This window comes from Cetorhinus maximus, chromosome 6, assembly GCF_964194155.1.
Source record: "Cetorhinus maximus chromosome 6, sCetMax3.hap1.1, whole genome shotgun sequence".
Lineage (NCBI taxonomy): Eukaryota > Metazoa > Chordata > Chondrichthyes > Lamniformes > Cetorhinidae > Cetorhinus > Cetorhinus maximus.
Genome location: NC_135884.1, coordinates 138,113,753 through 138,174,700, shown reverse-complemented (window position 1 = coordinate 138,174,700; position 60,948 = coordinate 138,113,753). Strand labels below are relative to the sequence as shown.

The window sequence follows — 60,948 nt, the reverse complement described above, 5'->3', positions numbered from 1 at the left end:
ATGATTTACCTTGGCTCCCGAGGCCAGTTCGAACTGGTCGCAGATGTGCATCAGTCTGCGCACCGACAACGGGTCCGAGCAGAAGACGGCGACATCATCCATGTACAGGGAGGCTTTTACCTGAGTGCCTCCACTGCCTGGGATCGTCACTCCTCTTATGCCCGGATCCTTCCTGATGGACTCGGCAAAGGGTTCTATGCAACACACGAAAAGAACAGGCGAGAGAGGACAGCCCTGCCTGACTCCAGATTTAATCGGAAAGCTATCTGTTTCCCACCCATTGATTGAGACTGCGCTACTGATGTTAGTGTAGAGCAGTTGGATCCAATTTCGAATTCCCTCCCCAAACCCCATTTTGGACAGCACATCCACCATGTAGGTGTGCGATATTCTGTCAAAGGCCTTCTCCTGATCCAAGCTGATGAGGCAGGTATCCACACCCATGTCCTGTACATAGGCAATCGTATCCCTGAGCAGCGCCAGGCTGTCAGAGATCTTCCTGCCTGGCACAGTGCAGGTCTGGTCAGGGTGAATCACCAATTCCAGCGCGGATTTGACCCGACTGGCGATGACCTTGGACAGAATCTTATAGTCCACATTCAACAGTGAAATGGGTCGCCAATTTCTAATTTCCTCCCTTCCCCCCTCGTGCTTGTAGATGAGGGTGATGATGCCTTTCCTCATGGATTCTGACATACTACCGGCCAGGAGCATACTCTTGTACACTTCTAGCAGGTCTGGGCCGATCAAGTCCCACAGAGCTGAATACAACTCCACCGGCAAGCCGTCGCTTCCAGGAGTTTTACTCTTCTCGAAGGACTCAAGGGCCTTAGTCAGTTCATCAGGAGTAAGCGGTTTGTCCAGGCTCTCCCGCGTACTGTTGTCTCTCAGAATCCAGAGAACTCCATTTCTCCCATCACCAGCTCTCATCAATACATATTGCAGAGGCAGCATCTTGCTGCTGACCCCCAATCGCCCTTCACATATCAGGGTGCAGCGACCTTCAACTCTACATCATGCAGCAAAGCTGCGAATTTGTTTGCATTGTCCTCACATAGAGTACTTCCCCAGGACAATGGTTTGATGAGTACCAAACAGTCAGGACCCTGCAATTGTCAGAAACCTGAAAAATGTTTGTCCTGAATCACTTCTGCATGAGGGATAAACCTGGTCCAGTCGGTGTTGACACAGCAGTCGATGACAAAATCTTCCTTTCACAGACTCTGCTGAGGACTTAGGAGATTTACAAGTGTATTGCTTTCAGAGCATTTAATCCTTGAATCACAAAGGCCAATCCTATCTATATACCCTAAGTCAATGAGTGCACTGTCATGCAATCAATTCCAGATCAAGTTGTGTGCTGTGCCTTTACACAAGGATCACGTTAAGCACTGCTAAGCGGCCGTCCAGGTCCAATGTAAGCTGGAGGTAGGGAGATGGCTTCGTCAAGATGAGTACACACCTCTGACATCACATGCTCATACCCCTCTTGCAGACATTTGTAAGTTTCCCAATTGATCCTTACTTCACTAGTTCAGAGTCATGTGGGGAAAGTGGGAACCAAGCATTGGAAAGACGTTCAGCCTTAAACACAGAGACAAGATCTATCTGCAGAGAGGCAATGAAAGTCTATGGGGTTTGAAGTTTGACACTACTTTTTTCATTAACTCACTCTCATTAAGTGCCATTGCAAACTACATATTTGAGAAACAATTATAACTTTAGTTATAATGACTACTGGTGTCATCCACATGGACTGCAGCGGTTCAACAAGGCAACTCACCATCACCTTCTCAAGAGTAATTAGTGATGGGCAATAAATGCTGGCCTAGCCAGTGATGCTTCTATCCCAGGAATGAATCATTTTTAAAAAACAGGCAGTGTGACAGCAGCAGGATAATCACGAACCATGATAAGCACTCCTCCAGAGCTCAAATATTGTCTGCCTGTGATTTAAAGCTGACAGGTGTATTGGCTAGCCATCAGTGTGACATATGGTGTGCATTTCCTGATGTCGCACTAAAGACTACTCACTGTGGTGAGTTTGAGAGAGAATTAATGCAACTGAAGATCCAGATAGGATTTCATTGGGGCGGGGTACATTTTGGATCCTTAAATTGGCATTGATTAATACAACATATACTTACAGAGGTGAAAGTCAAAACAATGAGTGAACATCCATGCCACCAGAATGCATTCAAAATTTCTTAATTTTTCTTACCTCACCACTACGTCTAGGTGCAGCCCCAACATCTGAAGCTGAGGTGGAGGTAGCCTGCTGACTGCTATGCCCTGTTGTTTGCGATTACTTCAGTGGGTGTCCACTGCAGGTGCACTCTCCTCAGCCTGACCTGCTGGAGTTGATGGGGTCACTGGCAGAGGGGAGTTAGAGTGACAGATTATCCTTGGAATTTCCTGGGTGTCGGCCTGGCGCTTCTCTTCCCTGTCGATGCCCCCTCCCTGTCTCCTTGAGAAGAAGGGGCACCCGCAGGGAGGTCAAGGTGCCCTGTCCCCCTCTCGTCAAGCCACTGGTGGAACACACGCATGGCTAGGGCAGGGTGCAGGTCTGAGCGCAAATCTGGCAGACCTGGGTCTCCAAGGTGGCTGCCACTCTTCCAATGGAGAACACTCGTATACTGAAGCCACGACAGTAGACAGAACATGGACGGACTACTCCATCCTTCATTCCAGTCAGCTGACGGCCTCTGACAACTCTGGCTGATGTTCCCCTGCCTGTCTCTGCTTCTCCAATATGCCTCTGAGGTTGGATTCCAGAGGCTCATCATTGGACCAGGTCTCATCAGGGGCCTGGTCTCCAGCAGTCCTGCTGAGACCTTGGCTGTTGCTGCCTCCGCCAGCTGTAGACACATGTTGATGAGGTGATCACCAGACTCTAGAACTGGGCCCCACCGAGGTCAGTGTATCTGCACTACTTGAGGATGCAGGTGAATGCAGTGATGATTCTTCCTCTGAGCATATGTCTGCTTCCTTCTCAGAGATGGTCTGAGGGTTGGGGCTCAGTCTTCTTCTCGAGGGAGTCTTCCCCCTTTTATTACTGGTACCTGTAATGGAGAGGAGAGAGAATTAAGCAGGTTCATACATCTAAGATTACTCAAAGTCTTGTCTGCATGTGGCCAACGTATACTGGATGCACCCTCACTGGCTTGTTGGGGAGAGGCTGACCTTGCCTTCTACACAGGAACAATCCCTTTCCTTACCAGCAAGCTTGCCAACCTGTTCCTTGAACCCTGGCAGGGTCTGCAACTCCAGGGTTCCCCTGCTGGTCATGGCTCTCTTCCTTTTGTTACATGAAAACTTGCCCTGCATAAGATAGATAGATTGACTATGAGGTGATACAAATGGGCTTGGTGATAGATAGCATGGAATGTTTCAAGCTGAGTTCTACATTGAACAGGACATCAAAATTTCCCACGGCTTCCCAGGCAATCTGGCAGCATGGAAGAGGTTATGGAACCGAGAGAAGTGGTGGAAAGGTAAAATTGGTTTCTGTGAATGATGTCTCCAAGAAGCAATATGTGACTGGAGTGGTGAAGAGGCCTAAGAATAGTTATCTGTAGACTCCAGAGGTGAAAGTGCACGAGCAGAAAGAAAAACATTGCTGGGATTGGGCTGGATGCATTCACAGAAATAAGAATAAAATCATGCAAAGGGTTTCACAGAGCTGAACAATGGGCAGCAGAATAATTTGTAATACATTATAAGTGATAAACACTATATGATATAAATTATCAGACTATGCTACAGTAGGTGCAAGCACAGGACAACGAAATGGGCTACAGCGTCATAGATCTGTCTCTAAACTGCAATAATGAGGCTTTGCACTAACAGCCTCTGTTCCAGGAATATCTGTTCTTCTATTCTCAGTTTAGGTATACCCATGCCTGCCTCAAACTTTGCCATTTTTAGTTACAGATAACAGGGAACTGACCCTTTATCCATTGCTGATTGAATTTAGGCCTATTTACTCATTCCAGCTCCTGTTGTGTCAAAATGCTCTGCTATCTGGCTTTGTGTTATAATTTGTGCCTAAATATTCCTCTCAAGCATGCTGTATTCTTCACCCAGATGCTCTAAATACACTCTAACCTCTCCAGTCTGGAAATCTATTGTTTGGAAACATCAATTGCCTGAAATTTTTTGAGCAGATCAAAGGAACAATTTAGTACAGCACTTTGGGAGTGGAAACATGGAAGATATTGTATTTGGATATGTTTGACTAATTTGTCGGAGTTCTTTGCAGAAGTAATAAACAATGTGGATAAAGAGGAACCTAAGGAAGTGCTATACTTAGATTTCTAGAAGACATTTGACGAGGTGCCACGTCAAAAGTTACTATGCAAAATAAGAGGTCATGGTGCAGGGAGTAAATTATTAGCATAGAGAGAGGATTGGTTAGCTAACAGGAAACAGAAATTAGGCATGAATGGGTCATTTTCTAGTTGCCAAGATGTGATGAGTGGAATGCCACAGGGATCAGTGCTGGGGCCTCAACTATTTACAATTTATATCAATGACCTGAGTGAAGGGACTGAATGCATAGTTGCTAAATTTGCTGATGACACAAAGATAGGCGGAAAATAAGTTGTGAAGAGGACATAGGGAGCCTGCAAAGGGATATATATAGGTTAAGTGAGTAGGTAAAAATTTGGCAGATGAGAATAGAATGTGGGAAAATGTGAGGTTGTCCACTTTGGCAAGAAGAACAGAAAAGTAGAATATTATTTAAATAGAGAGAGACCTGGATGAGCACTTGGCACGTCATAACATTCAAGGTTATGGGCCAAGTGCTAGTAAATGGGATTAGATAGATAGGTCAGGTGTTTCTCACGTGTCGGTGCAGACTCGATGGGCTGAAGGGCCTCTTCTGCACTGTGTGATTTTGTGAGCGAGACTTCAGAATTCTACAGTACAGAGGAATCTGGGTATCCCACCTGGATCACAATAAGTTAGCATGCAGGTACAGAAAGCGGAAGGCAAATGGAATGTTAGTCTTTATTACAAGGGGGGATGGAATATAAAAGTAGGGAAGTCTCACTATAACTGTCCAGGGCAATGGTGATACCATACCTAGGGTACTGTGTACGGTTTTGGTCATCTTACTTAAGGAGGGATATACTTGCATTGGAAGCAGTTCAGAGAAGGATCACTGGGCTGATTCCTGGGATGAAAAAGGTTGGATTATAAGGGAAGGTTAGGCAGGTTGGGCCCATACTCATTGGAATTTAGAAGAATGATGATCTTACTGAAACAGATAAGATTCTGAGGGGCTTAACAAGGTAGATGCTGAGAGGATGTTTCCTCCTGCGAAGAAGTCTAGAACTAGGGGGCACAGTTTTAACAATAAGGGGTCTCCCATTTAAGACAGAGATGAGAAGGAATTTCTTCTCAGATGGTCGTTAGTGTTTTGAATTCTCCTGTGCAGAAAATGGTGGAGGCTGGGTCATCGAATATATTCAAGGCCGCGTTTGATAGGTTTTTGATTGACAAGGGAGTCTCAAGGGTTATGGGGGACAGGAAAGAAAGTGGAATTAAGGCCGCAATCAGATCGGGCATGGTCTTATTGAATGGAGGAAAAATGGGCCAAATGGTCTACTTCCCCTCCTATTTCTTATGATCTTATGATTAAGCTTCATCAATTGTCATTGAAGCCACCATCCAGGACAACCTCTAATTCTCTACCCTCCATAAATTTCAGTTCATCCACAATTCTGCAGTCTGAATGGTGACTCCAAACCATGTCTTCCTCACCGATTACCTCAATATTCACTGACCTACATTTGCTTCCGCCACCCATTCACTTGAAGCTCCCTCTTTGTCTGCTAACCACCAACACCACCTCCCCCACCCCTGCCACCCCCAATACCTCCAATTTAAAATTCTCATCCTCTTCCTTAATTCCTTTCATGGCCTTTCCCTTCCTTATGTCTGCGACCTCCTATAACCCTGAACTCCCTTCATCCCACCATTAGGGTCTGTACCTTCAGTCACCTGGGTTTGAAACTTCTCTGCTTCTCCACCTCACCCTCCTCCTTAAAAACCTCTCTCTCTCTGACCAAGTTTTCACTCATACCATTTTTGGCCCAGTGTCAATTCACAATTGAATATAATCGTGTGGTGTATGTCAGCCCTCCTCTCCTTTTCATTTGAGAGGTTGGGAGGTGGTGGCATAATGGTAATGTCACTGGACTAGCAATCTAGAGGCCCAGGCTAATGCTCCGGGGACATGGGTATAATCACACCATAACAGCTGGTGGAATTTAAATTCAATTAATAAATTTAGAATTAAAAACTAGTCTTGGTGATAGTGACCATGAATACATTGTTGATTGTCGTAAAAACCCATCTGGCTCACTAATGTCCTTTGGGGAAGGAAATCTGCTGTCCTTACCTGGTCAGGCCTACACGTGACTTCAGATTCACAACAGTGTGGTTGACTTTTAAATGCCCTCTGAAACGGCCTAGCTAGCCACTCAGTTGTATCAAACTGCTACAAAGTCTAAGAGGAGTGAAACTGGACAGACCACCCAGCATCGACCTAGGCACCAGAAACAACTACGGCACACCTGTCAACCCTGCAGAGTCCTCCTTACTAACATCTGGGGGCTTGTTCCAAAATTGGGACAGCTGTCTCAGACTAGTCAAGCAACAGCCTGACATAGTCATACCTTACAGAAAATGTTCCAGACACCATCATCGCCATCCCTGGGTATGTCCTGTCCCACCAGCAGGACAGACCCAGCAGAGGTGGCGGCACAATGGTATACAGTTGGAGGGGAGTTGCCCTGGGAGTCCTCAATGTAGACTCCAGACCTCATGAAGTCTCATGGCACCAGGTCAAACATGGGCAAGGAAGCCTCCTGCTGATTGCCACCTACTACCACTCCCTCAGCTGATGAATCAGTGCTCCTTATTGAACACAATTTGGAAGAAGCACTGAAGGTGGCAAGGGTACAGGATGTATTCAAGTTGGGGGACTTCATTGTCCATCACCATTAGTGGCTTGGTAGCACCTCTATTGACCGAGCTGGCCGAGTCCTAAAGATATAACTGCTAGACTGGATCTGCAGCCGTTGCTGAATGAACCGAGAGGGAAGAACCAACTTGTTCTTGTCCTCACCGATCCACCTGTTATAGATGCATCTGTCCATGACAGGATTAGTAGGAGTAATCACGGCACAGTCTTTGTGGGTGCACTGCAGAAACTCACCAAGACTCCTTAGGCAGAATCTTCCAAATCCATGACCACTACCATCTAGAAGGACATGGGCAGCAGATACATGCAAACACCACAACCTGGAAGTTTCCCTCCAAGCCACTTACCATCCTGACTTGGAAATATATCATAGTTCCTTCACTGTCGCTGGGTCAAAATCCTGAAACTCCCTCCCTAACAGCACTGTGGGTGCACCTGCACCATAGGGACTGCAGTAGTTCAAGAAGGCAGCTCACTACCATTTCCTCAAGGGCAATTAGGGATGGGCAATAAATACTGGCCTAGCCAGCGAAGCCCAAAAGAGACAAAGTCCTGTCTTCACTTTGAGGAACCCTCCATCGTGTTGTGTGGTACAACCACCATGCTAAATGGGATAGATTTCGAACAGATCTAGCAACTCAAGACTGGGCATCCATGAAGCGTTGTAGACCGTCACCAGCAGCAGAGTTGTACACAACCACAATCTGTAACCTCATGGCCTCGCATATGCCCCACTCTACCATTACCATCAAGCCAAGGATCAACCCTGGTTCAATGAAGAGTGCAGGAGGGCATGTCAGGAGCAGCACCTGGCGTACCTAAAAATGAGGTTTCAACATGATGGAGCTACAAACCAAGACTACTTGCATGCCAAACAGCATAAACAGCATGCAATAGACAAAGCTAAGAATCCCACAACCAATGGATCAGACCTAAGCTCTGCAGTCTTGCCACATCCAGTAGCGAATGGTGGTGGACAAAATTCAGGCTTGGGTTGATAAGTGGCAAGTAACATTTGCACCACACAACTGCTGGGCAATGACCATCTCCAAGAAGGGAGAATCCAGTCATCTCCTCTTGACATTCAATGGCATTACCATTGCTGAATCCCCACTACCAACATCCTGGGGGTTATCATTGACCAGAGACTGAACTGGACCAGCCATATAAAAACTGAAGCTATAAGAGCAAGTCAGAGGCTGGGAATTCTGTGGGAAGTAACTCACCTCCTGACTCCCCAAAACATGTCCACCATCTACAAGTCAGGAGTTTGATGGAATACATTCCAGTTGCCTGGATGAGTGCAGCTCCAACAACACTCAATAAGTTCAACACCATCCAGGACAAAGCAGCTCACTTGATTGGCACTCCAGCCACCACAATAAATATTCATTCCCTCCACCATTGATGCACAGTGGCAGCAGTGTATACCATCTACAAGATGAACTGCAGCAAGTCACCAAGGCTTCTCAAACAGTACTTTCTAAGCCCTTGACTTTTACTACCTAGAAGGATAAGGGCAGCAGACTCATGGGAATACCACCACCTGCAAGTTCCCCTCCAAACCACACACTGGCTTGGAATTATGTCTCCGTTCATCTGTCAAAATCCTGGAACTCCCTCCCTAACAACACCATGGGTGTACCTACACCACATGGATTGCAGCGGTTTAAGGAGGCAGCTCACCATCACCTGCTTGAGGGCAATTAGGAATGGGCAATAAATGCTGGCCTAGCCAGCGGTGTTCAAATCCCGTGAAAGAATATTTTAAAATGTTCCTCTTTAAACGTTGCTCATCTGCAATTTCTTCCCGTTATGAGACATTAAATGATCTGTTTCCCCCACTACTGCAGGCCTACTGAATGTTTTCAGCAATTTTTATTTTTGCTTCAGATTTCTAGCATCTGCAGTTTTGTTTTTGGCTTTGTTGTATTCATTAACTACTTGGAAAATTGTTAGAACTGGAAAAAGCACTGGCCACACCCTTTGGGCCTGAGGCAGTAGGCAGCTGGAGATAAAAATTCATATCACTTGTCAGTGAAGTTAAATTTCTTTGTAAATTCTGAAGCATTCCAGAGCCTGCATTATTATATATTAAAATGGAAAGTCTGATAAGCCTGTTCTTTTGACTTCGCCTTGGCGTTTGATTGTTATACATTTGAATTGCAGGAACATTTTCTATACATTAAAAAAGATTCTAACTTTCCAAACCGCTATAATTAGTAAAAGAATTTCTTTCCTGCAAGAAAAGAAAGTAACATGCTTTTCATTTTAGCATTTCTTCAAAATAAAGTAGTGTATGGCTGGTTTTGGTTTTAAATGTATACCGAGTGGATCTTAATATCTTATTATGTATTCTACTAAAATATGTTTTAGTAAAATACGTTTAAGTACGTAACCTCTCTTGCCAGGCTGCCCCAAATTTAGGAACACTTGTGGTTACATGCCAGTTTTCTACTGTGCATCAGTCTTCCACTGATCATCAGCATCAAGTGCAAATACAGATAATGTCACTGACAAAAAAAAAATGCATTAGTTCAAAACTAAAGGAAGATTTGAAAGAAATCGATGAGTAGTTCAAACATTTTCGCTTCTATTGCTGCAGTTTGACAGAAATAATAAGGAGCCCCACTAAAGAGTTTGGAAAATAGGGCAGAGATTTCTTAGGGGCTTCAGGACGCAGATGTCAGACCAAATGAGGAACCACAGCCCACACTTGCCAACGGCATTGTAATCTCCATGGAAGCGGCCTCCTAATTGGCCACCTCCACAGCAGATGGGCTCTCGATGTTCAAGTCCCAGAGGGCCAGCAAATCCAGAGCAACATCTGTCCCACAGGGAGAGGTGGGCACTGTTGAGGCAGGTTTGGGCCCTCGGATATGTAAAATTAAATAACAGAGAGTGGGGAAGGGAAAGAGAAATAGGGGTAATCCCAGCAGGGGGCTGCTGGAGCTGTGCAGGCAGCTTAATTTTCCTTCCTGCAGCCCCCTTCAATTGAGCATGGAGTCTCTGGCTCCAATGACCCTTACAGCCTGCCATATGGAGGCCACCTACATTGAGCTGGCAGCCTCCCTATGCTGCATGTGGCTACTCCACTGTCAGCAAAATACCAACAAGCCTGAAAAATCACCCTAATTGAGGCCTTAAAATATTTAAATGACTTCCTCAGTGGCGGGTATGCTTTGGCACGCAGTCTCAATGCCACTCTGCCCTATTTACCCAGGCCCCCACTCACCTCCAACCCCATCTTCATGGGGGTCAGGAAAGCCTTCCCCCAAGAGTCTAAATGGGGTACAGGAGAAAAGGGATCTACTGATACAGATACACAAGTCATTAGAAGTAGTTAATTAGACCATTAAATAAAGAAAGAAGCACTGAGGTTCATTTCTAAAGGAATAGAATTGAAAAGCAGAGAAGTTATGTTAAAATTGTGCAGAGCCCTAGTTGGACCACACTTCGGAATAGTGTGAACAGTCCTGGCCTCCTTTGGGATATACTGGCACTGGAAAAGGTACAAAAAAAATGTATAAAATTAATACCAGAACATAAGGATTTCTGGGATTCTTTCCTTGGAGACTGAAGGGTGACCTGATAGAGGTCTTTAAGGTTGTGAAACAGTTTGATGTGTAAACATCAAAGAAATGTAAAGATATTTCTACTTGCAGACAGTTTAAAACTAGGGGGCCATGAAAATGAGACAATCATTAATAATTCCAGTGTGGAGTTCAGGAGAAAGTTTTCTTTACCCAGTGGTTAAAATATAGATCTCACTGCCACCAGTAATAGTAAACGCATTTAAGGGGAAGCCAGATAAACATGACGGAAGGAGGGAGGAATAGATCAATGCTGATTGGGTGGGAGGGCCCACATGTAGCATAAATTTTGGGATGGACCGGTTGGGCTAGATGGGTTGTGTCTGTACTGTACATTCCAAGTAGCAACATGCAAGTTAACAATGACAATAGGCCATGCAGCATACTATTTCAGGTCTGAAATGTTAATTAAACATTTCTAAACAAAATATCTGAAAAAGTACTTACACTTTCAACTCAATTGTTGCAAGGTAATCATCATTGACTAAATTAACTTTGCTGTACACTTATGTGACTTGATCGTTTCTGTTCCACTGAAAATTCTAACTTCATGACATATGACCATTTTAAAAGAGAGGAACATTGGAGAAGCTGGTCATCTCTATTTGGCAGAAAAGAGTTATCACACTGTACTAAAAAACAATTAAAAAATACACTTACCCAAAGTGTAAAGAATACAAGGAGCCTGGGGTCTTGAGTTAAAGTGGATGTGCCAAAAAACTCAGCATGCACAAGGCCTGGCAGAGTACAATGCAGGAATGGCAGTAAAAAGTTGCAAAGTCAGATACTTTGCTTTAGTTGCTTTGAAAACTCAATTATGGACTAGTTTCTAAAACTGGTAATCTTCCTTTTGAACCAGTACACCTCTCCAATACTTAATATTCAGAGCAATCTTTTCCTCCTGGAGTAAATTGTAACAGAATGGGTTGAGCAAAGTGCCTGCTCTCAAATTTGTTAGCAGCACTATGAGATCTCTGCCATGGTGCTGTAAAGTTTCATGATAATGCAGGGAAAACACAGAATTGCATCCAGAAATATTGGACTTTAAAAAATAAGACCTGAGTTTTTAAAATGCACATAAGCCATTGGTTGGAATGCTGCAGGGTCAGTCCCTAAGAGATAGTAAAACCTCACCCTGTTGCCAGACAAGGTGCTTCTAAAGACATCCAGAAACTAATTGCTCCCTTTGGTAGAAACAATGGGACATAATGGGAGATGAGCACCATCTCATCAAGAAATCCTGTGAGCGCTGCCCAGATTTGTGAACTTGCTTCCCACTTGGAATATACAAAGAAGGTGAGCTGAAAAGCTGCCCCGGCGTCTGTCTGTTGGTGGGTGTTCTGAGAAAGAGCAAGTGCTGGAAGTTTGACTCAGAAGTAACAGCCACACACAGTACCACTACAAATTGCCATTTTGCAGGTATCCCAATCTCTCCCCCTCTCATATATATTCACTTACTTGAAGCTAAATTCTTACTTTTAACCTGTATGACCAGACATGCATGAATTTTATCCTTTCTTGCCTTTAGTAATTAATAAAATTACTCTTACCTTTAACTCAAGGAAGTCTGATAAAATTGGCTCCTTCAAAACCAGAACGATTGGGTCTGGGGAAAAAGGTATCTGTGCAGGGGATAGTTTTAGATTAAATCATTAAATCTTGTTGCGACCAAGAGTCGGAGCGGGGGATGGGCTGAATAAAGACAGAAAGCCAGTTCATCCCTCCTCACCTGGGGCATAATAATTTGGGGGTGTCCCAGACAGATGGTGACAAATTGAGGGTCTCGCCTGGATCAACACCTTTGACCATAAGACGTAGGAGAAGTAGGCCATTCGGCCCATCGAGTCTGCTCCACCATTCAATGAGATCATGGCTGATCTGATAATCTTCAACTCCACTTTCTTGCCTTTTCTCCATAACCTTTGATTCCCTTACTGATTAAAAATCTGTCTCTCTCAGCCTTGAATATACTTAATGACCCAGTCTCTATAGCCCTCTGTGGTAAAGAATTCTATAGATTCACTACCCTCAGAGAAGAAAGTCCTCTATGTCTCTGTCTTAAAGAGCGACCTCTTACTCTGAGGTTATGCCCTCTGGTCCTAGACTTACCCACAAGGGGAAACAACCTCTCAGTATCTACTCTATCAAGCCCCCTAAGAATCTTATGTTTCAAGAAGATCGTCTCTCATTCTTCTAAACTCCAATGAGTACAGGCCCAGCCTATTCAACCTCTCCTCGTAAGTAAATCCCTCTATACCTGGGATAAACCAGGAACCTCACCTGGGGTGGGTCATAAAAGAAAAAATGCAAATTTTTTTTTTTTAAATGTCAGAGAGCCTCACTGAAGTGAAACAGAAAGGTGTAACATTTCATGGAATACAATAAAAGAAGAAGCTATTAACTTGAAATAAGGTTTAGCTCGTTAGGGCTGCAACATTTCCGTGGGCGGAATTTTCCATGCCTGCTGGCGGCGGGCGTGATCGGTGGCATGCGCAGACAATATGGCGCGATCTGTTTCACGGCGACGGGAAGGCAGGTCGTGATCGCCCGCTCAGCCCGCCAATGGCAGGCTGCATTTCCCGCCAACAGTCGTCAGGAAGCTCATTGCAATACATCAGCATATCATTAAAAGGTCATCCTGCCAGGCCCTTGGACCACGCTGGCAACAGGGTGAGGCTTTACTATCGTCTGTCCACATCGGCGGGAAAGCACATCGACATGTTTCACAACAGCACACAGGCGACGGGCACTTGGTGGTCTTCACTTTGGGGCAACAGCTGCCCAGCCTTGGAGGCAACTATTGTCTTGGTGAGTGAGGGGACGGGCGGGGGGGGGGTGCGGGGGGAAGGATTGCTGCCCAGGCGTTGGATCCTGCGCACAAGAAATTGAGCTGGGGGGCAGGGTAAGTGAGGGAAGTGGCCACGCATTAGGCATTAGGGACACCTGTATAAACTGACCATTCCTCTGCAACTGAGACAGTTCAGGCATAGCCAGTGATATGATTGGGGTCAGGCTCCTAGAATGCCTGCCCACACAAGCAACGAAGAGGTACCAGAAGGGCCACAAAGCGCTCCATACCTTAGCCCACCCGCCCCCCGCCAAGCCACAGGCTGCAAATCCATGACCACTTTACTAGGCTGCAGAGCAGTTGGACTGCACACGTTGTACGATCTCCCCGCCAATGCTGGCCATGTAACAGTCACTGCTGGAGGTGCTCACAGCCCCTTGCAATCTCAGCATCCCGGTTAGGAGCAGTCTCCTCCATGTTGCAGGTTGACAGGGCAGCCATGCAGCGCACTTATCTGTCGCCATCTGAGGGGTGACCAGCACCCTCCGGGAAGCATTAAGGGACTGTCACACAGGGCCAGGAAAGGTGCTAAGTACAGCCATGATAACCACATCTCTCTCTCTCTCTTTCATGCCACAGGACCACATTAGGAAAATGGAGCCTGGTGACCCAGTTTTATGCCTGATGGCCTACAGAGAGCGAAGAAGATGGAGGAGAGATTGACTGAGGCTCCTGGCCGCGCAAAAGCAGGAGCAGCAACCTTAGGAAGAAGGGGCTGCTGGGGCTCCCACACACGCTGCCCAGGAGAGACAGCGAGCTGGGCTGGTCGGCGCCTAGCAACACCCCATCATTCCTGCAGATGACCAAGAACCAGTGTTGCTGACAACTGCGCACGTCTAGGGACCTGGTTGCTCACATTTGCTCCGTACTGCAGGACTTGGCACCAGGTGGCATGGAGGGCACCCACTGCCAGTGGCTGAGAGTGACTGCGGGGCTCAATTTCGAAGTCAGTGGCTCCTTTCAGGGCTCCACAGGTGACCTCTGTGGGATACCACAAGCCTCCACCCACAAATGCATCGATGATGCGGGGTGCAATTGACTGCACCCATGCAGCGCTCAGGTGTCTGTCGTTATATACGGTGGACTACATCAACTGCAAAGGATTCCCCTCACTGAATGTGCAGCTGGTATGCGACCACCAGAAATGCATCCTCCAGGTGTGCGCACGACACCTACATCCTCAGTTGGTCTCAGATACCAGGATCAACAGAAGCTGCAGGGATGCCTCCTTGGGGACAACGGCTACCCGCAGAAGCCAAGGCTGATGGCACCTGTGTGGTGCCAGTATAATGAGGCTAATGCTGCAGCTCGCAACTTGGTGGAGCAGACCATCGGGATGCTGAAGATGTGGTTCTGGTGCCTGGACTGGTCTGGTGGAGCCCTGTAATACAGTCCGCAGAGGGTGTCGTGCAACATCGTTGTCTGCTGCGCCCTTTACAACCTGGCGCTCCAATGGGGAGACGAGCTGGTTGAGATGCAGGAGCTGCACATCTCCTCCAATGAGGAGGATGTCGACGGGGATGAGGGTGAGGAAGGCCTCAGAGGCAACGATGACAGGGATGAGGCCCTCGCACTGGCTAGGCGAGGCAGACGCGCTCAGTAGGCCCTCATAGCTGCTAGGTTTGTGGAGGATGACGACAACCACGCAGTGAGATGACCCCATAGATCCTCATCATGTTTGTGAACATTTGACTCCAGTCTGGTTTATGGCAGTGCAAATATCTCTGAGAATGCTCCCGTCATGGAGATGCAGTGGAGATGCACAATCGCTCGATTGCAGGAGGATGATGACGACATGCAGTGAGGACACTCCATAAGTCTTCACATAGCCTCTGAGAATGTCTGACTCCTGCCTGGCCGAGGGCAGCTCACTTGCGCTCTGTGATCAGGGTCACAGAGACACAGCCATGAAACTTTAGAAGCATCTGATGCTTTGTCTGCCTTCAGCGCCTGAGCCCTTCAGGAAATGGAGCACAGCATCAGTGCTCACAGATGCTGAAGAGATGGGGGCCAGTCCCACCTTAAAAGGTTCTGAGATCATAGAGTGAATGAGAACACTTTGTGACGCCTGCCCGCTACATTCTGGCAACAATGACAAGCACCGCCGAGGTGCAGGCATCAGTAATGTTTCCAGGGAGTGTGAAGCCAGACCATCACTGTGGTCTGAAGGCTGCACAGAGCACAGAGAAGAGGCCCTGGACTGAGACACCTGCCTTTATCTTGTGCAGAAAGGTTTCACATCCGAGTGACAAGAGCACTGCTCATCAGAACATGGAGCCACAGGCAGGGAGACATTTTTGGGAGTTTATTGACAATAGTGAACAATATGTACAAGTGATTAACACCCCTGCCCAGGCTGTGCAACTAATTTTCCTTAACTCTCCTAATCCTGCCGCTATGTCTTGGTGCTCCCCGGACATCCACAGCGGAGGTGGAGGCAGCCTGCTGACTGCAACACCCTGTCTATGACTTTGGCAGGAGTCCTCTGGAAGGTCAAGACTTGGAGTGCCCTGGCCTGCTTTCAGGGTCCTGCTGTGTGGCAGTGGCACCCTCCTCAACCAGTGGATCTAGAGCTGCTGAGGTCACAGGAAGGCGGGAGTTGGATGGGCCGGACACTGAGTCACCTGAATGGGATGGGCCCGGAGTATGCACCTGCAGATCCTCCTCCCTATGGGTGCCCGGAAGCTGTTGGCTGACTCCTTGAGGAGCAGGGGTAGCTGGAGTGAGATTGAGCTGCCCGTCACCCCTCTCGCGTACACACTGTTGGAGGTCAGTGATGGATTTGAGCCAGCGCAGCAGAGGAGCAAAGTCCTGGACCAAGGTCTCCATGGCAGCCGCCATCCTACCAGTGTTGACCTCGGTGCTTTGGCATGCCGGCACTATCACCTCAGACTGAAGGTGAATGGACTCCTCCATCGTGCTTTGCAATGAGAAGGGCAGCAGACATCCTTCCTGATGTTCCCAAGTTTGTATTTGCATCTCCAGCAACTATGACATGACTGAGTCCAGAAGCTTGTCATGCAACTCGGACTCAGCAAATTTCTGGCCTCCAGCAGTCCTCCGGGTGTCAGGAACCTGGGAAGACCCTGCTGCTGCCTGCAGTGGATCAGAGTGTGATGCGCTCACCAGATTGTGATCCCGGGATACTCTAAAGCTAGGTCCCACCGAGGTATGTGTCTCTGCACTGGTGGAGGGTGTGGGTGAGCGCTGTGACGGGACTTAAGGAGGGTGCCTCCAGATTCCTCTTCAGAGGTTTCTTTGGGGCTTGATTGGAGGCCCTGGATCATGGACTCAGTTGGCTGTTTGACAGATATGCCTGCGAAAGCAAGGAGAGATAATTAGTGCATGACAGTGGCCTGTGAAAGAGGACACATCACTTACTTGGTAGAGCAGCGCTGACCTCACTGTCAGCACAGGACCAGTCCAGATCGGGCCGGCCAGCTGGATGGCCCTGTTTTCAAAGTCCGTGAGGACCTTGATTTCAGGCATTCCACCATCAGTCTGTGACCTCTCTTTCTTGTTGGGTGCCAGCTTGACTTGCATGGATAGAGATGGTGAAAGTGTAAGCAGGATGCCTGCCAGGCCAGATGATAAATATGCCTGGCCTGTGTGGGTGGTGAGTTGTCTCATGGACTGGATGAGGACAATGATGGTGAGTTTGAGTGTGTGAATGGCGATGTCCCTTGAACTGGCAGAGAGTGAGGGCCCTGTGGATGTGTGCTGGGTTTGAGTGTCTGAGTTGAGAGTGATGAGAAGAGTGACTTACGTTGGTGGAATGGAGATCATTCATCCTTTTGCGGCACTGAGTGGCTGTTCTCTTCTGAAGGGCGTTAGCGCTGACCACTGTTGCCACCGCCTCCCAAGCTGGATTGGTCACGTTGCTGCCCATCCTGTGGCCAGAGCAGGGATACAGGACATCCCAGCGGGCCTCCACGGCATCCAGCAATTACTCGAGTGACCCGTCGTTAAAGCTCAAGGCTGGGGTCTCTTTTTCTTTGCTGGCCATGTCTCCTGGGCAGCAGCGGTGAGCTGGTGGCTGCCTTTTAAACATGGCAGCCGGTCTGATGCAACAGCGGGTTGATGGCGGACGGGCAAATGAGAGCCTGCCTGCCATGGAAACAGTGTGTTTCCCCGGAATGCATAAGTAACGTGGCGGGTTTGGGATAAGACGGCGTGAAAATCTGGCATCGCCGTAGTAAAGTGGAACAGCATTTTGCTTAGTGCAAATCTGGGAAAATTCCGCCCCAAGAATCTGCATAACACTACCAAAAATCAACCAAATTATGGGAAGAGGGAAAAATGTTCAGTCTGTCTTCATTCCTGACAGTATCATTCCTAAATTGGCTCAGCCCAATTCCTACGAAATCCAAGGCCCTGTATGCAATTTCATTTTAAAATTGTGTACTTTGTTCAGAAAAAATTTGCATATTGTTCCTTTCACCATCAGGAGATCGTTGTTAGAATAAACATGTTGTTTATTTACAAACTAAACTCAGCACCTACATTTGTGCGCACAACACAAAACTCTCTTTGCTCATCAGTGACTAATTCAAGACACTAAGGTAGCCTGCGCTACTCTGCTATTGGATATTAAGATCATGTGACCTTACATTATAATACTTGTCTACAAGGTATATTACATATCAGATTGCTGCAGGGATCTTACTGTGGGTAAATTGACTGCTGCTTTTCCTACATTACAAGTGATTACACTTCAAAAGTACTTCATTGGCTGTAAAGCACTTACGACATCCGGATAAAAGCAAAATACTGAGGATGCTGGAAATCTGAAACAAAACCAAAAAATGCTGGAAAAACTCAGCAGGTCTAACAGTATCTGTGGAGAGAAAAACAGAGTTAACGCTTTGAGTCTGTATGACTCAACATTCTGAGGTTGTTAAAAAATGCGACGGAAGTGCAAGTTCTTTCACATGCCTGGGAATGTCAGCAAAATTTCACATTTTATTAAGAGCAAAAATATGTCCTTTTGTAAGTGAATAAGTTGCATCATAAAAAGTAAAATACATCAGAATCTTGGAAAAGTACTGATGGTAAAGAACCTGCCTCTCTAAAATACAAACATTTCTTGTGCATTCAGGCAGAGTAGTAGGTTTGACCACTCTTTCCTGTTTTAATGCTGTTTGATAGATTAGTGAGAAGCAGACCAGTCAGTAGGGAGACAAACACAAAGTAACGAAATAATCCCTTTTGCTAGGATTTTTAGTTACCACATGTATTGTGTTATCAATCTGCCCTATGAACTGCTTCTGGCAAATTCCAAACTCAGCATTTTAAAACCAGCACAAGTTACTTTCTACATTGCTAGTAACCAAACCCCCTTTTGTTGTAATGTTCCTATTGTTATACTTACATTCAAAGACAGAATGAATGCCTAGATATTTTATGAATAATTCGTACATAAATGTCTGCAACAGGTAATCATTAACAAAGTAAAAGAATTTTAAGTGAACAACTGAGTTTATTAATGGTTTTAGTCAAGTCAAATCCAGTTCTACAAAGTAGTATTTTTAACAATTGAAAAATAAAAAAAAGTAAAGGAGGGAAAAAATGTAGAACTAGAAAAATAGGAACCTGTAGAAGGATCTATTTACATTCTATAATAAATGAGAACAAAGGATTTTAAACAATCACAATGAGTGGCTGCAGTTTAACATTAACTGTCCTTACATGACCAATAATGAAACTTGCTGCCTCAGTGTTAAACAGGTGATGTGAATCAGCCACCCATTATAGAAACAGGCAGATTTTCATTTCCAGGAAATCAATGAGAATTAGACAATTCCTCCAATGATCAGCTGTTCTGCAGCACCAATTTAACACCCAGGCAACGAGTTAAAAATGTACTCCAATAACATTTTCTTTCTCAATTGGCATAATGTTACATGGAAAAATTAAAATGTGTCAATACCTCTTTGGTATTAATGCTAGAATTTCTCAATATCTGATGTGCACAAGGCCAGAAAACCCCAAAACATCTGTCACAAACAGAATTTGGCGATTTTATCAGCAAGTCTATCCACATGTGTCAACTCCATGGGAGAAAACTAGTCATTCAAAAGCAACCGTTCTCCAGAACAATTTTACAAGACTGGTTTCCAAAATTTGCCAGTTTTTAGGGTCTTGATGGCTAAACAGGAAACTGAACAATCCTATTATATAACCAAGTAAATTAGTTAACAACAGGTTTGTCATCATCATTGTAGAACTTCAGGTAAATAAGAGTCCTTTGCAGTGTACATTTTGATATGCCGGTAAATATTTCAGCAATTTTATGCCTATCAAAAAATACTGCAAGGTCAGTAGGAATCTGTACCTATACAAATTTGAGGGATCAAATATTCAGCAAGTGTAGGTTCTTGGTGACCAGCTGGGTTCTAGCATATAATATCCAGCTGCATAATTAACACCGAAATGAAAAGGTTGCAGATTGTATGCATTCGAGAATTCCAAAATACTAATGTAAAATGGTATAATCACAATTTTACAGTACCCATACTCAAGCAGTTTGTGAAGAGCATTTAATTTCAGAAGCTGTACATGTGATTCAGCTGTTAACATCACAACAGAAAGAGGATAAATCCACAATTACACAAAACACTGACATTCACCACATAATTTAAGTTCAATTGTTTTACACCTTATAACATCTTTGTTTAAAAAGCAAACTGTTTTTAAACACCATTAACTTCCTCAATGTGTATATATTAAAAACATTTCTCAAAAAACAAAAACTCATTTAAAACACAGCACATGCAAGCATGCTCATTTTAGGTAAATAAAACCCCCAAGAGGCAGTTTACTATCAAAATAAATAGGTGCTATTTTGTACAAGGGAACACTGTACATTTTAGTTGGCAGTACCAAACATAAGAGTAATATGCATATTGTTTTCATTATATACAGTTGCTCTACTCACATATACATATGATATTTACAATTTATGGTACCAGCACTGCAGAACAATTGCTTTACTTAAGATAAACACAATAATTGGCATGTCTACTCTATCATATTATTGGACTTTACTGTTTTTGAAATATAGAATAGTGTAGGTACCTATAGCTTTCAGGTGTAAATGTCCCAAGATGCAAAAGCTTCTGTAACTATTAAATTGAAAGCTGCAGGAACCTGTTCCCCATTTCCAATTATAATTCATATGGTAGTATATTACCACATAGTAAATAATAACAATGACTCTTAATTTTCTACACACTTGTAGCCAACTGCAACTAATTTGGTTCTTGTCAAGCAGTCGAGACTTGCAGATAGCATTGGGAGAGTGTGAATTGGCAGTAAGTATCCTTTATACTTGCAGACCAAGATGAAGATGAATGGAATTCAGCCATAAACTCCTAGCAAGTAACTGAAGTTTCTGATAACTTAATAACAACTTCTGGCATGAGTAAACTATTGGTCCATGTAATCTGCCCAGCCAACTTCCCACAAAGATTTCTTTTAACACATTTCTAAATCTATTTACCCTGAATCTGTTCTTTGCAAAGTGCACTTTTAGCATGTCTTATAGCTCCTCCCTGAAGTTAACTCTTTACCCGACCTCCTTGTCTCAGTTCCAGTAATAGGTAATCAACCTGAGACATTAACTCTGTTTTTCTCTCTCCACAGATGCTGCCGGACCTGCTGAGTATTTCCTGCATCTTAAACATCAGTACTACTGTTACTTTGAGAGAGATATAATTCACCACTATCACCTATTCCATCTTGGACTTCTACTGGTGTCTGGAGCTACGCGCACTTTGTTTTTGCCAATGGTTAAATTTTGCCTGGAAAAGAGTTTATTTAAAACAAAATCAAAATGTGAAAGCCTTTCTATTTGGTGCCTTTTAAAAAACATACAAATTAACAAAGAAATGTGAAGAATCCCACCCCAAGGCAGGTAGTTCTCATCAGTTTGTGTGTTCCTCCAAAAGATAGGCGTGTGAAAAGATAGGTCTGAGTGAGATAAAATGAGCAAAGTACTGCACAAGAAATCATACATGTAATAGAGAGCCTTTGCAAATGTAGCCCTGGGTCCTCTACACCCACTTTGCTCAAATCCAGTGAATGTGTAACAGACCCAAGTAGTCCTTAGCTTTTTTATTAAAAAAAGCCATTTTAATATAAAGAAAATGGCGCCTTCCTCAAAAAGTCAAACCTAGTACACTTTTAATGGTAAAATCAGTAACTATGGTGACATATAAAAGTCTACTTCCGTTACTAATAATCTTGTTGCAATCATTCCTTTTGAATTGCTGTTGGGGGAGGGGGGAGGTGGAGAGGGTGGTTAATGGGCAGATGCAGGAATACAAATAATTGCCGAGGGTTTATAGATTTTAAATACAAGTCTGTTAAAAAGGTACACGGAAAGTGAAGCTGCAGCACTTGCATTTTCAAACACATTCTGAGTTGTAAATGCAAATTGTTAAAAATCTAAAAATTCTTAGAAATCTAAAAGCCTTACACGTGTATATTATTGCTATATTTCATAATTTTTCAGCTTAGTTACAAAAATCTTAAAACAAATGTGCTTTATATTTTAAAAACACAAAAGGAAACTCCTGACCTTATATTTAGACTCCAGGCTTTTGTGCTTGAATACGGTTAGAATGTGTTCTGAAAAATGATAAGCATTTCTCAAATATTTTACAATGTCTCATGAGAAAAAATACATATTCGGCTTTAAAAGAATGTGCAAGGATCAAGAAATTAACTATTCTTAAATATGTATTTTTGAAATACTCTCATAGCAAAGGGCATTTTAAAAAATATTTAAACGTGATCTGCAGAGCATTAATACTTCAGTGATGTAACTTCAGCCATGAACATAGGGAGTTTTTGATTTTAGCAGTGCCAGGGAAGCACTAGAGTTTCTGCGGCTCCTACTGAAATACAAGATTGGAAGGGATGTAGGACAAAACAAAAAATCATTTAAAAAAAACGGAGGAAAGGAAGAAGCAAACAAACTTCATTGTAGTTTAGGACTTCTTTTTTTGGTGATTATGTAAACAAAGCACTGCAACAAGGCAGTTGATATCGCCAAATGAATTACTTTAAAATTATGAACTTATTCTATTTTATTATTGAACTTACTGATCTGTAAGATAGCTAACTGCTACATTAGGAACCAAGCTTGTTATTTTGACTGCCAGATATTAGTCTATCATACTATATTAAACTTGTAATGTCATTCTTTCAAGTCATTCATTGATTTTAACACTGCTTACCTTATAACTTGGCCATTCCAACAAACGCCCAATATCTTAATAAAACCAACAGATTTGGTCACATTAAGTCTGGTAGATATTAAATATGTAAAATAGGGCCAGACTGCTCCGAAGCCCATGTGGGTGTGTCTTGCACTCAAATACATGAACAAAATTTAAGACCGAATGAATCTTTTCAAATGAACTCTATTTCCCCAAATAAGCTTATAATTAATGCCATAAAGCTAACTTTGGTTGAATGGAAAAAAAAAAATCTATCTCCAACCCCCTTAGGATGGTTTTGTAATAAAAAACAATTTTCACATTTCAGGATCACTCAACGATTTTGGCCTCTATAATGCCATTGATGGCAAAGTATTATGCATGAACACAGCATTACATAGCTGTTACTGTGAATAAATAGAATAGGTGGCTGTTTTAAAAAAATGTTGTCAAATGGCAGAAACCTAACAGTAGTGAGGGTTGCTACATGCTTTTTCTATATCATAACTAAAATTAAACTAATAGACATCCTGAGGTTATGCCTTTTTGTACTGGTTATTAACTACTGCAGTCCTGATGTTTAGTTTTCAGCTTCTTCTCTGGAGATCGAGGCTTTAACACACAACTACAGGCTGACACTCCTGCAATTAATTTTGGGAGGTCTGGGCCACGGTGCCACTTATTCTCAACTCTGTTATATATCTGTACAGATTTTGAAAACACTGTATTCTCCCAGCTGTAGCCACCAAGAATGTAAATTTTTCCATTCAGAACTGCTACCCCTGACTCACTGTTGGCCTGCAAGAGAGGGGAAATTCGGGACCATTGGTTATATTGTGGGCTGTAACATTCCACGCTTAAAATATCAAATCTCTCCATAGACTCAATGTGATCATCACTGCCACCTATAGCATAGATATGGTCCTGTAGTGTGCACATGCAGTGCCAACCTCGAGCAGTTATCATTGGTCTTTTTTCTTCCCAAACATCAGCTCTATAGTCATAGCAAAGAAGATTCTTTCTGTAGGGTCCGATTTGGTAGTCGTGGCCTCCTGAGATGTACACTAATTCTTTATATATTGAACCAGCATGGCCATACGTGAACCTATGAAAGAAAGGCAAGGATCTCATTAATGGAGCAGTCATAACAACTACATTGCATAGAATAGATAAAGGAGGAAAGTGTTTCTAATGATGTGATAAATCACTGGGCTACTTTTTAAACTGCATTTTCATTTATAGCAGCTTTTTTATTCAAAGGCTACATTTGTTGTGTAATATACAGTAATTTGCATTCATATAGTGTTTCCAACACAGTGAAACATCCCAAAGCATTACACAGGAATGTTTGCAGTGACCAGCCAGGGAAAGTAACTAAGAGTTTGGACAAAGAGGTTTAAGAAGTTTCTTAAAAGGAGATGATTCTGGATGACAGATGAGCGGTCTGACAATAGAGGGGCAACGGAGGGGCCAAGAGAGGTGATGGTTACGTGGAGCTGTGTCATCAACGTAAATATGGAACCTGATATCTTTTCAGATGACACTGCTGAAGGGAAACATGTAGATGAGAAATAGGAAGGGGCCAAGGATAGATCCTTAGGTGACTCCAGAAGTAACAGTACAGAAGCAGGAAGAGAAGCCATAGTAGGAAATTCTCTGACAATGACTGGTTAAGAGTAGAATGAAGTGAGGGCAATCCCACTCAACCGGAGGAGAGGCGCTTGAGGACGACAGTATGGTCCAACATATCAAAGGTCAAGGTGGTAAGATTGTACACCATGGTCATAGTATGAGAGAATTTCATTTGTGACTTTGATTAGGGCTGTTTCGATGCTATGGCAGTGGCTGGAAACCTGATTGGGGAGGTTGCTGGAACGTGGAATGGACTTGGGAGGTGATAATAAATTCAAGGATTTAAGATTTGAAGAAACATTCCATTGTTATTCATGAAAAGCTTACTTCATTCGAATGCACTGTACATGGCAAACTATTCCTTATCCAGACATAGAATCCATGACAGAATGATACAAGGATACAAGCATACATCAGATGCGGCCAGAATACCAGTAGAGTTTCAAATAAAGGTGCTGCATTATATTCAACAATTCAAATAAAATAGCTTTTTATATTATAATAATCCAAATGAGAGAGACAAGTTGAGTCATGGGTTAAAATGAGGTAAAGTAGAAAACAGTGTGACAAACATTAATTTTAACAAAGTAGGATAGGAGGGTGAAGAGCTTATTTATACATTAAATGGAGTAGAAGGAAAGATCACAGGAGCATGATTATTGGGCCAATGGAGAACAAGCACCGACAGTGAGCAACTGGAGGCATAAGATGAGACAGTCCAGGAAAATAACAGTCCTATCCATAGGCAAGATACGGCGCAGAGAGGCGCCATTCAGCCCATCATGTTTGTGCTGGCCAGTAAAACGATGAAAAAAAAACTAGCTGCTCATTTTAATCCCACTTTCCAGCGCCTGGTCCATAGCCTTGCAGGTTACGGTGCTACAGATGCAGACCCGAGCACCTGTTAAATGAGTTGAGTGTTTTAGCCTCAACCACTGATTTAGGCAGTGAATTCCAGACACCCACCACCCTCTGGGTGAAAAACCTTTTCCTCATGTTCCCTCTAATTCTACTACCAATCACCTTAAATCTATGCCCGCTGGTAATTGAGCCCTCAGCTAGGGGAAACAGGTCTTTACTGTCTACCCTACCTCAGCCCCTCATTTTGTACACCTCAATTCGGTCACCCTCTCCAGCCTCCTCTGTTCCAAGGAAAACAACCCTAGCCTATCCAATCTTTCCTCATAGCTGCAGTTTTCAAGTCCTGGCAGCATTCTTGTATATCTTCTCTCCAGAGCAATTCTGCCCTCCCTGTAACATGGTGACCAGAACCGTACACAAAATTCCAGCTATGGCCTAACCAACATTTCATACAGTTCCAACATTACATCCCTGCTTTTGTATTCATTATCTCGTCCAATAAAGGAAAGCATTCCATATGTTTTCTTTACCACCTTATCCACCTGCCCTGCCATCTTCAAGGACCTGTGGAAATGCACTCCAAGGTCTCTCACTTCCACAACCCCTCTCAATATCCTCCTGTTTATTGAGTATTCCCTTGCTTTGTTTGCCCTACCTAAATGCATTACCTCTCACTTTTCCAGATTGAATTCGATTTGCCACTTTTTTGCCCACTCATATCATTCGGGAGACAACAGCTATCCTCTTCACTATCAACTACATGGCCAATTTTTGTGTCATCTGCAAAGTTCCCAATCGTACCTCCCACATTTATGTCCAAATCATTAATATATACAACAAACAGTAAGGGCCCCAACACTGAGCCCTGTGGAACATGACTGGAAACTATTTTCCATTCACAAAAACATCCATCGACCATTGTCCTTTGTTTTCTGCCGCTGAGCCAATTCTGAATCCAACTTGCCACCTTTCCCTGTATCCCATGGGATCTCACTTTCCTGACCAGTCTGCCATGTGGGACCTTGTCAAATGCCTTACTAAAATCCATGTAGGCCACATCCACTGCACTACCCTCATCAATCGTCCTTGTTACTTCCTCAAAAAATTCTATTAAGTTAATAAGATACGATCTTCCCCTAATAAAACCATGCTGACTGTCCTTGATCAACCTGTGCTTTTCTAAGTGACAGTTTATCCTGTCCCTCAGAATTGATTCCAATAATTTGTCCACCACTGAACTCAGACTGACCGGTCTAAAATTTTCTGCCCTATCCCTTGAACCCTTTTTAAATAACGGTGCAAAATTTTCAGACCGCCAATCCTCTAGTACCTAGTCTGTACCTAGTGAGGATTGGAAAATGATCCTGAGAGCATCTGCTATTTCCTCCCTGACTTCCTTTAAAAGCCTGAGACACAATCCAACCAGCCCTGGTGACTTATCCACCTTCAAAGATGTTAGTCGCTCCAGTACTTCCTCTCTCACTATGCTTATTGTATCTAATGTTTCACACTCTTCCTCATTAATTAGAATGTCTGCATCATCCCTCTCCTTAGTGAAGGCAGAGAGGAAGTGCTCATTGAGAACCCTGCCCACATCTTCAGCATCAACGCACAAGTTACCATGTACATCTTTGATAGGCCCTACCCTTTCCTTATTATTCTCTTGCTCTTAATGTACTGGTAAAACATCTTTGGGTTTTCTTTGATTTTATTCGCCAATATTTTTTCATATCCTCTCTTTCCTTTCCTAATTTCCATTTTTACTTCACCCTGTACTTTCTACACTCCTCTATGCTTTTTATAGTATTATGTCTTTTGTGACTGTCATATGCTTTCTTTTTCTGCTTTATCTTGGCCTGTATGCTTCTGGATAACCAGGAGGCTCTAGATTAAGCAATACCGCCCTTTTTTTGTGGGGACATGTCTACACTGTGCCCATAGAATCTCACTTTTGAGTGCCTCCCACTGATTTGACACAGTTTTCCCTTCTAATAGCTGTATCCAGTCCACCCTCGCCAGCTCACCTCGGAGCTTCGTAAAATTTGTCTTCCCCCAGTTTAGAACTTTCACTCCTGTTCTACCTTTGTCCTTTTCCATAATGATGCTAAATCTAATTGTATTATGGTGAAAATCTCCAAAATGATCCCCCACTGCTACTTCATCCACTTGGCCAGCTTCATTTCCTAAGACTGAATCTAGAATCGCACCCCCTCTCTTTGGGCTTGTTACATGCTAGCTAAAAAAAGTTCTCTCGAGTGCAGTCCAGGAATTTTGTACCCACTGTACCCTTCACAATGTTCGTATCCCAATTGATATTTGGGTCATTGAAGTCCCCAACTATTACTGCCCTATTGTTTTTGCATTCAGATTTGCCTACATATTTGCTCTTCTAACTCTCTTCCACTATTTGGGGTACACTCCTAGCTGTGTGGCTGCCCCTTATTTATTTCTGAGATCAACCCATATGGCCTCATTTGATAAAAGCAAAATACAGCGGATGCTGGAAATCTGAAACAAACACAGAAAATGCTGGAAAAATTCAGGTCTAACAGCATCTGCGGAGAGAGAAACAGAGCTAAATGTTTCGAGTCCATATGACTAAGATGCTGTTAGGCCTGCTGAGTTTTTCAAGCATTTTCTGTTTTTGGCCTCATTTGATGCCTCATTTAGTATATCATCCCTCCTCACAGCTGTAATTGATCCTTTAACCAATAATGCTATCCTTCTCCCACACCGCCCAACTTTTTTTTGTTCCAGTTAAAAGTTGAAACCGCGAAAAAGAAACCAAGCTTCTTGAAGACAGCTTTAGACCATAAGACATAGGAGCAGAAATTAGGCCATTCGGCCCATCGAGTCTGCTCTGCCATTCAATCATGGCTGATAAGTTTCTCAACCCCATTCTCCCACCTTCTCCCCGTAACCTTTGACATTACCAATCAAGAACCTATCTCGGTCTTAAATACACTCAATGACCTGGCCTCCACAGCCTTCTGTGGCAATGAATTCCATAGATTCACCACTCTCTGGCTAAAGAAGTTTCTCCTCATCTCTGTTCTAAAAGGTCTTCCCTTTACTCTGAGGCTGTGCCCTCGGGTCCTAGTCTCTCCTACTAATGGAAACATCTTCCCCACGTCCACTCTATCCAGGCCTTTCAGTATTCTGTAAGTTTCAATCAGATCCCCCCTCATCCTTCTAAACTCCATCGAGTAAAGACCCAGAGTCCTCAAACGTTCCTCATATGTTAAGCCTTTCATTCCGGGGATCGTTCTCATGAACCTCCTCTGGACCCTCTCAAGGGTCAGCACATCCTTCCTGAGATACGGGGCCCAAAATTGCTCACAATATTCTAAATGTGGTCTGACCAGAGCCTTATAAAGCCTCAGCAGCACATCCCTGCTTTTATATTCTAGTCCCCTTGAAATAAATGCCAACATTGCATCTGCCTTCCTAACTACCGACTCAACCTGCAAGTTAACCTTAAGAGAATCCTGGACTAGGACTCCCAAGTCCCTTTGCACTCCAGATTTCTGAATTCTCTCCCCATTTAGAAAATAGTCTATGCCTCTATTCTTCCTACCAAAGTGCATGACCTCACACTTCCCCACGTTGTATTCCATCTGCCACTTCTTTGTCTATTCTCCTAACCTGTCCAAATCCTTCTGCAGCCTCCCCACCTCCTCAATACTACCTGTCCCTCCACCTATCTTTGTATCATCTGCAAACTTAGCCAGGATGCCCTCAGTTCCTTCATCTAGATCATTAATGTATAAAGTGAAAAGTTGTGGTCCCAACACTGACCCCTGCGGAACTCCACTAGTCACCGGCCGCCATCCTGAGAAGGACCCCCTTATCCCCACTCTCTGCCTCCTGCCAGACAGCCAATCTTCTATCCATGCTAGTACCTTGCCTCTAACACCATGGGCTCTTATCTTACTGAGCAGCCTCCTGTGCGGCACCTTGTCAAAGGCCTTCTGGAAGTTCAATAGATAACATCCATTGGCTCTCCTTTGTCTAACCTACTCATTACCTCCTCAAAGAATTCTAACAGATTTGTCAGGCATGACCTCCCCTTGATGAAACCATGCTGACTTTAGCAAAGGAAGAGATGTGGAAGTCCCTTTTGAGGCGAAAGGAGATAGCAAAGGCAAAAAAAAAGAGACAAAAAAGAACAAGGGGTGGAATCAAAGATCAGAGATGATAGTTGTTGGTTACACTTCATTAAACTGCATCTTCAAACAATTGAAGAGTAAGTATTTCAATACCCCAAGGCAGGGCATGAAGGAATTCAGGATGGAACAATTCAGCCATCGTACTGTGAGGAGGCAAGAGTTTGTGACCATTGACGAGTTGTCAGAGAGAAATCTAGATAATAGAGGGTTGTTATGATAATTTGTTTAGTGGTGCATGGCATTAGATTCTGCCAAAAATATAGAATGGATAAGACACTTCAACATATTTAAGAGTTTGTGTGCAAAATAGGCAATGTATTGTACACACTGTACAGGTATATATATATATAATATATATATATATATATATATATATATATAGCATCAAGCTCATAGCAACGGTATAGTGCTGAAAATGCTATTTTCTGTCTCCTAACCTGTGTTAAAATTAATGTTTGCCACACTGTTTCTTACTTTATCTTATTCTAACCCATGGCTCAAAACTTGTCTGTCTCATTTGGATTATAACATATAAAAAAAACAACTTTATTTAAACTGCTGAATATATTGCAGCACCTTTATTTCAAACTCTTTGTTATTCTGGCCACATCTGATGTATGCTTGTACCCTTTCCTTGTATTATTCTGCCATAGAAAGGCATTAAAATGCCTTACCTGAGCCATGTATTGCAATGTTCATCAACAACTGGGAACAATTAGAACTCATTTTCTATGCACTGAAAATTTTAAATGATATCTGCTTAAATCCTATCCTGCCTTAACACCTCCATCACAAACCCTGACTTTAAACTTTGTCAACCAAGTTAGCAGTCGTCTCTCCTAATTGAAACCATGACTTGGTGCCTGTTCCTTTATTCCTTTCCTGTAATCTTTGTAAAAAGATCTCAATATGTTTTCTGCATTAAATAAACTTATACACAACAACAGCTTAGTGTATTTTAAAAATTCACTGATGAAAGCCAATTTACATATTTAAGATATCATGAATGATTCGTTTCAGACTCTGCAGTAAATACATGCAAGAGATCCGTAGAATCATGCAAGACTAATTATATGAAAAAGTACTGCAATACCTTGGTAGGCCAGCAACATAGGACCAGGAATCAATATTGGGGTCATAGATTTCAACAGAGGATAAAGCACCATTTTCATTCCTTCCTCCAACGGCTATCAGAAAGTTTGCAAATGCGTCCAAGTAAAAATCCACTCGCCTCTGATTCATGGGAGCAACCTGAAAAACAAACCTAGAACATCTAAGAAACAACATATGCAATTTTATAACTTTTAAACAGTATTCCATTGAAATTTTTAAATGCTATTCACTATTTAAACGGCTAATTTGAATAAGGCCCTAACCCCACACACGCGCCCCCCCAACCCAACCCCGACGCACCCCGACCCCACCACCCTGATGCGCACGCACCCCCGGCACACACACTTGTGGGTAAAAGGTTATTCATCTACTGACAGTTTGCATTTAATACAGATTACTGGAGTTCACTAGATGATTTCAATTATTGGAATTTACTAGCAGACTCCTTTAGCATTACACCTTCCTTAAGTTGTTTCTGCTATTGTAGAGCGAACTAGTGTCAATGCATGCTTATAACAACTGAGTCTCTCTTTCTCCTAATTATGTCAAATGAGCAGAAAGGAAAGTGTAAATATTACATTAAATAAACTCAATTTGATTAGGGTTCATTTGAATGATGGGATTTTAAGTTCAATCGAGAATCTACAGGTCAAACTTGTACCCTATATGAAATGCTCTAACATTTCTCTTATTGCTCTAGAATAATATTTTTTCTATTTCTCTAGAAACATCTATAGCAGTTTCTTGAACCCATTTATACAGCGTTGTTTAAAACTTTCCCTGGCAGCTTCGTACATGATAGCCATCAGTTCATGAAAGTTACTGGTCCCTCTACAGCATAAAGATAATGACAACAGAAAACCTGGAAGAGGCCTGGAAATATTGCTGCAAAATGTTCATGTATGGGTTCATTTTTGATGTTCGAATAGAAGTGACGTCAAGTTATAGAGGAGAAGAAATTTACCTTGAACCATTGAGTACATCTGGGATCATATCTATAAAGGATGTTTGAAGCTGCGTCACCTCCATTGTCACGAGATGAGCTTCCGCCTGCCATAAAGATAAATCCTCCAAACACAGTTACACAGTGATGGCTCCGTCTTGCGGGCAGCATTGATTCAGAAAACCATTGCCCTTTGGCAGCATCAAAGAAGCACATATCATCACTCAGCTCTTCTCCACGTTCCGACACTTCCCCGCCAATAAATAATAGCCTTTCGATATCTGAGCGAAGGGCAGAACGTTTGTTCTGAAGTACTGGTTGTTTTGCGATGTTATTGTGATAATATATTGCTTCTTCCAAGAAGATTTCACAATTTGCTTCTTTGGGAAGTAGGGAGCACACTGCTGGTTTAACTCGATGTAACAGATCACTTTTAGGTATAAGTGGGAAATGGATGTTTCTAAGGACGAGGCGAGCATCCTGCACTCTCTCGGGACTCTGTGTCAGCCACTGCAGTGCAGCCTGCAGCAAATCATGCTCACATTCACGTTGTACATTGTTGCTCTCCAAATAAAGACAAAGTTTTTGCACAGAGATGTTCTGCAAAAATTCTGGAGTAAAGGAAAGGGTGCCAAAGTCATGCAGAATAAAGCTGTCAATATAACAGTCCAATCGCTCCAGGTCATAAATCGAGGCCAGTTCTTGAAGATAAAGGTAGTTTTCTTCACTAACTTCGTTCTCCAGGTACTCACAACAAAAATCTACCACTTTCCAAATTTGTAGAAGATGTGCAGTTTCCAGCACATAGTCAATATTTCCACCATCTAAAGGGAGCTCACTGCTATACAGGAAGTCAATCACAGCTTTCAGGCCTATGTAGGAGGCTCCAACCAACTCAACTTCTTCTTGATAAGCTTCCCTCATTCCAATTGTAAACATAGAATTAAAGTAGTCACTGTAAACAGCCAATAGGTTCCTGTGCGCTGACACTTTCTGTTCATCTGCCACAAGCACGATATCACAGAACAGTCCCCTCTGTCTCTGCTCATTTAGCCCCTGAAGGATGACACTAGAATGGTCTGCCCACCTGTATACCTGAAAGACAATTCTCTAAGATTACTGTACTTTCTTTCATTTGGCATTTTTAGTCAAAATGAGTGCATAGGAAATCCTAGAACATGTGTTATTGAGGTACAAAAAGTCTACACATTTGTTAATGGCACATTTGAGTTCACTCTGTATATTTTGAAGTATTCACTTACCAGCACAGAGACTACAGTGTAGTAAAGTATAATAAATCCAGGAGGGTCTCAATAACCTGCATAAGGTTGAATAAGTTGGTTTGACACAGGACAATCCCCTCAAGACATCCTAGTAATTAGTTTGACAAGAATTCGTCAATGGAAATATTCAGCTTCATTATTGTGACCAGTAATGACACCCAAATCCATTCTAACTTTGTTTCTTTATTATTTTCCAAACTTTTACTTATATGCAGTGGCAATACAAACAATTCTAAAAAGGCATTTTCCTAAATTGGCCAGTGGCCAAAAGTAGTTATGCAACCAGTCGATTTAAATCAGCTGTGCGCTCTCAAACTCTAAAAATCAAATTTTTTTCGTTGAGATCAGCTGGATGCTAGTATAATTTTAATAAAATGCAGCACAATTTTCCAGATTTATCACTCCAACTGCAGCAACCAAAACAATGTATTGTTGCATCTTTGTAATGGCATAAATAAATGTGTAGTCAAATGTATTATACCATCCTTTCTTTTACAATGCTGAATAATTGAAGCCAGAAATGATTACAATATAACTAGCAATTATGCGATGACAGCTATCATAGCTGTTTTCAGGTATAGTAAAGGCATTATATTACTAATACAGTTGTTAAATATTACATCAGTTTGCACAGACTTAGGATTTTTTCAAGAATCAAAAAGTGGTTTAAGATTCTGAATAAAATGCCAAAAATATAAATATAGATATTTGCCCAACTCCTGGTGAAGTAGCCTACAATTATTCACTACTGCATTATACAATGTAAATGTATTAAATGGGAATTAGCAGAGAATGATCCAATGAAATGGTGTGGATATTGTCAAATCATGAAGAAGCTCATGGGGTTTTGAACACTCTGAAGCTGGCTTAAGGTGCCTTGCAAATTCCCTTCCATATATTTACAATATATTTCTACAAATAAGTTATCTAAATATTTTATAGCATTATCTAACTTGAGGTTTTTCTGCCTTTTTCTGTTGTTGGTCTATGAAGTTTTCCCTCATCTTCACTCACCAGCATAAATGAGGAGCGAAGATGATGTTATCTCCCATTTTGCCACTTGGAGCACAAAACTAAAGGTTTTTGCATGCGGTCATTCAAGTACTTTAGCTAACTTTGCTCTTTTACCACAGGAATCGATTTATGCCAATTGTGAAGATTAAAAGTAGTGCTGCAGGACTCTGGACATTGATGGTCAAGGACATCAATTGATAGATTTTCCTGTTTGTGAGACTATGAGATAATTTTTACGCAGTAAGTACAGGAAAAACGGATAGTGAGGAATGAACGTCTGTAATGGAGCCTTTTCAATTTTCTGTCCTCTTTAATCAATAAAAAAAATCAACTGTATTCCATTATGGTCACGTGCTCCTCTCTGCCTAACATTTTGGTTCTTGGTGCATTCAAGCAATCCAAAAAACCTACCTAGGTGCAAAGGCAGGAAAATCACACCCAAGGTTGTTCATCCATTTGCTATGAACGGGTCACTTTCCAGCCTAGGATATCAAATGTCAAATGGCAGAATAACAATTTTCAATAGTAGTTTACACATTATATATTTGTGCACTGAGTACTTTCAATATTGATTATAAAGCTTTCACTCCATTTAACGATTCAATTTCTGTTCTATCCCTAAACTTTTACTTTATTCTCCTGAAACACTGATTCAGATTGGCTACAGTTGTTGGCAAACTTCAATTTCCTATGCATCCATTGCCTAAGTGTAAAGGCCACTTTTGATAGTTGGCCCTGAACAGCAAGTGTCAACAAGATCATTGAGATCACAATAGAGCCTGATCCTGTCCTCTCTCGATGTACGTACATCTCCGTGTTTCAGCAGAAGCCACTGTGTAACAGAACAGGAACCACAGAAATAATCAATAAGGGGCAATGGAATATTGGAATTCAAAAAGGGGATTGGAATTCAAAAATGAGAAAGTTTTGCTTCAGTTGTACATAAGCTTAAGCAAGGTATGTTGGCCATGGTAGAAATGCAGTGCGACCTCACCAGAATAATACTGAAGGGGAAAGGGTTAGATTATGAGGGCAGGCTACATAAACTTGTCTTGTGTTATCTTGGGATTGTTGAATGATGATCTAATTGAGTTATTTAAAATGATTAATGGATTTTATTGAGCTGATGCAGAGAAATCAATACAGAGCTAGCTATTCAGGAGTGAAATTAGCATGCACATTTTCACACAAAAGGTAGTGACAATTTGGAACTCACTCCCCCCAAAAGGCTATAGAATGTTAGGTCAGTTAAAATTTTCAAGACTGAGATCGAAAGATTGTTAGTTAAGGGTGTCAAGGGATAGGGAATAAAAGCGGGTAAATGAATTGATGTACAGATCACGCATGATCTAATCAAATGGCAGAATGGGCCCAAGCAGTTGAATGGCCTACTTCTGTTCCATTTTCCATCACCTGCCCTGCCTACTACATGGAAGCCAACAGCACGCTTCAAGCATTCCCAGCTGTGATCAGTCAACTCAGCCTAGGGCAACTAACTTGGTCATTATCAATACAACTCAACAGGCAGCACATTTATCCTTTGAGGAATGAGATAAAATCCAACGGTTTTGCAGAGAGCAATGGTTTATTGAATATCAAAACATGTAAACCTGAAAATCAAATAGTTTGTGCAATTCAGATAAAGTTAATATTTTTTAAAAGTTTGGCAGCATTATACCATGCAAGAGTAAAATACTGAAATTCTGATGAAAGGTCATAAACATGAAACTTTAACTCTGTTTCTCTCCCCAAAGATTTTGCCAGAGCTGCTGAGTATTTCCAGTCTGTGTTTTTATTTCAGCATCCCACCATATTTTCTTGTGGAAACAAACTGGGCTTGTTGTTGAAATAGCATAAGGGGATAGTTGAGAGGATAGCAAAATAACCAAATTAAACTCAAGGGAAAAAGGGGCATGATGCCCAGAAATAAAACAGAATATGCTGGAAAAACCCGGTCTGGCAGCATCTGTGGAAAGAGAAACAGAGTTAATGTTTTGAGTCCATTCGGGCTCTTCTTAGGAACTGAAGAGAAGTAGAAATGTGATGGGTTTTAGGTTGTTGAAAAGGGGAGGGGAGGTGGAGTAAAATAGAAAGTCAGGGATAGGTTGGAGGGCAGGGGAGATGACAAAGGTGTCATGGAACACAAGACAAAGAGTATCGTAATGATCATCTTAAAATCTAAATCCTTGGTCCAGAGTTGGTGTTAATAGCAAACTAAAGGTCAGCACTGTCTGAAAGCAAAAATAGCAGAATGTTTTAATAGCAGAGAAAGGGTCAATGCTTTCTGAAAGCAAAAGCACAAGAACAAGATGCAGACTGGCACTTAGGAAAAAAAATGGAGGATGCAGTTCATAGTCTGAAGTTGCTGAACTCAATGTAGCACGCAGAGGACAGAAATGTGAGCATAACAGTAAGATGGTGAATAGAAATGGCAAGCAACCAGAAGGTCAGCATCATGCTTGCAGACTGAACGAAGGTGTTCCGAAGTGGTCACCAATGCCTGCATTTTGTCTCTACAATGTAGAGGAGACTACATTGTGAACAGTGAATACAGTAGACTAAATTGAACGAAGTGCAAGTAAATCACTGCTACACCTGGAAGGAATGTTTGGGGTCTTGGATTGTGAGGATGGAGAAGGTAAACAGGCAGGATTTTTAAAAAAACATTCATTCATGGGATGTTGGCATTATTGCTCTTGAGAAAGTGGTGGTGAGCTGCCTTCTTAAACTGCTGCAGTCCATGTGGTGTAGGTACACCCATGGTGCTGTTTGGGAGGGAGTTCCAGGATTTTGACCCAGTGACAGTGAAGGCGATATATTTCCAAGTCAGGATGGTGAGGGGCTTGGAGCTGCCAGGTGGTGGTGTTTCCATGTGTCTGCTGCCCTTGTCCTTCTAGAAAGTAGTGGTTGTGGGTTGGAAGGGTGTATTTAAGGAGCCTTGGTGAGCTCCTGCAGTGCATCTTGTAGATGGTACACGCTGCTGCCACTGTGTGGTGATGGTGGAGGGAGTGAATGCTAGTGGATTGGATGCCCATCTCTAATTGTCCTTGAGAAGGTGGGCTGCCTCCTGTGATTCCATGGGAAGGTGCCATGGAAAGGGATGAAGTGTCAGGGGTGATAGAGGAGTGGACCCAGGGTGTCACAGAGGGAATGGCCCCTTTGGAATGCTGACAGGTGAGGTGAGGGGAAAATGTATTTGGAGGTGGCATCATGCTGGAGTTGGCGGAAATGGTGGAGGATGATCCTGGGGAGGTGGAAAGTGAGGACAAGGGGAACCCTGACATGGTTCTGGGTGGGAGGGGAAGGGACGAGGGCAGAAGTGCAGGAAATGGGTCAGACATGGTTGAGGGCCCTGTCAACTCGGTTGGTGAGTAGGACTGGAATAAGGTATGTTCCACATACCCCACAAAAAGGTAGGCATAACTAGGGCCCATATGGGTACTGTACCCTTAGCTACACCACACACTGGAGAGACAAAACATAGGCTAGGTGACTGCTTTGAGGAACACCTTTGCTCAGTCCACAAGCATGACCCCAACCTTCCAGAAGTTTGCCATTTCAATTCATCATCTTGCTCTCAGGTCACATTTCTGTCCCTCGCCTGCCACAATGTTTCAATGAAGCCCAAAGCAAGCTGGAGGAACAGCACCTCATCTTTCATTTAGGCACCATACAGCCTTCTGGACTCAACACGGAGTTCAACAACTTCAGACCATGAACGCTGTCCTCTATTTTGAATTGCCCCCCACCCCACTGTAGCACCCAGTCCAAAGTGCCAATCTGCATCTTGTTCAAATGTTTTTTCTTTCAGAGTGCTGACCCTTTCTCTGCTATTAACACCCACTCTGGACCAAAGCTTTAGATTTCAATACTATCATTACCACTCCCTTTGTCTTGCGTTGCATGACATCATTGTTATTTAATCTCCCTATGCTATGGTTGCAAACAGTCTGGTTTAGCTTCAAGCAGTGACTATGTAGAGGGTGGCTAAAGATGAAGTTTGTGGCAGGGGGCCAAATATTGGTCTTTCCAACATTTATTTGAAGGAAATTACTGCTCAACCAGTACCGGGATGTCAGACAAGCAACATGAAAAATCACAAACAGTGGAGGTTGTGACAGGGGGGTACAGCAAGCTTCTCAGAAGAGGCAACTTATCACTAGGCTTTGGCACTGCTACTGAAACTGGTTATTAGAGTTACATAACGTGCTGTAGTGACATGCAATCATTTCCCATTTCTGTCCTTTTGGCTTTTGTTCAGTGCCTACCCAGCAACAACTCAACGTTTACATTGTCCCTTTAACAGAGAAATCTTTCAAGTTGTTTGCAATCAAGTTTAACTCAAACTCCTTGCAGGAAGAAGCTATGGGGCATAAAGTTGCATATGTTAACACACAATCTACTTTTACACAACATCTATACTAATAAACATCACACATCAAGTGGCTTGCAATGCAAGACTGTGCTATGGAAGGACAGTAAAGCTGCTGATGCCAGAGAGCATCTATACCACTGAGCGATGGTGACAGGAGTATGGTCAAATTCCTGGTTGCACTTGACCCAGGAAACAAGGGAGAAAAAAATATTAAGGACATACAATACCTTGCAATACAATTTGCTTTCCTCCTCCTTTTGTTACCAGACATTCAATTATCACATTGGAGGCTCCCCTCCAAGCCACACACCATCCTGACTTGGAAATATATCGCCGTTCCTTCACTGTCACTGGGCCACAGGGGCTGCAACGGTTCAAGAAGGCAGCTCACCACCACCACCACCTTCTCAAGGGCAATTAGGGATGAGCAATAAATGCTGGCCTAGCCAGTGACCCCCCACACCCCATGAACGAATAAAATAAACAAATAACAACATTCTGCCCTTCATCAACATCCACATTTTCAGCAAAGCAATCAGGTGATAGATACAATGGATGATTCCAGCGCCGCCAACGCCTCCACCCCTGTTCCTGCCAAGTCCAGGACTCAGCATCCAATTATACCACCGAACTGTGATCAGAACATATGAAATAGGAGCTAGACTAGGTAATTTGGTCCCACGAGCCTGTTCTCCCATTCAATATCAGGGCTGATCTTCTACCTCAACCTCCACCTTCCCATACTATCCTCATATCCCTCAAAAATCTATCAACCTCTGTCTTGAATATACTCAATGACTGAGCATCCAAAACTCTCTGCGAGAGAGAGTTCCAAAAATTCATAACACTTTGAGTGAAGAAACTTCTCCTCATCACGGTCCTAAACGGCTGACCCGACTGAGACTGTGATCTTACAGTCTAAATTCCCTAGATCGAGGAAACATTTTCTCAACAAGACCCTTATGAATTTTTTTTTCAAATCAGATCACCTGTCATTATAATAAACTCCAGAGAATATAGGCCTAGTCTACTCAGTCGCTCCTCATAGGACAATCCCTTCATCTCAGGAACCAGTTTACTGAACATTCATTGCACTCGCTGCATGGCAAGTATGCCCTTCCTTAGGTAAGGAGAGCAAAACTGCACGCACTACTCCAAGTGTTGGCCTCACCAATGTGTAGTAAGATTTCTTTACTCTTCTATTCTAATCTTTTTGTAATAAAAGCTAACATTTGCCTCCCTGATTGTTTGCTGTATCAGCATGTTAACTTTGTGATTCATGTACAAGAACACCCAACTCTGTCTGAATGCACACATTTTACAGTCTCTTACCATTCAAAAAATATTCTGCCTTTTAAATTTTTCCTACCAAAGTGGATAACTTCACATTTTGATACATTAGGCAGGATCTTGCAGTCCCCACTAGTGACAGCCACAACAGCCCTGTAAGTTTTGGGCTGTTCCAAAATGTTGCAAGGCTTGCTCAGAAGTGTAGTCCTTTAAATCAGTTGGCGTGTCAAAACACTCCCGCACCTTCAGCTCTGCTCACCATCATCACCACCCCCCACCACAGCCAAAACACACACCAGGCTCTGCTCAATCCTCCCTCCTGCAACACCATTTGGGCTCCCTCACTAATTCCCCCTACCATGCCACCCACCCTGCAACACCCCCACTCCCTCCCACTGTCCCATGGATGTCAGAGCAGAGTCAGTGAGGAAGGAAGGATGCAACTGTGGGTGTCATGTTGCTGGGGTATGGGAAAGCAGAGCTGGGGTGTGGAGAGTGGGGTGAGCAGAGCAGGTGCTGATGGGGGAGCGCGTGGAGAAAGTTGAATTAAAAATAGATTAACGATAAGATTAAAAACACATGTCATTGAGCTAAAGGCAGATCTCAAGGGGCATGTCTTCAGCTCATGATGTCAAATGGCAAGGACGTGGCTTCACTGGAACTGCGTTTCATCACTAGGTTTCCCCACTCACCTCGTCGATGGGTCCACACTGCAGCCGGGTGACAAGTTTTCACTGCAGTCTACGATAAAGGCAAGATGCAGCCAGCGGCGTACTTCACCACTTGCTACAAGATTCTGGCCAATGTGTTCCAGCTGCCATGTTCTTGCCCGCTCAGCCAACCTGTCTACGCCCCTCTGCAGCCTCTGCTTCCTTCTCACCAGTTACATTCCCACCTAATCATACATTACCATCAAACTTAGCTAGTCTGTCATACTGGGTGTCAAGCTTGGAACCTTGCTGATTGGTACTGCTCAGTTAGCAACTTGTTTAACCAGGCGAACCGTCAGAAGACTTCTATAGTATATTTTTAAAAATCATCCAAATACTGAAATAAAGCTTAAAACGGTAATTGATAATACTACGCAATACTTATTTTATTTGTTAATGGCTAATACAATCATAACCACATAGTACTAGCGCTGTTGACATATATTCTAACAAGTGAGAATGTCTATCTCCATTCCAGTCTTTGCCATTCTCACTATTGGAGACCCTGGGTCCAACATACTTTCTGTTTGATGTTAGGGTGTAGAATCATAGAATGGCTGCAGCACAGAAGGTGGCCATTCAGTTCAGCACGTCTGTGCTGGCTCCCTGAAGGTGTAATTCGCCAAGTGCCACTCCCCTGCCTTTTCCTTAGCACCCTGCACATGTTTCCTTTCCAGGTGATTCCCTTTCAGCCAATGGCCTTTTGAATGTCATGATCTGCCTCCACATTACCCTCTGGCAGTGCATTCCAGATCCTAGTCACTCGCTGAATAAAAAGTTTTTGCTCATGTCTCCATTGCTTCTTTTGCCAATTACCTTAAATCTGTACCCTCTGGGTCTTGATCCTTCCACCAATGGGAACAGTTTCTCCCCATCTACTCTGTCCAGACCCCTCATGATTTTGAATATGAAATCTCCTCAGCCCTCTCTTCTCAGTCCTAACCTCTCCAATCTATCTTCATAACTCATCCCTGGAACCATTCTCGTGAATCTTTTCTGCATCCTCTGAATGCCTTCACATCCTTCCCTTCCTAAGGTGTGGTAGCCAAACCTGGACACAATGTTCCAGGTAAGGCTGAAACAATGTTTGCTACAGGTTTAATCTAACTTCCTTGCTTTTGTACTCTATACCGCTACTTATAAAGCACAGGGTCCCTTATCCTTTATTAGCTGCTCTTTCAACTTGCCACCCTCAATGATGAATCCTATACTCTATGTCTTGGTTTGACCTATACTTGCAATAAACCTTATTTTAACCATGAGGAAGCTCGAACCTTTACTGCTGTGCCAATGGCGAAGAGAGTGCTTTGCCTGCTACACAATGATACATATAGGGTAATTCACTTCAACTGAATATATGGAATCATACAGCAATTAAGAGCTTATTGTAAATGTCAAATAATTTAGTATCTGTGAGGAGCTGTTAATTTAGACTCATTTGTTGACTATGACTATGTTCAAGGCATATAGGGTGAGAGATATACTGGAAAGGAGAGAGACAAAAGGAAGCAAAGATTTAGTAAAAGGGAAAAAAAATAGTTGTAGATAAACAGGTAAATGGAAAGTGTGCAAGGCAGGTAGTATGAGTGAAATGCATTTATAGTTATGAGAGATTTTTTAAAAATGTCTTTGTCTATGAACATCACAAGAGATCAACTAATTAAATAAAAATACACAACATTCAGTGTCCTCAGTCCACACTGGGTCAATGATGAATGGGTACCATCTGGACCGTCTTGTGGCAGACTGCATTTATACTGCACAGTGCACCACCAGTGAAACTTTCTTTGATAAGGGAAGAAAGTAGATGAAAAAGGTTTAACATGCGATAGTATAACCTTACCTACCTCGTAGGTAGTGTGCCCCAGTTGGAACTTAAGACAACAAAAACTGAGAGAAGAATTAATTCTTGATTTTTTTTTTAAAAACCAGAAGAATTTTTATTTCTCAGCAGTAGGATCATCAGAACTTATTCAATTTTTAAAAACTTTATTGATATTGTAATACATGATAAATAAGTACTAGAAAGAAAAGACTAGCATTTGTCTAGCACCTTTCACTATTCAGGACGTCCCAAAGTGCACTACAGACAACATATTCTAAGTCATGACTTATTTTATGCTTGAACTGAAGAAGTTGTGAGCAGCCTGTTTATTTCAATGTGCAGTGTATTCCAGATTGCTGTGTTGCTGCGTGCATCTTAGAGGGAACACCATCATAATGCAGAAAATGCTCAAGTGTTTTACTGGATAGGGCAAGTGAACATGTTGTCGGCTCCTTCAACTCTTCTAAACTGAATGTCATTCGACGACCTGATCATCAAAAGTGCACTGACCATAATAAAAGACACATCACCCATTTTCTTCTGAGGTAGCTTCTATGAGCCTTGCTAAGTAGCCAAAAGAGTCATAAAATGATTTGTATCTCTTGTTGGAGATGAAGAAACATTTTAGCTGCTATATTGTTGTGTAATTCAAGGATCTCTCTCTCATTAAATAATAATTACATCAGATGCAGTATTTTTGATGAGTTTCAGGCTACACCAACCTTTGACGACTCGCTGATCTTGTGTGGACGAGATACCCTTGACTGTTTTGTCCCCTCCATTGCAGCTTTCTTGGTGATACCTGCCCAAAAAAAAATCAATAAATGGTCAAGTTTTACTATTGTAAAGCTTCCACTTGATGGTTACATGTTGTTTTGAAACAAAATACTGTACAGGAAATTTCAAAGCAGTTTGCATTTTAGCCACCTGCTGGTCACTCCTAGCAAATTCACCAATCAAATCTTTACCATCCAAAACTGCCTAACCTTTATAGAATGAGCAATTCCAGTAACAGATACCCAACCTTTCCATTTTGTTAACAAGTAGGAATGACTCGTGTTAGGGGCAAGAACCAGGTATTAACATGATATGACCAGAACAATGTGGGATGGAATGTAAATAGATCAATGACCAGAAAGTTTGTTCTTGTGGTGTTGACTGTGGGAAAAATGATAAGGAAACTAGGAAAACCCAAACTCTTCTTGGAATACTTCTGTAGAATCTTCTGCCGCAGTTTAATATCTCATCTAAGAAACAGCATGGTCAACACTGTAGCACTCCCTCAGGAGTGTCACATTGAATTATGTTCTCTAGTCTCTGGACTGGGGCTTGGATCAACAGCCTTGTGACTCAACAGGTGCGAATGCTTCTAGTGAACCAAGAACGACACATGTAAGCCCAACGAAGAGAAGTGAATTACTGCAGTGTTACGATCTCTATCGAGACTAATAACCTTTTTGGAAAAAAAGGATTCTGAAATCTCAATTATTTACTGAAAGGACAAAGCCACAAGATTCCAAGAATCAGACAAAGCAAACACTAAATACTGTCTTGGGAAACCACATGTACTCTAAAACCCAGAATCAACTAAGTGAACATGAATTAACAGACAAATTGCAGTTGATTATAAACTACAAATGGCACATTAAATGGCAGGTACAACTAAGACAGATCTTATGAATTGGCTTTGCAGTCCACTCAGCATACATGGCATCAATCTCAGTCACAAAATCCTTCAAAACTCTTGTCTTCTACACAAAGCATCTCAGCTCCTCTTTCTAAGATTTAGCCTGAACCCTAGCTGACATCAGCACACAACCAACCCAAGTTCCATGGTCATAGTTTTCATCAAAAATGGCAAATATCTGCAGGTCTTCCTCAACTCTGATTACCACCATTGTTACCTTCAAGTATGAGAATCAGCTGCAGCAACTGTATATTTGCCTATTCTCAACTTCTGGATTTAGCTTCTGTCTTCTGCCTGTACTATATTTTTAACTGGGATCATCACCATGAGCTCTTATCATTCTGTGCCCTCGAATATGGTTTTGACTAGTTTCCATCTCCCTGAAGTTTTGGTTTCTAATCTCAGTCTTAGTTTCCTTAGAAACTGGGAGGGTCAGCTTCCTTTCTCAGTTTCTCTTTTCAATTAGGGTCTGTCTCAAAAAATATAAACTTTGAAACCACAAATTACATCACTGTAGGAAAGTATGGCTGCCTAACTGCATCCTAGAATGGGGGCGGGGGGGAAATGCAAGCTTTGAGGAGGACAAAGAGGCTTTTTTATTTGTTCATGGGATGAGGGCGTCATTGGCTAGGCCAGCATTTATTGCCCATCCCTAATTGCCCTGGAGATGGTGGTGGTGAGCTGCCTTTTTGAACCACTGCAGTCCATGTGATGTAGGAACACCACAGTGCTGTTAGTATTTTTGAAGGAACAGCAATATATTTCCAAATCAGTGAGTGGCTTGGAGGGGGATTTCCAAGTTGTGGTGCTCCCATTTGTCTGCAGTCCTTGTCCTTCTAGGTGATAGTGATCATGGGTTTGGAAGGTGCTGTCTAAGGAGGCTATTTGAGTTCTTGCAGTGTAACTTGTAGATAGTACACACTGCTACCACTGTGTGTTGGTGGTGGAGGGAATGAATGTTTGTGGATAGGGTGCCGATCAAGCAGGCTGCTTTGTCCTGGATGGTAGCGAGCTACTTGAGTGCTGCTGAAGCCGCGCTCATCCAGGCAAGTGGAGAGTATTCCATCACACTCGTGACTTGTACCTTGTAGAAGGTGGACAGGCTTTGGGGAGTCAGGAGGTGAGTTACACTTAGTGGAGTTCCTAGTCTCTGGCCTTTTCTTGTAGCCACAGTATTTATATGGCTAGTCCAGCTCAGTTTCTGGTCAATGGTAATCCCTAGGATGTCGATAGTGAGGGATTCAGTGATGGTAGTGCCATTGAATATCAAGGGGTGATGATTAGATTCTCTCTTGTTGGAGACGGTCATGGCCTAGCAGTTGTGTGGCGCAAATATTACTTGCCACTCATCAGCCCAAGCCTGGACATTGTCCAGGTCTTGCTGCATTTGGACATAGACTGCTTCAGTAGCTGTGGGGGTGCGAATGGTGCTCAACAACAGCAGATATCCCCACTTCTGGCCTTATGGTGGAAGGAAGCTCATTGATGAAGAGCAGCTGAAGATGGTTGGGCTGTGGGCACTATCCTGAGGAACTCCTGCAACGATGTTCTGGAACTGAAATGATTGACCTCCAACAACCACAACCATCTTCCTTTGTGCCAAATATGACTCTCACCAGCAGAGAGTTTCCCTCCTGATTCATATCGACTCCAGTTTTGCTAGGATTCCTGATGTCACACTTGGTCAAATGCTGCCTTAATGTCAACAGCAGTCATTCTCACCTCACCTCTGGATTTCAGCTCTTTTGTCCATGTTTGACCCAAAGCTGTCAGGAACCCAAACTGAGCTTCAGTGAGCAGGTTATTGCAAAGCTAAGCAAGTGCCACATGATAGCACTGTTGATGTTGTGGCGAACACTAGAGACCTGGCTCAAGAAAGGGCAGGACTGGGTGTTAAATATTCTTGGGTACAAGTGTTCAGAAAAGATAGGAAAGGAAGAAAAGGAGGAGGCGTAGCAGCATTGGTTAAGGAGAGTATTGAAGTGCTGAAGAAAGAGGATGTCCCAGAGGGTTCAAGGGCAGAATCAATTTGGCTAGAGCTAAGGAACAAAAAGGGTGCAATTACATTGCTCAGTGCAATCCATAGACCGCCAACTAGTGGGAAAGATGTAGAGGAATAAATCTGCAGGGAAATTACAGAGAGATGCAAACATTATAGTTATAATGGGGGACTTAATTACCCAAATGTAGACTGGGGCAGTGGTAGTATAAAGGGTGGAGAGGGGCAAGAGTTCCTAGACTGTGTTCAGGAGAATTTTCTACAGCAGTATGGTGTCCAGTCCAACAAGAAAAGATGCACTGTTGGACCTTATTCTTGGAAATGAGGTGGGTCAAGTAGATCAAGTGTCAGCAGGGGAACATTTAGGAGACAGTGATCATTATATCTTAAGGTTTAGGATGATGGTAGAAAAAGGACAATGTGCAATTCAGAGTAAGAATAATTAACTGGGGAGAGCCAAATTTAATTGGGCAAGAATGGAGCTGGACCGGATAGACTGGAACCAAAGGCTGGCAGGTAAAACTGTAGCTGAACAATGGGCTACCTTCAAGGAAGAAATGGTTTGGGCACAGTCAAGATATATTCCCTCAAAAGGGAAAGGCAGGGCAAACAAATCCAGGGCTCCCTGGATGATAAAGGAGATACAAATTAAGATAAAGAAACAGTGTGCTTATATCAGGTGTCAGGTAGAAAATATTACTGAGAACCAAGTGGAATACAGAAGGTTCAGAGGGGAAGTGAAGAAGCAAATAAGAGAAGCAAAGAGGGATCATGAGAAAAGACTGGCAGCCAACATAGAGAGGAATCACAAAGTCTTCTATCGGCACATAAATAGTAAGAGGGTGGTAAAAGGAGGAGGGCCGATTAGGCACCAAAAAGGGGATTTACACATGAAGGCATAGGGCATGGCTGAGGTGTTAAATGAATACTTTGCATCTGTCTTTACCAAGGAAGCAGATGCTACCGAGGCCACGGTGACAGGAGGAAGAAACTCTGTCACTAGAAGGGTTCAAAATTGATGAGGAGGAAGTGTTGGATAAACTGTCGGCACTTAAGGTTGACAAAGCACCGGGACCGGATGAAATGCATCCAAGGATTTTGACAGAAGTGAGCAGAAATTGCAGGGGCACTGACCATAATCTTTCAGTCTTCCCTAGGCTCAGGAGAGATGCCAGAGGACTGGAAAATTGCAAACATTATGGCCTTGTTCAAAAAAGGTTGTAAGGATAAGCCCAGAAATTACAGGCGAAGTTTAACTTCAGTGGCGGGGAAGCTTCTAGAGAAAATTATTCAGGATAGAATTAGTCACATGGAAAAACATGGGTTGATGAGGAAGAGCCAGCATGGATTTCTAAAGGAGAAATCGTGTTTAACTAACTTGCTAGAGTTTTTTTGAAGAGGTAACAGAGAGGGTTGATGAGGGTAATGCTGTTGAAGTGGTGTACATGGACTTTCAAAAGGCATTTGATACAGTACCACACAAAAGACTGACAAAGTGGGAGATGATTCATTTTGGTGGGAAGAACATGGAGACACAATATAAAATAAGGGGTCCAATTCTTAAGGGCATGCAGGAGCAGAGAAACCTGGGTGTATATGTGCATAGATCATTGAAGGCAGCAGGACAGGTAGAGAGAGCAGTTAATAAAGCATACAGTATCCTGGGCTTTATTAATAGGGGCACATGGTACAAGAGCAGGGAGGTTATGCTGAGCTTATGTAAGACACTAGTTAGACCCCAGCCGGAGTAGTGTGTACAATTCTGACCACCACACTATAAGAAGGACGTGATCGCTTTGGAGAGAGTGCAGGAGAGGTTTACAAGAACAGTCCCAGGGATGAGCAACTTCAGTTATGAAGTTTGGAGAAGTTAGGATTGCACACCTTGCAGAGGGGAAAGCTAAGAGGAGATATGATAGAGGTGTTCAAAATCATGAGCGGGCTGCGCAGAGTAGGTAGGGAGAAACTGTTCCTGCCTGTCAAGGGATTGAGAATGAGAGGGCACAGATTTAAAATGATTTGCAAAGGAAGCAAATTGTGATGCAAGAAAAAACTTTTTCACACAGCGAGTGCTTCGAGGCTGGAATGCACTGCCTGGGAGTGTGGTGGAGGCAGGGTCAATCGAGGCATTCAAGAGGGCAATAGATGATTATTTGAATACAAACAATGTGCAAGGGTATGGGGAAAAAAGCAGGAGAATGGCACATGATGCTCATTTGGAGAACAGGTGCAGACACGATGGGGCAAATGGCTTCCTTCTGCACAGTAACAATTCTGTGATGCTGCATGGAGTGAATCAAATTGGCTGAGGACTGGCATCCATGATGCTGGGGACCTCTGGAGGAGGCCGAGATGGGTCATCCATTCAGCATTTCTGGCTAAAGATTGGTGCAAATGCTTCAGCTTTATCTTTTGCACTGATGTGCTGGGCTCCTCCATCATTGAGAATGGGGATATTTATGGGGCCTCCTCCTCCAGCGAGTTGTTTAATTGTCCACTACCATTTATGACTGCAGGTGGCAGGACTGCAGAACTTGGATCTGATTTGCTGGTTGTGGAATTGCTTAGTTCTGTCCAACACATGCAGCTTATGCTGTTTTGCACGCAAGTAGTCCTGTGTGTAGCTTCACTAGGTTGACATCGCATTTTTAGTTATGCCTGGTGCTGCTCCTAAGCATGCCCACCTGAGCTCTTCATTGAATCAAGGTTGATCCCCTGACTTGCTGGTATTGGTAGAGTGGGGGACATGCCAGGCCATGGGGTTACAGATTGTGGTTAAGTAAGTACAATTCTGATGGCTCACAGTGCCTCATGGATGCCCTGTCTTGAGTTGCTAGATCTGTTCGAGATCTATCCTATTTAGCACAGCGGTAGTGCCACACAACACGATCAAGGGTATCCTCAATGTGAAGACGGCTCTTCGTCTGAAAAGAAATATAGACAGGTTAAATGAGCAGACAACAAGGTGGCAAATGGAGCTCAATGTGGGGAAGTGCGAGTTTATTAATTTTGGAAGCAAGAATAAAAAAAAGATTATTTTTGATGGGTGTGAAACTTCTAACTGATGTTCAGTGGGACTTGGGTGTACTTGCACAAAGAACACAAAGCTGGCATGCAGGTGCCGCAAGCAATTTGGAAAGCAAATGGCATGTTAACCTTTATTGCAAGGAAATTGGAGTACAAGTATAAATAAGTTTTACTACAAGGGAATGGGGCTTTGGTGAGACCACACCTGGAATATTGTGCACAATTTTGGTCTCCATATTTAGAGGAGATTACTTGCATTGGAGGCAATACAGTGAAGGTTCACTAGAATAGGTCCTGGGATGAGAGGGTTGTCATATGATGACAGGCTGAGTAAATTGCATCCACATTCTTTGGAGCTTAGAAGAATGAACGTTGATCTCATTCAAACATACACAATTCTGAAGGGTTGATACAGAGGTTGTTTTCCTTGGCCAGGGGATCTAGAACACGGGGACACAGTTTCAGGATAAGGTGCTGATCATTTTAGTACTGAGGTGAGGTGAAATTTCTTCACTCAAAAGATTTCTGAATCTTTGGAATTCTCTGCCCCAGATGGTTGTGGATATATAACCATTGAATATATTGATGGCAGAGATGAACAGGTATTTCACCTCTCAGTGAACCAAGCGACACGGGGAACAGGTTGAAGCCGAAGATCAGTCATTATCAGAATGACAGAGCAGGCTTAACAGGCCATACGGTCTACTCCTGCTCCTATTTCTTATTTTCTTAATTCTGTGGTGCAGCACGGGTGAGCAAAATGAGCTACAATGACATGTTTTCCCATTGGTCAAGTTTATGACTAGCATAAAAAAATCATTCATTTTGCACAAACTGGTAGATCACAACACTGCATCATTAGTTTTCTGCTTTCAATACTTTAGTTCTAACAACTTTCTCACAAGGATGGTTGGCATTGAGAGGTGTTGCTTAAACCCCAGATTCACAGAGCATTTACTAAACAAAAGTGGATCAAGTGGTAATTTCTGCTGCAGTAATAAGCATGCAAATCGTGTGACCATTCTTTGGTCATTTAAAAAACATGTAATAGCCATTTTAGATCTGACATTGATAATAAACGCAAGTAGAGAATACGAAAAGCAGAAATTCAAAAGCATTATGGGGTATTTCCACTATCCTGTGCTACCAGTGGAGAATCCTTGTTCATAAGATGCGCAGAACAGAAATAAGGCTACAATATTGCTGTTGAAATTTCATCAGTGAGTGCAGATCCCCACTGAGAGCACAGAATCAGCCTAACTATACTCACTGGGCACGTTGATCAGCAAATATACACAGTCGAGCCTCAAGTAAGAGGCAGGCATTTAAGAGCCTTCTTCCACTAAAGGCTAGATTTAGAGGAGATCAGGGTAAGAACACTCCTCTCCTAAGTATGCTATTAAATCACATCACTCTTGTTCCTTTGAACTAGCAAAGTGGAAGTGCATACGCAGACTGATTGCGATATTTTACAACCATTATTGAAGTACTGTGCATTTGTTAGTCTGATTAAGGCTTTATGAAAAACAAATCTGCCTCGCCATGGTCATCAATAGGAGCAATATATAGAAGCACTGTTAAGTAGTACCTAAAAATGGAAGCCAGCATCTGAAAGTGGAACACAGCAAACCTTACCCAGATATTTAAGAAAAGAAAGACATATGAATTGGGAAATTCAGGACCCTAATCAGGGAAAATTCTGAAAGCTAAATTATGGGATTCCATCAATTGGTATCTAAAAGAAAATAGAGGCCATAGGGATGTTACCATGGCCTTAGAAGTAGATGATCATACAATACAAATCTGCTGGAATTCTGACAAAGGAACTATGTTAGTGGATCAAAATCAATCACTTCATAAAATAGGGCCAAAAAAGGCTGGAAAAACTCAGCACGTCAGGCAGCATCTGTGGAGCAAAACAGAGTTAACGTTTCAAGTTAATGACCTTTCATCAATACACTGTTCTGATGAAAGGTCAGCAACCTGAAACGTTATCTGCTTCTCTCTACAGATGCTACCAGACGTGCTGAGTTTTTCCAGCTTTTTTTTGTTATTTCAAATTTCCAGCATCTGCAGTATTTTGCTTTTGTATTAGCATTTACCAACTTCATAGTTTATTTGAAGTTTTAGAAGGTACTTGATAAAGTTTAGCTGTGCTTTAAAAAAAAACTCATGGAATTAATAATAACTTAATTGGACGACTTGAAATCTGCTTTATAAGGAAAAGCATAGGAGAAACAGGAAGGATTTGTCAGGGAGGAAGGGTCAGTGTGAAACTGCAGAACAGGTCCTTGTTATGTTGACGCTTTTAACATGAAGTGATAATGTTAGGAAACTTCCAGCAATGTCACAAAATTTGTTGAGGAAACTAGGTTATGGGATTTGCATCGTTCAAAGGAATCTTGACAAGTCAAATAAATGGGCTAAGGAATAGCAGTTAGATTTTATGTAGATGTGTGTAAAACAACGCATAACTGGATCAGAAACATGAAAGATGTGTACATAATAAATGGGTGTTCAGCAGCGAAGGTGAAAAAAGGTTTCTTCTGTGCAAAAACAACTAATCAAAAGTACCAGTCAATGTGGCCCTGTTATCAACAAGATGTTAACAATGTTGCAAAACATCCCGAGGCACTTAACCAAAACCTAACCAAATACCTGGAACTATCGAGAACAAATCTGGTTTTAACTTTCTACCCTATCCTCAAACCAATAGATCTGTGAATACTCAGCAGGCTTTACCAGCATCTATGGAGACAATCAATGTTTTAGGTTAAATACCTTTCGCCCAAATTATTTACAGATCTGAAACATTAATTCTCTGGCTTTCTCCAAAGGTGCTGCTTGGCCTGCTGAGTATTTCCAACATTTTCTGGATCCATTTCAGATTTTCAGTGTCTACAGTATTTTGTTTTTGTTCCGCCAGATCAATTTGCAAGTGCTACATGGTATGACTTGCGTTAGGCAATCTCATGAGGTGCAGGAATTAAAGTGCTACTACTGACCTCAATGTCCCCAGGATCTGGCCTTCTCTCATTCTTTATGTACTTGGGTGCCCTTTTGCACATTTCATTAAAATAGCAAAGAAGGTATGTGGAATCAAATTACTCCACTGATCACCTGGAAGTGTTTAGCAAAGAAACACAGCAGCCAAGTCTGGCAGGCAGTTACTTATATGGTCAAGGATAGTGGATAGATTCTCACCAATGCAAAGGCCTATTAATATGGTATTGTTCAGCATATGTCACAACAATGTACAAAATTTAACAGAGATGGACACCATTGCAGAACAACTTCCATTTAGAGTTCACAGCAACCATGTATGCAATCTATTTACTCTCAATAGTAAAAGATTGTTTGGTACAAAAGCTCCTCAGGCAGCTTGTACCACACAAGAGAAAATATTTCCATTATTTCCTCAGCTTAAGCCATTCACTCCTTGTGAAGGTATAGTTCCACAAGTGTCAGATACTTTAGTGGCATACTCCCCTGTGGGTTCAAAACCCAGTCCTGGGCTGGAATATATAATCTGCACAGTAGCAAAGTGGTGGACTGTCAGAAGTGTCTGTTTTCAGATACAACACAACCCCACTTGTCCCAAAAAGAGCAAAGAGTCCTCCTGGTCTCCAGGCCAATAATCCTACCTCAACTAACATATTTAATAAAAACAAATCTTATTGTAATGTGTGGGGTTTTGCTGTGCACAAAATGGCTGACACATTTGCCTACATGATCAATTATGCACTTGGAAATATGATTGAATATTATTTCTGGGGGGGGGGGATTGCAGACACAAGCATCCTCTTAGCAAATATTGAAATCAATATTGTGCAAATTTATCAGGAGTTTCAATCAGCCTGCAGTACTTCTCAAAGTCAAATTTCACATGATATTGGGAGTTTGAACAGACTCCTCCCCTTCGAGCTAAAGTTGCACCACAAATTTACAGAGCCTACCTTTTTTTTAGGTGAGGGGAAAGAGTAAACGTTTTAAGGGTGAAAGGGATTAAAGAAGATCTCGAGAGGTTAATGTAATCACAAAATAGTTCCATTGGACATGCAGAACTGCAAAGATGAAAAGAAAGGGCTACCTCTGACAAGATGTTACGTATGTTAGATTGAACAGGGTGATGCTGGTGGTGATGGGGGGGGGGGTGGGGTAAAGGGGAAGGGGCTGTGTGCATTGGGGTTCCTCAGCTTTCCCTATTTCTCCACCATCGGTGGGGGCGCATGCGCCTCACGGGCCCCGCTGCCAGGTTTCCTTTCGCTCCGAGCCCCCTCCCCCTCTCTCCTCCTCCTCCTCCTCCTCATCGTCCACACCGCTTCTCGGCCCCAACACCGTCCATCTCACAAACAAGAAAGGCCTACAAATACCGGGCTAAAGTGGCTGCCGCTATCTTCCAGCGCTCGCTCTCACACACACTCAGGACCGCCGCCTGCCCACTGCTGGCGACCGGCATTTCAACAGCCGCTCGTCTCCGGCAGGTTAGAGCGGAAGGCCGCTGACGTCATTTCACAGGCATTCGCAGCAGACCAATCAGGCGGCGCGTTCGGACGGAGCGGAGGGACCCACCGGCCAATCCGACATCGCCCGTTCCCAGAGGCGTCCCGCCTACCGTTACCATCACAACGCTCAAAGCTGTAGCCACGCCCATCTGAAATCAGTCAAAGCCCAATGAAAACACAGTTCATTTAATGTAAATAAGATCATAAAAACAAAGGCATTGGGATGAGTGCAGGAAAATTATCATCTGAGGGAGGGAAAGGGGTTGGGAGGGGAGGGAAAGGGGTGGGGGGTGGTAAATAAAACTATAAGGAGAGTGAAGCAGGAATGGCCTCACCAGAACCCAGGGTTTGATTTGAGTGAGAAGGTCACTCCAGGACACTTGACAGAATCATTCAATCGTAGAATGATCACAGTGTAGATGTGGGCCATTCAGCTCATTGTGTTCATGCCAGCTCTCTGTAAGAGCAACTCACTTCCCATCCATTTCTCTGTAGCCCTGTATTTATTTTCTCTTTGGATAATTATTAGGGTTGCTAACTGTGATTAAATAAGTGTTCCTGGAGGTTTCATCACCCAACACGCTCCAGTCATTAGTCGGCCAACACATCCAACCTTGTGATGTACTGTGCCAACTGGAAAGCAAAAAAGACTCATAACCAATTTGGATGATGCTTGACTGTCAGTCAAACAACCTTTTCTCCCATTTTCAATATTTTTGTAACTTGAGTACTGCTGAAAATAGAGACTTTTTGTCAAAGCATTTTGTCTTGCATTCACCAGGACAATTCGCAAGAAAATACCAATGCCAGGGGAAACAGCATATTTAAACTGTATAAGAGAGTGCTGATTAGTTGGCAACTGCACTCTTTCTTTCATTTTTCAATTTGATCTATTTATGTTGCTATATTGCTTCAATAGATAACAGCACCACAAACAGTACCTGTTTGAAACATATCCGCACCATAAACTCACTTAAACGGAAGCAGGAGCAGTTTAGCAACGCAATTAACAACACCACCAAATACGTAACAAATCTCTCTGACCATGTGTAGTGGTATTGTCGCTGGACTAGTGATCCAGGGTAATGCTCTGGGGATCTGGGTTCAAATCCAGCCATGACAGATAGTTGAACTTGGATTCAATAAAAAATCTAGAATTAAAAGTCTAATGATGATCGTGAAACCATTGTTGTAAAAACCCATCTGGTTGTCCTTACCTAGTTTGGTCTACATGTGACTCCAGACCCAAAGCAATGTGGTTAAATGAACTCTAAAATGGCTGAGCAAGCTGCTACAAAGTCACAAAAAAAGAATGAACCCGGACAGATCACCTGCCATTGACCTAGGCACTGGAAACGGAAATAGTAATCTCAGCCCTGTTGACCATGAAAAGCCCTCCTTACTAACAACTGGGGGTTGGTGCCAGAATTGGGAGAGCTGTCTCACAGATGAGTCAAGCAACAGCCTGACATAGTCATCCTCATGGAATCATACCTTACAGACAATGTCCCAGACATCACCATCCTTGGGTATGTCCTGTCCCACTGGCAGGACAGATCCAGCAGAGGTGGTGGTACAATGGTATACCGTTGCCCTGGAAGCCCTCAACATGGACTCTGGACCCCATGAGGGCAAGGAAACCTCCTGCTGATTAGCAAGTACTGCCCTTGGCTGATGAGTTGGTGCACCTCCATGTTGAACACCACTTGGAGGAAGCACTGAGGGTGGCAAGGGTGCAGAATGTACTCTGGGTGGGGGGGACTTCATTGTTCACCACCAAGAATGGTTTGGTAGCACCACTACTGGCTGAGTCCTAACGGACATAGCTAGACTGGGTCTGCAGGTGGTGAGGGAATCAACAAAAGGGAAAAACTTACTTGACCTCATCCTCACCAACCTGTCTGCCACAGATACATCTGTCCATGACAGTATCAGCAGGAGTGACCACCGCACAGTCATTGTGGAGATGAAATCCTGGCTTCACATTGAGGATATCCTCCATCATGTTGTGTTGTGTGGCACTACCACAGTGCTAAATGGGATAGATTTCGGGGATATGGGCTTCCAGATACACATCGAAGGATTCGTTCACATTTGCGAAACCATACAGCACCTGCATATCAATAGCAATGCTGTGCTCATTTGACATTGTTAGCTTATTCATCAATACCCCACATAAGGAAGCCACAGATATTTGTGCTGCAGCACTATATCATGGCGATCTAGACCTGTCACCATTGTGTGAAGCATTATTCATTGAGCTTGTGAACTGGGCTACTCGTGCAGTTGAGTTCAGCTTTAATGACACCATGTATACCCAAATAGATGGTGTTACAATGGGATCCCTTCTAGGCCCAGCTCTCACAAACATCTTTGTTGGGTTCCATAAGAAATGTGCCTTCGATGAAATGACACCCAACCTCCTACCCCTTGCATATTTCCAATATGTGGATGATACGTCTCCTACATTTTAATCCATAGCTGCAGGTAATAATTTCCTAGCGTGTCTTAATGGAGTCCATCCTGCACTCAAATTCACCTTTGAGATGGAGCAGTCAAATGAACTCCCTTTCCTTGGCATACTAGTTGAGAAATCCGCCGGGGGTTCTCTACCACGGTCTACCGCAAACCTACCTTCACTGGTCAATATACGCGTTGGGGCTCTTACACTTCCACGCATTATAAGATTGGCCTTATCAGTGAACTTGTAAATAGGGCCTGAGCCATTTGCTCACCATGCAAGCTTGATGCTGAAATAGGCTGCATCATAATGGCTATCCTGATCAGATCATTTCACGCTGTATATTGTGCAAACTCATGAATGGGCCCAAGTGTCATGAAGCTATTAATGTATATAATATTATTGGAAAATATTTTTCTTTTAAAATAGAGGTTTAGCCTGTGGGTGTGTCTTAATTGGATTAAAACCAGCTAGTCTGGGTGCTTTGATGTGTTTTGAGATGTAAACAGAGAGGTAGAATGCATTTGCATTTTTTGAATAGGCCATTCAAGAAACTACTGCCGAGCTAGCAGATATCAAGCAATATGTTTATATTACTAATAAAATTGGTACTATAAAAGGGATTTTATTGTTAAAAGAGGTGAAGTTTAAAGACATTGGTGATACAATGAGAATTTATATTCAGTGAGTTATGCTAGGTATAACTTCAGCAGTTTTTGTGTGTGTAGAGCAGAGGCAATGTGAGATCAAAAGCAGCTGTAAGCCTCCAACTGTCCACAGGAACTAAAGTGAAAAGAGCCTCAGTTTGAATTTGTAAGGTAAAAATGCTTTGCCTGGTATGTGATTAAGTCCAAGAGTTGGTGTTGCCTTAATGGAGATTAGTTTGGGAATTTGTTAAAAGTTATGATCATAGTAATTTGTAGCCATGTATTTATGTATTTAACTTGTGTAAATTAATAAAAGGTTTCATTTAGCTTAATATAAAACCTCTCGATAACTGGTGGTCTGATTCCTGAATTTAGAGTTGCATCTCAAACATATCACTTAGAATTATAGGTTATGATAGTTTTTTTAGGATTTTCTAGGATTTTTAAATAACTCAGCTGTACCAACTGCATGGTCATAACACAAGGCCATCGCTTTTGGCCCTGAAAAGTGCCCGTGTACCTCAGATTACCCTGGAAGGGCAAGGTATCTCAAAAATGTGAGCAACAAGGGAAGCTAACTGTTTCATGCTGTTACTATGCAGTAGCAACACAAGCGGTATTTGCTACTATCAGGATGCTGCCATCAAGCCAAAAAGACCTTCTGCCTATCACACAAATGAGTAATGTCATGTATGAATTTTAGTGCCAGTGTGATGTTAGGCATGTAGGCCGGACGTCCCAAAGACTGGCAGATCGTATCAAACAGCATGTCCCTTCTGCTGTTTGCAATGGGTGAGGTACAGCCATACCCAACGAGCCTGTGCTGGCAAAACTCAAAACACAGTGTCCAACATTTGATGTGATCCCATGATTGGACAACATTTGCTAAATAATCCTCAGTGTACTAAGAATTAAGCTGATAACCAATTGAAGATCGTCAGTCGGGCTCATAGTGTGATGCATTTGCATGTACTGGAAGCTACATATATTACTATACAGGGTCCTGTTCTTTGCAGACAGAAAGAACGTGTACATGCATTGCGCCTGTTTCAGGTAAACAAAATAAGTGATAGTGTTATGACGTGGCAGATGACCTGTGCCTGGTGGACCAAATCCACAAGGGAAATTTGGTTGTGCTATCACAACAGTTTTGCAATTTGTATTTATCATGAGAAGATGTGTGCATTGAAATCAGAAGTAATGAGTCCACCAAGACCTTTAGAGATTTTAAAAATTAAATTAAAATATTTATTAACAAAATAAAATATTTCAAGCTCATACGTAAGACTACAATTAATACTATAACAAATCCTAAAATTCCTAATTGACCTGACTCCCAGTTACACCCCTTTAAGGCAACAAACCAAAATAGATTTTAGATTTAAAACAAAATCTGCAAATTAACACAGTACACACTTCACAGTGGAATTTGAAATGGGTGACTCCCAAACTTCAGTTACTTTACATAGCACTTATGCACAAATGGCTGGAGGCTTCTTGAAGGCTGTTTCACACACTCCTGTTAGATCTTATATGACCTTCTCTCACATAGCCTTTCATTTTCCTTTATATATGTTTCTGTTTTTTTAACACATAAATTTTACTGTTCCATATGTCTTTGAAATTGTATCTTCCTCATAATATAAAGCTTTCATGTTGCCAATATTGTCAGTAACCTTTGGGAAAAATAAACACACTCCTTAGCCTTGCTTATCTGGCTAGTTGTAAACAGACTAAGATACCTTTCAAATCCAACAATCCCTTCAATTATCTAAAATGCAAATTTCCTTCACACCATACATGCATCCATGTTTACTCAATAGCATGTCAAGCTCATTTCTATATCTAGCTTCTTTTGATGATTTCAAGCTGGCAGTTTATTTGACACCAAAGACAGACCCAACTATAATCACACCCATAAACTTACTTCACAATAAACCAGAAAAATATTATGAAAATTATTATACTTTTGTCACAATAGCCATTCACTGGTTCATTCCCCAGGGCAATGTCTTGACCAAACAGAGTCAAGCTGCCGGGTTTAAATTTCAAACAATGCTTGGCAATTAACTGTCAGTCACAACCCACTAGTGCATTCTCCATGGCAATCCCTCTATCAATTAGAGTCCACTTGCCAACCAATTAGCTTTCTCTTCTCATACAGTACAAATATGCTGTATCCTCTGACGTTGGTATTTTCTTGCCAATTGTCCTGATGAGTACAAGAAAAGCTTTGACAAAAATAATCTCTTTTCTCAGCTCAAGTTCTGTACTATCCAACTGCTATTTTTTTAACTGGTAAAGCGAAATGTTCAAAGAAAGTGACAAAAAAAATTCTTTTTTAATGTCCTGATGATTTTTCTCCAGGATTGCATGCAGCAATGTCCTGGAGATTGATCTTTAATTCCTGGAAACTCCAGGCTAATCCTGGAGGGTTGGCAACCCTAATAATTACCCAATTCTCTTTTGAAAACCTCAATTGAACCTGCATCCATCACAGTTTCAGGAAGTGCAATCTAGATCCAAAACACTCGCCGCGTAAAAAAAGTTTTCCCCACAGGGGCTGGAGTGCATCATCAACCCCAGGGATGTTGTTTTAATTTAATTTGATAAGTTTCTGTTCAAGTTTTTGATTTTTGTTAGCCTCTTTAAAAGGGGCTGATAATTAGTTAATTTATTTAATTTATACGCTCAAAAAATTATTTCCTCGTGTTCCCTTTGCTCCTTTTGCTAACCGTCTTAAATTGGTGCCCTTTGGTTCTTGATCCTTCTGCCAATGGAAACAATTTCTCCTTATCTACTCTGTTCAAACCCCCTCATGATTTTGAACCTCTATCAAATCTCCTGTTAATCTTCTCTTCTTCAAGAAGTTCCAGTTTTTCCAATCTGACCACGTAGCTGAAGATTTTCATCTCTGGAATAATTCTCATGAATCTTTCCTGCAACATGTCTAAGGATTTCACTTCCTCCCTAAAGTGTGGTGCCCAGAACTGGATGCAAACTGGAAACTGCAAACTGGCCCCTGATTGAGGCTGAACCAAAGTTTTATACAGATTTATCATAACCTCCTTAGTTTTGTGCTCTGTGCTCCTACTTGTAAAGCCCAGGATCCATTATAACCTCAGATCCCTCTGCTCCTGCACCCCTTTTAGAATTGTACCCTGTATTTTATATTGGTTATCCACTTCTTCCTACCAGGCTAGCATTAATTGCCCATCCCTTATTGCCCTTGAGAAGGAGATGATGAACCACCTTCTTGAACTGCTGCAGTCCATCTGGTGTAGGTACACCCACAAGGCTGTTAGGAAGGGAGTTCTAGATTTTTGACCCAGCAACAATTGAAAGAGCTGCAATATAATTCCAAGTCAGGATAATGTTTAGCTTAGAGGGGAACCTGCAGGTGGTGGTGCTCCCATGTATCTGCTGCCCTTGTTCTTCCAGCTGGCAGAGGTTGCAGGTTTGGAAGGTGCTGTTGAAGGAGGCTTGGCTGTTGCTTCAGTGCATCTTGTGGATGCTACACACTGCTGCCACTGTGTGCCGGTAGCAGAAGGAGCAAATTTTTAAGGTGGTGCATTGGGTGCCAATCGTGCAGGCGGCTTTGTCCCGGATGGTGTCGAGCTTCTGGAGTGTCGTTGGAACCGCACTCATCCAGGGAAGTGGAGAGTATTCCATCACACCCCTGACTGGTGCCTTGTAGATGGTGGACAGGCTTTGGGGAGTCTGCATCTGTGGAGGTAGAAACAGAGTTAACATTTGAGGTCATCAGAACTGGAAGGTGTCGGTGTTTAACATCTATTCAGCAAGTGCAATGGCAGGAGAAAGGGGCTAGGAAAAGATCAAAAACAAAAGGTCTGTAATAGAGTCTTGGACAGCAGTGGTTGAATGAGAATTCTGAAGAGGAGAAAATCAGTCTGCTGGCAGGGGGAAGCATCCTTGCTGAACAATTGGGCACGAAGGTAAAGCCAGAAGAGCCTTCACTATTGGGTTTTCTCTCAGTTGCCACTTCTGCTGCAAAAGACATAGAGCTTTCTTTGCATTCTGCTTTATTTCTTGATCACAACCTGATCTAATTAAATGGTAGAAGGGCCTGAATTGACTCCTGCTATTCCTATATCCTTTCAAATATGTCAAAAATCTGCCAAACAATTAATGGGTGTGAGTTGTTTAGCAATTATGGGGACAAACCATCGAATTGCTTAGTATTTAGAGCCTATGGTTGACTAAAATCTCAAGCCTAGTTTATTAGCATTTTAACTACATATTGTCTTAGAATCCCTTTTTATAAATTTTAAAGTATCAGCCATGATCTAATTGAATGGCAGAATGGGCTTGAGAGGCTTAACGGCTTACTCTTGTTCTTATGTTCCTTGCTGTCTAATTTACAGTACTGTGCTTTGATTTTAAATCATAAGCATTATTTTCCCATATTCTTTTGGAAAATCTTCCCTTTGGAGAGTAGTAAGACTTCCTAATCTGAAACAGTTAACTACTGTTTATTGTGTTATTGCCATACAGGTAACTCTTAACTTTATTCTGAATAATTGAGATGGTACCATAGCTTTATAAAACAATGACCTTCCTTGACCTCTCTGTCTCAATTTCTGGTGATAGACTGTCCACCAATATCCATTACAAGCCTACCGACTCCCACAGCTACCTCGACTACAGCTCCTCACACCCCGCTTCCTGTAAGGACTCCATCCCATTCTCTCAGTTCCTTCGCCTCCGTCGCATCTGTTCTGATGATG

The 60,948-nt window shown here is 42.6% G+C and overlaps 1 protein-coding gene and 1 long non-coding RNA gene across 2 annotated transcripts; both read right to left on the bottom strand.

Annotated features, from left to right (window-relative positions):
* Positions 1 to 18,894: 18,894 nt before the first annotated feature.
* On the bottom strand, positions 18,895 to 45,004 carry klhl36 (kelch-like family member 36). Its single transcript, XM_078544582.1, has 4 exons — positions 42,597 to 45,004; positions 31,399 to 32,472; positions 30,415 to 30,572; positions 18,895 to 23,764 (listed from the first exon to the last, which is right to left on the bottom strand). Exons 1-4 carry the CDS (start codon positions 42,654 to 42,656, stop codon positions 23,218 to 23,220), a joined length of 1,839 nt encoding a protein of 612 aa, XP_078400708.1. The 5' UTR covers positions 42,657 to 45,004; the 3' UTR covers positions 18,895 to 23,217.
* Positions 45,005 to 46,271: 1,267 nt separating this feature from the next.
* On the bottom strand, positions 46,272 to 53,081 carry LOC144682191 (uncharacterized). Its single transcript, XR_013576963.1, has 2 exons — positions 52,961 to 53,081; positions 46,272 to 48,484 (listed from the first exon to the last, which is right to left on the bottom strand). It is a non-coding gene; the product is annotated as an uncharacterized LOC144682191 (long non-coding RNA).
* Between the last annotated feature and the right edge of the window lie 7,867 nt (positions 53,082 to 60,948).

Bases quoted from the DNA above. Each gene is read 5' to 3' on its own strand.
- klhl36 (XM_078544582.1), bottom strand. From the start codon at position 42,656: ATGGAGGGGACAAAACAGTCAAGGGTATCTCGTCCACACAAGATCAGC. The intron at 30,573-31,398 runs GTAAATTTCTTC...TTTGTTTTTCAG, and splicing joins GATGTACTCAATGGTTCAAG to GTTGCTCCCATGAATCAGAG. The intron at 23,765-30,414 runs GTATTGCAGTAC...TTTCTTTCATAG, and splicing joins TATGTTGCTGGCCTACCAAG to GTTCACGTATGGCCATGCTG.